We start from the raw sequence: 60,948 nt of genomic DNA, 5'->3' as shown, positions 1-60,948 counted from the left end.
TGAGTATTGGTCTTCCTTGCCTAGAAGAGCATGTAGGCCTGAGCACCATGCCAGGTATAGGTTGCTGACCCAGTCCCTTGGTTATGGGACAGGCCAGCCCCAAAGAAAGAAGGCCAATTATGAGTTTGGTCAGGGCACATTAATTTGCTGCTGCGTCCACAGCCACAGATGTTTGGGTGTCCATCTGACATCTAACAACCAACTACTATTTTCTAAAATCTTATTTTATCTATATCTTTTGTTTTTATATCATGTTCAATATATTGCTCCTTCCTCCCCTTCCCAGACAGTCATTCCCACAAAGTTCATCACATTGGAGCTCCTTGGCAACAGGGACTGTCTTTTACCTATCTTTATCCCTAGGGCTTAGCTCAGTACCTAACACATAGTAGGTACCTAATAACTGCTCATTGACTGACTGACCTTCCTTGTAGCAGTGTAAGAGAAAAAGGAAATAGCTTAGCCAAACCACACAATAAGTCATTTGCATCCGACAATAAACATAATGTTCCACACCTGTAGCTCCCCATCTCTGCACAGAGGGAAAAGAGATGCAGGTTCTCAATTCTTCTCCTGAGCCAACTTGACAACCAGTTAACGCGGATTAAGTACAGAGGCATCAGTCCAGGAGTAAGCCCTAAACTCGTATCCTTCTCTGGCCTGTAAGAGAAAGAGGAGAAATTCCGGGAGCCCCAAGTGAAACCAGCACAGCAAGGCATGGGAGAAATTCTTATGATTTGGGAGCAAAGAAGGGACCGCCTTTAGAGAAAGGGAAGTAACTAGCAAAACAGGAAAATCATTGCAAATGGTAAGTGAGCTGCTAAGTAGGAGTTATGCTTCTGTAGGCTGTGATTGTAGGCAACATAAGATCCCATGGGACCATCATCCTATACGATAATAGGATGCAGAAGAAGAGATCTTAGAGATTATGTAATTCAATCTCTTCAGTTTACAGAGGAGGAAACTGAGGCCCCGTTAGGAGAAGTGACTTGCCCCATGTCACATAAGCCATAAGTGGTAGAGGTGAGATTCAAACCCAGGTCATCCACTTCAAATCTAGTGTTATTTCTTCCACCCCACACAGCAACCTTTCTTACCAAAGTCTTTGATTTCTCTAATCACCTTCTCCATATCCCCATTAATTCTCAGAAGCAACAGGAACTACTGGTGAGAAGATTTGGATTCCTTCTACCAGCTATGTACCCTTGGGAGGAAGGAAGGAGGAAAGAAAGAAGGAAGCAAAGAAAGAAGGAAGTGGTTCCATATTCTCCTACTGTGTGCTCTCATTTGATCCTCAATGTTGGGAGGTGAGTGCTATTCTTACCTTTATTTTACAGTTGAGCAAACTGAGGCAGGAAGAGGTTAAATGACTTGCCCAGGGTCATACTCTAGGCCCGGTGCTCTATCCATTGTGGCACTTAGCTCTCTCTATAAATAGGATTGAGCCTATGAAAATAACGGGAGAACACATCAATATTAATGGAGTCATGTACAATCTCAAAGCCAGGGCTAGCAGGGGGGCCTTCTCCCTCAGAGCACATCTAATCCAACTACTTTGTTTTACAGGGGAGAAACTCACGTGGTACATGTTCCCCTCTTCTTGTCAATCAATCAATAAGCAGTTATTGTCTAGTAGGCCTATGAATGTAGCAACAACAACAAAATTAACCCCTGCCCTCAAGGAGCTTACATTCTATCAGGGAGACAAATGGCACCTAGGTAAGTATGTACAGGGTAAATACAAACTAAAAGGTAGTTACGGAGGGAGAGCCCTGCAGTTGGGGGAGGGGATCAGGAAAGCCTTGGTGTAGAAGGTGGTGTGTGAAGGAGGCTATGAAAGAAGGAAGGAAGCAAGATAAGATGGAAAGAAGGAAAAGATTTATTAAGTGCTTACCTTGTGTAAAGCCCTGTGTTTTTATATAAAAAAAAAAAAAGGTTGTGAGCAGGTTGTGAATGGCTTTCAAAGCCAAGCTGAGGAGTTATCTACTCTTCCTGCTTCTCAGGTCTTAGCTCACTGTACTCTCATATCTAGAATATACTCCAGACCTCCCACCTTACCCTCAAGGAGATAATCTACTTAATACTTTTGTTGTAGTTCAGTCATGTTGAGTTGTCTTGACAAAGATACTGGAGTGGTTTTCCATTTCCTTCTCCATCTCATTTTACAGATGAGAAAACTGAGGCAAACAGAGTGAATCCACTTGCCCAGGGTCACACAGCTAGCTAGTGAGTGTCTGAGACTGGATTTGAATTTGGGAAAAGGAGTCTTGTTGACCTCAGGCCCAGCACTCTATCCACTGCACCACCTAGCTGCCTCCCTGCTCAATACTAAAGGAAGTTAAATCAATAATACATTTGGTCCTGTAGCATGGCCATGTAGTAGATGGCCATGACCATCTACTGCCCTAAACTCCTTGAGAAAGCTGTCTACATTTGATGCTACATAAAATGCCTCCATTTCCTCTCACTCAATTCTAAACCCTCTGTAGTCTAGTTTCTAGCATCATCATTCAACTTCTCCAAATTACTGCTGATCTCTAAATTGTCAACTCTAATGCGCTCTCTCTCTCTCTCTCTCTCTCTCTCTCTCTCTCTCTCTCTCTCTCTCTCAGGGTCACACAGCTGGTAAGTGTCTGAGGTCAGATTTGAACTCAGGTCCTCCTGACTCCAGAGCTGTTGCACTATCCTCTGAACCACCTAGCTGCTCTGGTTTCTTTCTTCTCCTTCATCCTTTTAGAACTCTCTGCAGCATTCTGAACTTTGGTCATCCTCTTTTCCTAATAATTTCTCCTTTAGGGTTTTTGTGCCATTGCTATCTCATGGTTTTCCTTCTTGGTCTCCTTTGCTGTATCTGCATCCAGATGAATCCCACTAATCATGGGTGTTCCCCCAAGATTCCATCCTGGGTCCTCTTCTCTTCTCCGTCTGTGCTATCTTACTTGGGCATCACATCCACTTCCTAGAGTTATTATCTCTTTGCAAATGTTTCTTGGATCTATATATCCAGCCCTAACCTTTCTCTGACCCCTAGTCTTGCTTTGGACATCTTCAACTGGACGTCCCATATGCATCTCAAACTCAATATATTTTGTTGTCTTGTCCCACTTTTCCTGACTCCATGGACCACATAGCTTGCTTTTTATATTTGCATGTTATTTCTCCCTGCCCTCCCCCCACCCCGGCCCCATAGATTGGAAGCTCCTTGAGAGCAGGGACTGTCTTTTGCTACCTTTTTTTTTTTAATTTCCAGGGCCTGGCACATAGTGTTTAATAAATGTTTATTGAATTGAAATCGAACCTAGCACACTGCTTAATGCACTTTTCAACCATTCATTGTAGCTCTAAATCAAGTCAAGCATTTATTAAGCACTTACTTATTTGAGGCACTGTGCTCTAAACAGTGGGGTTGCAAAGAAAAGCAAAAAAAACCAAACCCAACCAAAACCTAACCAAACAACCCCCCCCCAAAAACCCAACACAGTCCCTGCATAATCCTATATATAATAACTTAGATTTAGAGTTTCAAGGTTTATAAACCCTTTTTTTCTTTATACAATAACTTAGTGAGGTAGAAAGTACAAGTATTACTCTGTGTTTTACAGAAGAAGAAACAGAGGCTCAGAAAGAAATAGTGACTTACTGTGGCCACATTGCTAAGAAGTGCTAGAGCTAAGATGGCAAACCCTCATGCCATAGCCAGCACTGCTGCCATCCTGCCTCTGCCCCAGAACCCAGCAAACACAATGCCTTGCCCACCCTAGATAATAGTAAACATTTGTTGAATTGGATGAAAAGAAAAAAGTACTCGGTGGGTGGGTCTCTCCCAGGATCTTGGTGGGGGTGCAGAAATGGAGGCCCAGCTGCTAGTGGGCTTCCATCTCAGCTGCATGAACCCCAGGAGCCTGGCACCCTTCCATTCATCTGTATAGCTGGAGAGCTCTCTGATGACCTGAGTCCAACTGTCCTTCCTACTCTCAAATGTGCTCATTAATTGCGGGAAGGAGGATTGTGGATCCATTCTATCTTACCCTCCCTTAATAATATATTTAATTCAACAAGTAAACATGTGTAGCCTCGGGCAATTTCATATGGCATTGGCACCAACCTTCTTACTCCCAATATAGAGATGAAGAAATAGAGGCTAGGAGAAATCATCCAATCAGCTTTAGAGCTGGAAGGGACCTTAGGGCTTATCTAGTCCAACTCCTTCATTTTATAATAACTGAAGTATAGAAAGTGATCTCATTTTGCAGGTAGGTTCACAGGGGTATTAAGTAGCAGGGTTAGGATTTGAACCCAATTCCTCTGACTCCAAATCCAGAGCTCTTTCTACTTACACCATGAAATGACTTGCCCAAGGGCACTCAGTGGCAGAACCTAGATTCAAACCCAGGTTCTACCCAGTTCCCAGGCCATTGCCTCTTCCATCATATCACACTGAGTATTCTAATCAGTATCATTAGACAAGACAGTATCAGTTATGGACACCTTTTTTTTTTTGTAAAACATTCTTTTATTAAAAGAACAAGTGCTGTTTACGAACTGCCCTTTGTACAAATAACATCAGTTATACAAAGATACAAGATCTGAGTTATACACACCACAGGGTGAGGAAGGGGGTGATGGGAAGCACTATCTCTTGGGCTGGGGAAAGAAAGGGGATTCAGAAATGGGCAAAAAAAAAAACCCTCCAAAAAACCACTGGATTTTGTAAACTGCTGTCTCTCCCCCCTCCCCCTGAATATCTGGGGAAAGGGGGTGAAAAAAAATCAGATTGGGATTGAGATGGAATTAGTCACCAGCCTGAGAAAGGGTGCCAGAGGAGGTCTCTTTTGGGGGTCCCTCCCAGATATCTTGGGGCAAAGTGAGGGGAGCAGAATGAGACAGAAGGCCAGTGATTAGCCATCCCACCCCACCCACTTCCCATTCAATAAACCAAGAAAGAGCAAAGGTGGAAGACATTTGTATCTAGGGAGGGGAGGTTCTCAAGAGCACCTTTCTCTGATTCCCTTTCAACTTCACCCTCATTTCCCAAAGAAGTGACCACTTTTAGGGGATCACTTCCCATTCTCTTCTAACCATAAAAGTCCTGGGAGAGGGGCATCGGGGAGGGCACCGTGTCTTTCCACCTTCCCTCATTTGCTCCACAGCCTCCCTCTTGCTCTGAAAAAAAAAAAAGCTGGACACGTAGGCTGGGTAGGGTAAGGTAGGGCAGTGTGGGGTGAAGGGCGACCAGTTGCTGGAGTTTTCAGTGTGTTTGTTTTCAGGACTGGGAAAAGGTGCTTAGGGTGAGGAAGACCTGCCCCAGCTCTCAAAGTCCCCTTCCTTCCCTTGTGCCCCTGTCTCCAGGCCAAGCCCTGGTGGGGTTCTTCCCAGAACTCTCATGGCCTCCTCTGAGGGGGAAGGGAGTCCTAGGCCTCTTTGGGGCTCTTTTATTACCTCAAAGTGAGGACATGGTATGTGTGTGTATGTGTGTGTGTATGGGGGAGGGCGGGTTGTATATTAGGAAGCCAGAGGGAAAATCTGACTTCCCATCCTAAAAGAAACGCATGGAATAAAGCGATACTGTGGCAGGGAGAGTGGAGAAAGGAACCTTTTAAAGTGTAATTCTTTATGTGACAGATTGGATCAAAAGCAAGAGTAAGTGCTACAATAACCCCACCTCCCCCCCCCAGCTCCCAGCCCAGAGACATGGGTACATATAAACTCTCACAGGCACATCCACCCATGGCCACCCCCACAGGACACACACAGAAAGAGACATACACTGCCACTCACTCTCACAGTACTTACATATATACACACACACACACACATATATGCTCACATTCCAAGACAGATACACCCAGGACCCCAGACCAGGTCTGTAGACACATGCCATGCCCTTCCCTGCCTGCCCTCCCTTTCTGGAAACAGTCTGACACCCAAAGTCCACCTTGCCCTCCCTCCCTCCCACCCCCTTCCCCCAACCTCAGCTCAGATGAAATGCTGGGAGGGATAACACATACCCCTTCCACTCTCACCAATCTCCGAACTCAGCTTCCTCCCCCACTAACCACATCCTTTCCCTCCCCTAGACACAGAGACATCTACCTTTAAACAAATCTGTCTCACCCCCCCCCAGCCTAACCCCCCCCCCCAGTCTAAGTCTGTGTTCAGTAAATCTACCTGATCTGAAAGCCTGGGAGGGGGAGAACAGAGAGCAGGCTGGGACCATGAGAGGCTGGTCCCATCCTTTCTCCGGTCTCCATGCCAGGCTGTGAATCAGATTCTGACCCCTCCCTGCCTCCTTCCCCACTCTAGGGGGTCAAGCCAAGCTTGCTAGGGAGTCTCTTCCTCAAATCTAACCTTGTTCTCCAGTGCTAGATTCTAGTGCCTCAGGAAAAGTCCCAGGGTCAGGCCTTCAGCTCATTCCCATTCCCCTGAGAGGGGCTCTCAGGAATCCTCAAGGGACCTCCAATGGGTGAATGGCCAAATAAGAGTAGACTTGCTCTGAGGGGCTGAGAAGGGAGGCCTCATCCCCAGTACACTAAATGAGTTTGACCCCTTCAACTCAACCTCCATTACTACCCTTTCTCAGAAATATTTTTATTTCCCTTATTGTCCTAATAACCTTAACTTCACCTAGAATGTACCTGATAGGGCCAGGGAACCCTTCCAAGGTGACATACAGTATAAATTCAGAGGACCTCTGGATGCTATTTTTGAGGGGTGGAATGGAACAGGTAAAAGTGTTTAAAAGTTTAGATAGTTTAAGGACAAGATGATAATTTCTTTTATCATTTCTCCCTATCTGCCTGTAAAGTATTAATAAAAAGTGATTATTTCTGAGATTTCCAACATTGCCCCCTGAGCTCTTGGCGAGCCTCAGAGACTGCCCGGGGGTATGTCCCCCCTCCCTCCTCAGGCTCCCTGTGTCTTATCAACAGGATTAATATTATTTTCAGTATCAGAAAAGAACCGATTGAGCAGCGTGGGCAAAAATATATCTGCACTACGTCTTCTGTCATTGCCAAAAATATATACATCTCCTCTTCTTTATTTAAAAAACAAAACAAAACAAAACAAAACCCCAAAACAGAAACACAGAAACCACACATGCAAAAAGAGACTGACAAAGCACACGTATTTGGATGGGTGTGAAAGGCTCTCTCTCTGACTCTCTCCCCTTCCCAATGCCACCTCTGTGATGCACACCCCCCACCCCAGTGCAACTAAAACATACATCTTTAACTTCCATGTCCCCCACAAAAACACCCCAAAAGTCATCCTGTCCTTGGTTTTCTGGGAGGAGTAGGAGGAAAGCCTCTTGGCCACCCACCCCAGAGGAATAGCTGGTAGGTAGAGGGGCAGCAGGTTAGTATTGGCTTCCTCCTAAGGGGAGGGCAGGCTTTTTAGTACAGGGAAGGAAAGGGGCAGTTTGCTTCCCTTCCCCAGCCCTGATTCCTGGGGGCTCCCCTAGGCCTAAGGAGAGGGCAAAGAGGCTAGGACAAGCTAGATAGAATGAGCGGATTGCAGCTGACCCTAGCCTCCTACCACCTCAGGTATGTGCGTGTATGTGCTAATATGTGTTTATGTGCTAGTATATGTGTGTGTTTGTGTGTATGATGGGGGGTGGGGGAAGAAGAGCAGGGGGAAGATGCTCTGAGTTGAGCACCTTGGGGGAAGGGGTTTTCAGAAAGAGAGGGAGTGCTGAGGTCCTGGGGTAGGTGATGAAGTGCTCACATACGAAAGAGAAAGACAGCAGTTACCCTGATTTGAAGACTCTAGCCTCTTGTCACTTTCCAAATTGGAGTGTTTTTTGATTATTAACATCTCACTTGCCCCCAAAAATGCCAAGGTTGGCTAGAGGGAGACATGGCCTAGGGGCCAAGGTCTCTTTAACTGCTGTCTTAACTGATCAGGAATAGAAAATTCTCTCCTCCTCACCATGCACTCTTTCTCTACTATCACCTGACTCTCCCCACCCTCCTCCAATGCCCATTCTTACCCCATGTACTCAGGGTCCAGTGGTGCACACACCCGAACACACACATACATACTGATACTCACTCACAGACCCAGCCCTCCAGCACTGTCATAGCACACCCCCCACTGATAGGTTCTAATAGTGCAAAGAAGTATGGGGTGGGTGGGATGGATAGATGGGGCCAAGCCACACACACAACCCCTTCCATCCATCCCCCCAGGAGGAACCCTCCAGTAGGTGTGGCTGGGTGGAAGGAAGTGAGCTGGGCTACGTTTGACGTTATTAAGATGGAAAACCCCAAGCTCACCTCCCTTCCCCCATGGTGCCTAGAAACAGTGGGGCTAGGGGCTGGGTATCCCCTGCCATTAACAGAGCTTCGGCCTTCAGGCAGAAGGCCAGAGAGGTGGGGGTGGGGGGGATAGGAGGGGAGGGGAGGCAGCATCTAACCCCATCATCACCACAACTACTAAAACCACTCAAGTGCCATCCTATTGTGTTTGCTAGAAGCAACACAGCCATTATCCCCACCTGCCCACCTTGATCCTCACGCCAGGCAACCACTCCATCACTCCATTCCCTGTGCCAGCCCAGGGGTAGATAGGGTGTGTCCCTCAGCAGGAGTCAGAGTTGACTATCCTCTCCTTCTAGATCCCTAGCCAAGAGGCAAGTGGGATGTGGAGGGATGGAGAGGGGTGATGGGGAGGAGAGAAGAAGAGGGGCTGGCCTCAAAATATTAAAATTGCAAAGGATACGGATAAGTTGGAGCTGAACCTCCTGACTGAGGGAGGAGCGACAGACTCATGTCTCTGCCCCATCTCTCTCTGGGCTCCCCCCCCCCGATAAAAACCCTGCTTAGTCCTTTGGCCAGGCTGGTGGCAGGATCTCAGCATGGGATGGGTGAGACCCATTTCCACCTCCTTTATGCCAGGGCTTTCCAGTGTCTGAGCACAGGCGCCTGCTCGCGGCTGGGCCCCCTCTGGGGCCGGGCTTCCCCTGAAGCCCCCCTGGGGCGGGGAGGGGGAGGGGTTGGTTTAGCCTTTTTCCTGGTTGCATGAGGATCCTTTGTCACCGCTCTGGAAGGAGAGGAGAGGAGACAAGACTGGGGCGTTAGCAGGAGGTGACTTCCACCTCCTCTTGCACCCTGGTCCACTTTCCTGCCACAATCCCTTTGATACCCTTTAACCACCCAGCCTCTAGTCAGAGAAAGCTGGGCTGATCTGTGACTCCACAGAGAAGCACCCAAGATCTCCTCTGGAGCAGGAGCAAGGGGGACTGTGACCCCAAATGTGAGCTGTGAAAAGAGGGAGGAGAAGCTCCAACCTCAGAGCCCACCTGGGCCAGGCCTAGACTGGTGACCACTGGGCTGGCACCTCTCTACCCTGCTGGCTTTTTCTTCCTGCTTCCTTCTGCTGTGGCTACAACTCGACCCTCCAGAGTGCCAGGGGGGAAAGGGTGAGAGGGGACCCCAGAGGGCACGGTACCCACCCCTCCTTTCTGCCCGCTGTTGTCCGCCCCGGGGAGGCTGAGGAAGGGGTTGGTCTGGGCGGTGAGGACAGGGGGCCCGCCTGCCGCCGCCGCCATGAGGGTGGTGCCAGTGCCCAGCGCGGGCAGCAGGGGTGGGGCAGCTGCCGAGGGCAGCAGAGGGGCTGTGCCGCCCGCCAGCAGGCTGGCCATGGGGAGCTGGGAGCCTCCAGACATCTGCAACCGTTGCAGCTCCCGCTTCTGCTGGATCTGCTGGATCATCTGGTACACGACAGTCTGGTGGTCCTGGAGGGGAGAGGGACAGGGCAGGCGGGGCTGGGCTGGCGTTTGAGTTTCCCTTCCCTTCCCCATTCTTACTCCCAGTAATTACAGGCTAAGGATCTAGAACTGGGGGTGAGGGAACCTGAAAGCATAGATTTAGAGCTGGAAGGGATCCGAGAGGTCACTAGGGGCATCCCTGTCTCATTTTACAGCAGAAGGAACTGAGGCTAGAGAAGGGAACTGATACACCCAAGGTCATACATGTAGAAAGGAAAAGAGCCAGGATTTGAACTTGGGTCCTCTTAGAGCAAAGAAGTCAGCACCCTTTCCACACTGGCCTCAGTGTAGAAGCTCTGCCTGCTGTGGGCACTGTCAGACAATGCCATAATTGGAAGAGGAAAGGGAATTCCTGAGGTGCTCGGTTGATTCTCTAGGAATCTTCCTGAGAGCTGGGGTGGACCCTGGGAGTTCTCAGAGAGTTAGGGATGACTGAGCTTGAGTTACCGGGGTCAGCTGGGGCGAGGTCAGAAGCTGCTGGAGCTGCTGGAGCTGCTGTTCCTGTTGCTGGAAGAAGTGTCTCTGCTGTTCTGTTAGGCTGATAGCCAAGGTGGGGGGGTGGGGAGAGGGAGACAGGGAGAGAGAGAGATCAGGGCACACTCCCTCTCTGCCCAAGGAAATGAGGGGCTCCCTCAGGTCCAGAAACTGGGGAGGCCATTAAGGGGGAGAGAAGGCAGGCCTCTGGCCTCTCGGGTCAGACTACAGGAAAGAGCTGACTATAGCAGGAGGGACCCACATAAGTTACATCAAGAGATGGGTCATGTTGTTCACTTCCCCCCACCCCATAATTCCGCCCAAGGCCAGGGAAGGAAACAGGAGACGGAATCTCAGTGCTGAGGAAACACTTAATGGACTGGGCTGGAGGAAGAGAAGAAGGATGGTAAAGTCTCTAATGGTAGAAGTGTTTGTGAGATAGGAGGAGAATCTCTTTGAGCTGTGTACAGAGTATCTCTCTAGGATGGGTGTGGAGGGGATCCTATACGGTTTGGACATGTCCTCTCTCTCTTTCTCTTTAGACTAGCTGCCTAAAGCTGGGTTTTCCTCCCTGCCCTCTCACCTGCTGAGGCCCCCTGGGAGTTGCATTGTAGGTGTTCCGCTGCCCTGGTTTAGGCCAGTAGGTGTTGGTGGGGCCACAGCCCCATTAAGCCCGCCCAAAAGTCCATTGAGGGGCAGTGTCCCTCCCCCTGCCAGACCTCCAAGAAGGCCATCAGCCATGGATACAGTTCCTAAACCAACTCCTCCAGCTCCTCGGCCCAGCCCATTTTGTGACTGTGGCTGCTGAGGGGCTGGGGGGCCAGGCAGGGCCAGGGGCAAGGCAGCTGGACTCTGCTGCAGGAGGGGCAGGGGTGGAGGTGTGCTGTGGAAGGATAGTGAGGAGCTGCTTCGGCTTGGGCACCCAGAGTGAGGGTCCTGGAGGAGGAGAGATTGAGGTCAGAACTGGAGCAAAGTGGATCAGCACTGAGCCAATGCTGCCATCCCCTACTACCACCTGCTTCCCTCCCAAGCAACAGCTCCAACCTTGAAGAATGCTCCACCACCATTGGCTCCATCAAGCCAGCTGCTTCCCCCCAGGATAGGGGGAGGGGAGGGGAGAACCTGTGCCAAACTGGCAGGCTGTCCACAGTGATGGAGGCCAAGTTGGATGTGGGCACCGCCCAGGGGCCCCTGAAAGGGTACTGGGCATCAGAAGCAAGAATGCTACCTGGCACCCCTCCCCATGCCAGGAGATCTGCCTAGAGTGAGTCCCCTTCTGCCTGAGGCCTTCCCTGCCCATACCTCAGAAGACATGGAGAGGGAATTCTCCAGGCCAAAGCTGTTCTTGCCGGGAGGGCTTTTGCTGGTGCTTAGGGAGTCACTGCTGCCAGCTAAGGAGATAAGTGAGAAGGAATGGTGGGCATCAGGAGAAGGCCACTGCCAACTCAGTCTTACCAGATCATCTCCCCCACAGGGTCTGGAAGAGCCCCAGGTTCTGCGCTCACCATTGGGTGGCAGGCAGTAGGGACCCTGAGGGGTGGGCCCATTGGCAGTGGGCACCCCAGCAGGTACCACAGGGAAGGGTACTGAGAGCTGCACGTTGAGGATCTGGAGTCGTTCCTTCTTTGCTGTTAGGCTCATGATCTGTTCCTGAAGTCTCTGGTTCTCCTTCTGCAGCGAGTGCAGGGCTTTCAGCATTTCCACAACTGGAGTGGGGGAGAGAGAAGGGGATCAGGGAGGGGCAGCAGCCCCAGAAGAGCTGGGGGTGGGGATGGGGAGGGCCTGGGGAGGCAGAGGCTGGAGCGGCATTCTGGGCATTCTGAGGAGCAAACTCCCTCTCCACTCCCGTCCCCCTGGGCAAGGCCTCCTCACTATTGACTCCGGCCTCGCCGTTGCCCTGCTTCTCCAGCAGCTGCTCCATGTTGGCGGTGCCCTGGGCTGCTGGATCCAGCTGGCTGCTGGCACATGGGGCGGAGGGTGCTGTCTGGTCGAAGAGCGTGGGGAGGCTGCTGATGGGTGACCTGCCGGGTCAGAGACAAGGACACTGGCCCCTGAACTCACCCATGGGTGCCCCCTGCCCCCAGCCCATTCCCAGTCCTCCCTCCCCCAACTCACATGGATGACAGGCTCTCTTGGGGAGAGGTGCCCCGACACCCGAAGCTGCAGTCCTCCAGGCTGGGCTCTGGAAAAGAAAAGAGGAAGCTCGGCACGGTGCTCGGGGGACGCCGCCTTCCCCTCCCCGGGGCACCCCTGGCCGGTCCCCGGGGAGCCCCCGCAGGTAGCGGGGCACGCACCCCTGATTTCTTTCCGACGGGCTCTTCCTGAGCTAGGTGGTTCGCCCTCAGATGCCCCGCCCTGACTTCTTTCTAACTAGTCACTGAAGAAGCTTCTGAGAGTAGTTTCCAGCAGGAAGTGGGCTCCGGGCCTTTGGATGGACCCAGGTGGGAAAGCCCCGCCTCTTGGGGGGGGGACAGGTGGTGTCTCCCCGCCAATCAGATCACGGCCGCTCCCGGGCCGGGGCTCCCTCTAGGGGGCCAGAGGCGGAGCTGCAGCCGGGAAAGCCGGAGACCATTTGTTCCCTGACTGAATGGGGCGGGGGGCGGGGGGCGCGGAGAGGGGCCGCAGCTCTTCACAGGTTTCTCGAGGGGCCATATGGGCACAGCTGGGTAACAGACCCTCGTAGGGCACGGCGGAGCGGCTGCTAGAGGCCAGAAAGCCGAGATTCAAATCCTGATTTACTCCTCCCTTCCTAAGCAAATCACTTCATCTCTCTAAGCCTCAGTTTCCTTGTCTATAAAACAAGCCCAATAATATCTGTACTACCACTTCACGGGGGTGGGGGGGGGTCTGTGAAGAAGGTGCTCTGCAAACCTCAAACCGCACCAGAAATTCAGCAAGGGTGATTATTCTTTCACCCACCCACCCATTTGAGCTGAGTTCTTGGAGGGGGGGGAGGGACCCTGTCTGCCCACCCACATACCTGTTCGGCTGTTCTCTGCCTGGGTGAGAAGCGGGTTAACGGAGCCCATGGGGGTACCAAAGATGTGGGAAGAAGGAAGGCTGAAGGTAGAGCCAGCCAAAGAAAATACCTGGAGGGGAGAAAGGCAGAGTTTTCCTGGATTCAACAAAAGAGATAAATTTGTGGCCCTGGAAGGAAAGGCAAGAGTGAGGGGCTGGTTCCCTAGGAGGCATGGACATCACAGGGTAGAGATTTTTTGTAATTCAGTGCCTTTAGAGGGCTCGACAGACCATACCACCTGTCTTACCTGCGTGGTGGAGATGGAGGCAGAGGAGGCAGGGAGGGTGCTGGCGAAGGGGGACCGGCTGAGCTGGGGCAGAGATGAGGTGCCTGCAGGGCCCAAGAGGCTGGAGGAGAGGGGTGTGCTGCACACAGCCCGAAGGACCCCACCACCGTGCGAGATGGGGTCCTTGTTACTGGTGTAGATCCCTATGGGGAAGGGATCAGACACAGGAGAAAGCTCATCTCATCTCCAAGCAACCCCACTTCACCCTAAGCTTACAGTGTTTCTCTCCCACTTGGACACATCTCCTGTAATGGGAATCTGGTCACCCTGCTTGGCCACACTCAGAAATCCTCTTATAGGAATTCTGTGGTTCAATCCCTGTATGACTGAGTGATGGAAACAAGGATGGGACAGACTTTGGACTGGCATATGACTTCCCCTATCTCTTGCCTTGCCCCCCCCCAAGTCCTTCTGACAGGCTAATTTCAGTATCTTTTTGTTACTAGCTTGTGTTACAGTTACAGACAGGCAGACACACCCCCCCCCCAAACCGCATGCTAGCACCTTCCCTCTCTCCCAGGGGAGAGAGCAGAAGATTCCTACCTGCCCCAAGTAGTGGAGACTCAAGGCTAAGGCTGGGCAGGGCTGCTTGGTGTCCAAAGGCCCGGGAAGCAGAGGCATTGTTCACACCGGAACTGACCAGTGAACCTCCTGAGAAGGGTGAGGCTGCTGTGGCCGTGAAGCCAGCCAGCTGGGCCCCAGGGAGGGATGGTGCCAAGGGCCCTCCCACCCCCTCCTTGTTCCTACTCCCCTTGGGCCTCCCAGGCCCATGTCGATTCTTCTTGCTCCCTTTATGTTTCTTCTCCTTCAGGCCCTCAACCACCTCCTCTGAGGCAGCGCTCAGTGAGGGCATCCTCTTGTGGCTGCCAGGCCCAGTGCCTCCCCCGGGGATGTGGGGAGCCTTGTACTCTCCTGGAGATGGCACCCGGGCCCGAGCTGTGCCCGAAGCAGATGTGGAGAAGCGCATGATGGAGCCAAAGCCAGAAAACACCACCTTCTGCTCAAAGACATCAGCCTTGGGGGGCTCAGAGGCAGGGGGTGAGACAGGGGGTGGTGGCCCAGGGGGCGTTGTCTTAGGGTACTTCTCCTCCTCAGGCTGCTCCAGTTTGGGAAAAGATGAGAAGTCTGGGGAGCTTTGGAGGGAGGAGACTGCAGACAAATAGAGGAGACTTAGATCAGGGCTAGAATACAAGACACCTATGTTGGAGCTACTGTAGTCCAGGGAGAGGTGGGTATGGAAGCTCTCTTAGGGGAAGACAGGGACAGGTACAGAGCAGGGAGGAAAAACCCACATGGAAGCACGTCCTAGTTGGGCCAGAGGAGAAAATAGGGGAGAGAAGAACTAGGGTGGTGGCCACTCATTTGGAAGAGGTAGGATTGATGAGGACAAAGGAGTTGGAGGACTGAGGGACAGAGAGTGGGAAGAGATTGTCTGTGTTTTTCTTCCTTGAATCTATCACCGTGAAAATGATGTATAAATCAACAGGGCTGGGATGGAGATGGAACCTGTGATTTCAATGGTTAAAGGAAACTCCCCAGTGGGAGAACCCCCTCCACTAGTGGAGGGCAGCACTTTTCTGCAGCTTAGTTGTCTAGAGAATGTCAGAGGCAGGACTCAGGTCTTCCCGGCTCTGAGACTGGCTCCTTGGTCACTAGAACACTTGGTCTCATATCTTTTTTTCTTTAAAAGATGGAGTTGGGCTGGCACCAGCCTGGGCTCCAGTGCCTTAGGCTCCCCCTTAGCTCCCACACTCACCTGTGGGCTGGAAGGGTCCTCCAGAAGAAGAGGAGGAGGAAGAAGAGGAGGCAGAGGTGAAGCTGGCCACACCTTTCCCACTGCTCAGCTTCTTGCCCTTATGGCTGAGGCTGTGGCTGGAAGACTTTTTCCCTTTGGCATCCCTGCTGCCCTCAGGGGGCTCCCGGGCGCTGCCCTCATGGTGAGAGGAGGAGGAAGAGGAGGAGGAGCCCTGAGGAGAAAAGAGACAGTTGGGGCTGAGAATCAGGCACATCCTCAGTGAGGTCTCCCATCCACAGCTGGGAAAAGCAGAGGGATAGCAGGGGATTTGCTCCATTGCCCCAATGTCTGGGAGGAGAGATCAGAGGGGAGATGTGCTGCCCTGCCCCAAACCTGCTGCTTTCAGGGTATTGGGCATGATTCTTTCCTTTTGTCCGCAGAGTCTTAGGATCACAGATTTAGAGCTGGAAAGGACCTTGAAACTGAGCCCAAGCCGTTTATTCTATAGATGAGAAAGCTGAGGCCTAGAGAAGTTACATGACTTGCCCAGGGTTACCTAGTTACTGAGTCAGAATTCAAACTCAGGTCTTCTTGACTCCAAGTCCAGCTTTCCACCCCATCCTCTACAGGCGTGCAGACCAAATTCTCTGGGGGAAAGGCTGTCCTTGGTTGGCACAATCCCACCCTCTCCCCTCAACTGAATTTGACCCAGACACAAGAATTCCCACATCTAGCTCTGCCTACACTCCCCTCCTCCAGCCTCTCCTCCAGTCAGACTCTGGTGAGATGCCTGGGGAATTAGTGAGAGAGGGCCCAGAGAAGGGAACTCATAAGGTCTCAGAGGACCTGAGAATCAGTGGAAACAAAATGGACTGAGATTGAGATGGAGCCTGATATGGCGGCAGCATGATGATGGGGGTAACACTTCAGAGTCTCAGAAGATCATGGGGCATTAGAATGGGACAGAACCTTAGAAGTTCCACATGTGGGCTTGGGCAGCAATGTTATGGGGTACTGGGGTTTTTTAGGCATGGGAAGCAAGAGAATGCAGAAGTTGGCAAGCTGCCAACCAGCCCCTCCCCAGTCACCCAAATATGATAATGGGGGAGAAGAATAGAGGCAGAAAGCCAAAGACACCCCCTACTCTCTCTCCAGACAGGGCCACAATCTTCACTCTTTATACTATCCAACAGCTGGAATTCTGAGGCAAGCCAGATGTGGCTCTAATCTGAGAGAAGGCAAGAAGAGTTGTCGGGGAGGGAGGGTTATAAGGGGACAGCTGGCCATTTGAAATATAGGCATCTATGGACATATGCTTCCAAAGAAGTACAAATGAACATACACATATGCAAGCAGACATGTCACATGTGTGTGGGCATAAACACATTTGCACTCATGCAAGCTCACACACAGACACCTATGTGCATGCTCATATCTGCCCAAACAGACACACATACACACCCTGCCAGCCAGTCAGGAACATTCCCAGTTCTGCCCAGCCCTGCCTCCTCTCCTCTCCTCTCCTCTTCTCTCCCTGAAGCTCCATGGGATCTAAGGCCTTTTCATGGGGCTGGAGGCAGGGATGCCAGACTCCCAATCTATGATCCCCCTGGGCTTCTCTAGGCCAAGTGGGCTCAGCCTTGGGAGTGAGGGAGAGGAATTCTCTGGCCAAGTTTCCCTCCCCATCCCCCCCCACCCCTAAGCAAAGAAGGGGGGAGAGGGAAAAGGCTACTATGCCTGGGCAACTTGGGCAGTCACTATGGCAACATCACTGGGGCAACCTGATACCCGATCCCTGTGCCAAACTGCCCTTGGCGCTGCCAGCCTCCTGTCAGGGAGGGGCAGAGATGAAGAAGGGGGCCTCTCAGACCCCTGGGCCCCTGGTTGGTTTCTTCCTGGAGATGGAATGGGGTGGGCTGGAGTAGGGGGTGGGGGTGGGCAGGGCTTCGAGTGCCCCTCTCTTTCGGATTAGAGACTCCCAGGAGAGAAGAGAGGAGTGAATTCTGTTTGACAGATGTTCTATCTCTTTATGTGGCAGGTCTGACCCACCAGGGCCCCAGCCACGCACAGCTGGAGAGGGCAGGCTTTGGGAAGAGGGGCTAACTAAGGTGTTGCATGAGAAGGGCTGGAAAGAGGGCTGGGGCCAGGGGCAAGAGGGAGGTTATTTAGGGGAGGGGAAGGTCAGAATGAGTGGTAAAAATCACCCATCTTGAGATCTTTCCCCTTGCCTGGAGGCGTGAACAGTCATTTAAGGGAATGGGATTTGGGGGCTGATTTCAAAAGTCTGGCTTTATCCTATCAGGAGAAAGGCCTGAGAAGGGGGCTTTTAATTACTCCAGGTACACTTCACAGGCTATTCCTCTTAGGAGAGAAACAAGGTAACCGTTTCTATGATCTCCTCCCATCCCTGACTCTGACATTTGGGTTAGGGCAGTGGCATGTCACCTCCTCTCTCTAGGCCTCAGTTTCCACATCTGTAAAATGAGTTAGATTAGCTGTTCTGTAAGATCACTTCTAGCTCTAATTCCATGATCCTATGACCCTGCAAATTGGGCAACGTGCCCCAACAACTGCAGCTGACAACTCTGTTGTTCACAAGGTAGGGCGAGAATAAGACATTTCCGGTGCCCTCTTCCACCGGACAAGGTAGGGACAGGGGCATGGAAATGTGATCAGTCAACGGCCTTGGTAAGTACTCACAAAATCTGAGCTATCAGAGATCATGTAATTCAACCCCTTCATTTTACAGGCAGAGAAACTGAGTCCCAGAGAGGTGAAGTAGAATGCCCCAAGGCCACCCAGCTAGTTAATGACCATCTGGGTCACCAGCCCAGGATTCCTGACTTCTAACAGAGGCTTTTTCCATGACTACCCCATGTAGTCTTGTACCTTTTTAGAAGCGTAGCTTGAGTGAGCCACTGGGGTTGGGGCAGGATGCCTGGGTCCCACAGTTCTCCCTATCACCCCCTCACCCTCCTCACATCCATTCTCTGTTCCCTTTCCCCTTCCCCAGGGTGTGGAGAAATATCAGCAGCTGGTACCTTGTCAGTGACGGGGGGCACAGGGGGAGTGAGGATTCTGGGGGGAGACTCAGGCCTCTTCTTGTGCTTCTGTTTAATCCGATCCTTGTCCTTACGACTCTGCAGAGGTAAAGGTGGGGCAAATTGAGGTATATGAAGACTTGGAAGGCCCAGGGTGGGGAGAGAGTGGGGCCAAGGAGCTGGGCCAGGTACTAGGCTAATGTGTTGACAAAAGGGAAACGTCCCCTTCTCTAGGGAGGCAGTCTGAAGGAGGAGCCCTGAAGGGCCAGGGTGAGGTCCTTCTGCCAATTCCTTTTCCTCTCCAATGTCTTCCATCCTGAAACCAGACTGGGGGCAGGGATGATGTTTCTCTGGGACGGGGAGGCACAGAAAGGTTCCTCAGTGATTCCCAGCCCCTCCCCCTTCTCTCTGCTGCCTACTATAAATAGCTTGCTCCATTATCATGCCAGCGACCCAGCTCGACACACAATCCGGCAAGGACATACACACTGGGACACATGGAGATACTCAGGGTAGCATGGTGCCACGTGCAGAGGGGTGCCAACTGAGGACAGGGAATACCCAGAAATGATGAAGGACCCCTTCAACCAGCAGCCACTCAGAAACCATGAACCGATGGAGTAGGGGTGGGGGTGGGGTGGAGAATGACCCAAGGACAAAGACAGACACAGGCACAAGGACAACCTTCTCAGTTTGGGAACGGTAACTGACGTACTTCCAGGATCCTTCCCCCACCCCCCAAGAGCACATCAACTTGGCTCACAGGAGTGGGGGCCCAGGACTCAGAGCTGTCAGATCACCTCATCGAAACTCTTCATTTTACAGATGAGGAGACTGAGGTCCGGAAAGGCTGTGCTTCTGTTTAAGTTGTTTGCCCAAGGTCAAAGCCAGGATTCCAACAGAGACAGTCTGTCTCCCAATCCAGAGCTCTCCTTACCATGGCATCCTAACCATTGCGGGTGTGTGTGTGGCAGAAGCCCATTGCTTCTCTCCCCATGGCAATATACAGCATCCTTCTTTTCATCTTTGGGGATGTGAACTCCCTCCTGGTGCACTATTTTAGAACTGGGGCCCAGGACATGCAAGTAACATACCTTCTTTGGGCCTCTCTCATGGTGGGAGCCATGCTTTTCCTGAGAGGACGGTGAGGCTGATTGGCTTCTCCGGCCAGCGATGAAGCCGCTGTTGCCACCCCCCGATCCCCCACTGGAGTGCCTCGATGGCTTCTGGTGGAGTGGTGGAGGGGAATTTGCTGGCTGTTTAAGGGGTCCTAGTCAAACCCTCCTCTCACCAGCCCATGGAAAGGATCATTCTGGTCAAGTCATCCATACCCTACCTCTGCTTGGAGCCCTCCCACCCTACAGGTCAAAAGATCTATATGATATCCAAAGATGTTTTCTCCCCTCAACCCCACCATTCTCTGTGACTAACCCCCTAACTTCTTCCCCACAGAAAAGGAGTTCCCTGGCCTCTCCCCCTTCCCAGTCAAGTCAAGAAATCTTCCTTCAGGTGGTCTAGCAGAATTTAGAGCTGGAAGGACCTTAGAGACCATCTAGTCTAACTTCTTCATTTTACAGGGAAGGAAACTGAGGTCCAGAGTGGTTAAGGAACTTGCCCAAAGTCATATAGGTGTAAGAAGAAGGGGTGAGATTTGTACCAGGGTCCTGTGACTTTAATCCAGTGCTCTTTCCACTAGACTGCATTTCAATCAATGGCTTGGCTATTGGAAAAGGTATACCACTAAGGCCCTTCTGGGGATGCTGGATTGGAGCTGAGTGGGATGGGCAGAGAAGGGAGAGAACCGTCCCAACTCACCATCTTGCTGAAGTGGTATTTGCAGTAGCCACAGTATTTGACGTTGTCCACTTCTAAGACCTCTTCCTCACATAGCAGACCAGCCATCTGAGCACTGAGCCCCCCAACCCCAGGGAAAGTTAGGATGGAGGGCTCCAGTTGCAGACCACCAACAACCTCCCTTCCCACCAGCCAGACCATCCTCCACTCCCCTAAAAGTTTGTAATTATTAGAAACAATAGCTAATAGAAAATTTTTCTGCCTTCTGCCCCATTCCTGAGATGTCAAAAGACAAGCCCCTTATTTGCATAGTGGTGCATATAATCCCGTATGTTTTTTTGGCAGGACATCATCTTAACCATCCCTGAAGGGGCAGAACCTGGAACAAACAGACCAGCTGTGCCTTTTGTGAAAAACCAACAATTTATTTGGGGATGACAAGACCACAGACTTAGGGCTGGAAGGGATCTCAGAAGTCCTTTATTGCAACCTCCTCACCTTACAGTCCCATTCCCTGAACTCCTGGGGCATCAAGTGGTTCTCAGAGAGCATCTGGGGGCAGGGGCACAACAGGGTATGGGATGGCTCACCAGGTGACATGGAAGGCTTGGCGACAGCCATGTCGGTTACAGGTCATGCAGGCTCCTGAGGCTGCCTTGCTCTCCCGGCCCTGCTCCTCACAGATGTAACAAGTCTAGAGAAGGCAACGGAATGATGGCGTCTCAGGGGATAGAGCCTTGGATTTGGAGTCAGGAAGGCCTGTTTTTGAATCCAGTCTCAGATGCTTACTATGTGACACTGGGTAAGTCACTTAACCTCTCTGAGACTCAGTTTCCTCATTTGTAAAATGAGGATGATAATAGCACTGACTTGCTGTATAGGATTATTGTGAGGACCAAATGAGGTAATACTTCAAAAAGCCCTTCAGGCCATTTTTAATTATTTTCCTTCCTGCCAATGCTCCCCTTCCTTCTGCAGCCCTCTATCCCACCCACCCCCTTCCTTGTTCTGGGATATTCAGCCTCCATTACCCTCCTGCCTCTACCCAGTTCATTGCCCTCTTCCTTTTTCCTCCCAAGGCTCTTCTCCCCCAATTCCTTGATATCTTTTTGTCCTACGATATTGAGGATGCCTCAGTCCTTCCTAATAATAACTCATTGACTTGAGGTTTGCAAAGCTTTATTTCTACAGTTACCCTGTGAAGTAGGCAGTGCAAGGATCATTATCTCTGTTACACGTCTGAGAAGACTAGAGGGCATCGAGGTTTTTAAATGACTGTCCCAAGGTCAAACAGCCAGGACATGGCAGAACCAGGATACTCACTCTGGGTCTTCTGATGTTGAGTCTTGTGCTATTTCTACTTTAAAAAAATATGCCCCTCAACTCCACCAGAACCATTTTCTCTAGCTTGGGTCTTGTCTTAGAGGCATATGTGTGTGTGGGGGGGCAGTCTGAGGGGGAGGCAAGAAGGGAGGATGCTGGGATCTTCCAGCAATGCCCTTCCCTGCCCTGAGGAAGCATAGCAAAAGAACATGCTGATTGGACTGAACTGAATGAGATGGAAAGACAGATGGAAGAGTGGACAAGGAGATGGACACAGAAATTGATGGATGAATGGTGGAAGGTGGAGAGACCTGACAGATGGATGGATGAAGGAGAAGACAGAGGGACAGATACCAGATAGAAGGGTGAGTGGAGAGGGAACTGAAAGGCTTAGGGAAAGAAGGACTGACCTTGTTGAATCGGTCGTGGGGGACATACTGTAGGACAATGGGTTCCATGGTGAGCACATTGGCAAATTGTACCTCGGGGATGTAGAGGGCACACACCACATGGGCCCAGCCTAGGAGCAAAGAGACAAGCTTCAGGGACCAGCCTTGACCTCCAGGTATTCACTCAATCTCAGCAGGATCCTTCTTCTCCATCCCAGCCTCTCCACTCCCAACAACAAACCCAGACCACCAGTCTTCATTTGCATTCATTTCATACAACTCCAGTGTCATTTAATTCATGGCATCATGAAAAAAAAAATTCCCAGTCCCTCCCCAACCCTTCCCAGGCTGGAAACCTCCAGGCCAGGCTGAACATGACTGTATCTGGCCTGGCCAGATGAGCACCCAGAGAGTTGACTTGCATGTATGGGTTAATTCTATGGTTGGAATAGAAGGGGCTCACCTCCATTGTCCGTCCTCTTCAATGCCCCATCTTTGTGTGGGCACAGTTCACACCTCTATAAAAAATACAGGGCAAAAAGGAGAGATCAGAGAGGGCATTTAAAATATGGCCAGGGGAGAAGGGAGGGCCTGGGAGGATGTCTGCTGAGCCCTCCCTGGCTCCATTGAAAGTAAGCTTAAAAGGCCCCCAACTCTGGGAATTGAGAGACTAAGTGCTGGGGATAAAAACAGTGTCAGAAATAGGAGCTCTGTGTTCAGTGTAAGGGATAGGAGACTCAGAGTGAGACGGAGGTTAACTGGAGTGATGTAGGGGCTCAGTTGTCTGCTATGAAGAGGCTCAGTCAATGTCAGGAATGGAAGGGCTCAGTGTGGGGTGTTGGGAGCTCAGTATCAGTGATGGGGGAGTCAGTGAAAGAGATGGAGACCGAGTGTCAGGGAGGTGGGTGCTCAGTGTCAGGAATGGAGGAGTCAGTGCTAGGGATGGGAGACTGAGTGTCTGGGAGGTAGGTGCTTAATGTCAGGAACTGAGGAGTCAGCATCACAGATGGGGGTCTGTGTAAAGGATGGGAGGGCTCAATGTCAAATTTCTAAGTCTCCAAGGGAGGAACCAAACGCTCAGGATTGGGGTATCTAAGTAACAGGGTTGGGGGATGGGCACTCAGGAACCCAGGCTTGACCTAAACTCAAGACTCTCCAGCCTCAGCCTCAGCCTTGTTGCCAGGGAAATTGGTGGAGGGTCCAGGGGAGCAGATGTGAGGGGAGCATACTCACCACCCTGGCGGCTCGCTCCTGTGACTCACATTTCCGGCAGAACCAGGGTCCGGTGGGCACCTGGACGATGCCATAGCAAGCTTGGGGGGTGGGGTAGGAAGGGTCAAGTCAGTGCCCAGAGTCCCCTTAAGGACAAGGGCCCCAGAATGGGGGGGAAGGGGAGGGGGCTCTTGAGAGCTGGCTTGAAGCAATTTTCTCAATGACTCCCATAGGAATTGTGGGTGGGATGGGGGTGCAGAGGGAGTAGAGAGGGTACAGCTTCATAGGGATAAGCCAAACTCCTTGGCTCCCATATCTTATTCTCCACCAATTCCTTGGGAAATTCTTCAAGGGGGTTACATACAACCACACAACTACATGACCACACAAAATCATAACATGACAATCACACAACCACACAACAAGCCAACCCCATTTCCTAAAATCAGTGGTAGGCCCTGGAAGGTAGGAAGTTTGGGTCCTTGCCTCAGACCTTTAGATGACCTCCCTCACACACAATTTCCTCCTAGCTTTCCCTCTTCCCCGTCATCAGAAACTACATAAAAAAGGGAATATTTATTTACACTCTACAAACAAGTCTCAATGATGTTTGCCATGTGTGCGTTATTTTGGGGGGGGGGGAAATGAGTAGTAAAAGCAGAAAAAAGGGATCCTCTATCTCCTTCACTTTAGCTAACAGGCCAGCACAGGTCAGAAGTCACCTACAAGGGCAGGTGCCAGAAAACTAACTCTGGGGAGGAGTTGCCATCACCCACAGCAACTGGGCTCCTGGGCAACAGGGGCTGTCCCCATGGTAAACGGGGGTAAGGGGGGCCTCCCAAAGGAAGACTGAAGGGGCTGCCACGATCCAGGTGTCTTCTGCTTCTCCCACCCCCCAATTACTCCAGGGTTGAACCACCTAGTCATGTGCTGTTTCGGAAACTCCCAAAACCAGTATCTACCGTCCCACACCTTTCCCTAGAAACATCTTCCGAGTCTCACCGTCTTCTCAACACCCCTTAAAGTCTTTACCTACCCTCAACCCCCAGGGCTCTAAGTCCCTTCTCTTACCTCCCTAATACCCCCCTCCTTCTCTAATCCGGAAGCTTGGCGGGGTTGGGGGGAGGGCGGGGAGGGTTGACTCTCTCTGACCTCCCTTCTCACCACGAAGCAAGAACCAAATGAACCAAATGGGGTTGAGGTGGGAGGGGTGGGGTGGGGAGGGGGTGGAAGAGTTTTATTCTAGTCACCCCAAACTCGGGATGGGGCAGACAGGGTGGTGGCGGGGGGTGAAGTACACCATTAATCACCCTTTTCCTAGGACTCCCCCTAAACTCATTCAACTTGGGGGGGTTGGGGGGAAGAATATGATCGGAACAATAGGCAAGAAAACAAAGCCTGGTCGCCCCCTCCTCCTCCTGAGATGGGGGTGAGGGTGGGGGGGTCTCCCCCTCCGCCCCCCTTCCCCTTCAGGTGTGTGTGCGTGGGGCTGGGGCAGGTCCCCACGGACTCGGGGCAGTCCCAGGAGTGGACGCCAGTCTCCGCCGGCCCGGCGATGGGGGGAGCAGACCCCCGCCCCCTCCCTCAGCCCCCTCCGCTGGGGGGGGTCTCGCCCTCCCCCTCCCCCTCTTACCTTGATGGACAGCGACGCTACACGCGTGTCCATCGCAGTAGACTAACGGATTCTCCGCCCAGCCCCGCTCGTCCGAACACACGCAACAACCTCCTACCATCTCCTTCATACTTCCATGAGCTCCCGGGGGGGGGTGGGGGGCGCTGGGGGGGTCCGCGGGGGGGGGTCAGGGAGGGAGGGAGGGAGGGAGGGGGGGCTCCTTCGCTCCTCTCCCCCTCCTCCTCCTCCTCCTCCCCCTCCTTCTTCTCCTCCTCTTCTTTTCTTTCTCTTCTTCTTCTTCTTCTTTTTCTTCCGCTCTCTCGCCCTCTGGCCGCCCCCGCCGCTGCGCTCTTGCCCTCATGCCCCGGCGGGCGCCCCCCCACCCCAAGAAGAACCTGGCTCTCCCCTGCCCCCCCTCCCGGGCCCCCCCGCCCCAAACTAAAGAAGGCCCCTTAGCAGCGGCAGCCCGGCCAGGCCGGGGTGGCTGAGAGTGGCATAGCTCCCTCCTTCCCTCCTCCTCCTCCTCCTCCTCCTCCTCCTCCGGCCCCCCCACTCCGGGCGCACACGGCCCCCCCCTCCCCCGCCCCCCCTGCTCCCCCTCCCCGCCCCGTCTCAGCAGTCATGGCCGCGGAGCTCGGTAAAGTCTTAGGTTCAGAGAACAAAGCCTCGCTTGGTCGGGAGGGTTTCTTTCTTCCTTTTTTTTTTTTTTAAATTCGCAGTCCGCGCCACGCACACGCATTCACTCACTCTCTCACACTTTCCGCTGTCACCTTCTGTTGGTCCAGGGCTCTGTACCCCGGCAGTGTTTTCTGTCCTTTTTTTTGGTCTCGGTTTCCACATCTCCAGTTGTGTGTCTGTAGGTTGCCGGTCTCTCTATTAAGGGACTGTTATTAAACAGCCCTGGGGGAGAACTTGGAGCAGGGACTGGAGGAGCCCAGGGAAAGGGGATGCTGTGAGTCTGGAATCCCATTCTGGGGGCAAAGACGGTGTGGACCCTTCCCTGCTCCGCCCCCCTAACTCCCCAAAACACATACACACACACCCCTACCTCTTCTGGAGAGGCAGAGACTCAGACACAGTCACACAGACATCTGGGTGGGATCACAGACATTAGACTCACTTCTATAACCACAGCCCAGTCAATAAACATTTAATAGCGTCTGCCATAATTATACATAGCTAAGATTTATACAGTACCTACTATGTGCTAGGTATTGTGCTAAGCACTGGGCATACAAATATGAAAGACAGTTCCTGCCCTCGAGGAGCTCACAGACAAATGTCTGATAACATGAAACAAAGTAAGTACAAACAAGGTTCTATCTAAACATTTTAAAATTAAATTTAAGTTAAAATTAAAAATTATCTAAACATTTTCATATATAGATCTTTATATAATATAAAGAGCTATATGAAAAATTTTAGAGATATCTCTCTAGAGAGAGAGAGAGAGAAAAAGATATCTGTCTGTCTAGCTATATATAAATTTTTAGCTAGTCAATAAGGGAAAAGCAGTAGACATCAGACTCAGGTCTACTCACAGACACAATTCCAGAATGGATGCATTCATGCGCAAAAACATACTTGCAATCATGGATATAAGCACAGACACAGACACAGTCACAAACAAGTGGGCACACTCATACACAGATCCATGCCTAGCTATAAATATGTTCAAGGCACAGATGTGGCTACAGACAAACAGGCTGCACGTGTATTCCCGAACACACACATGTACACACATACACACACACTCAGACACAATAGCACAATCACAGGTATACTCACAGATAAGACACACAGTCTCCTCCTGAGATATTTGAACACAGTACTAAAGGCTCAGGGAAGACACTCACACTCAGAGATTCTCAATATAGAACCAGATCAACTCCCAGATTTTATATAGACAAGTAACAGCCCTGGTGAACTGATGGCTGAGCCTGAAAGGGGAAACGAAGCCTACCCCCAAAGCTTTGAGATGTGTGTGGGAGGCTGTGTATAGTATATGGGGGTACTATGTGATTGTAATCAACACCCCCCTCCCTAAGGCACTCCCAAAGGGACGGTTAAATAACTGCAGGGTCAGAGGTCACCCAGTAGGAGGTAGGGTAGTGGGGGAGGGGAGCAACCTGGAGCTGGGGGCTGCCTGGCAATACTTCAAAGACTCTGTTCCCGGGCGCGCTTCCTGCAGGGGGAGGGGCTGGCGTGGGGAGCTGGGACGGGGGGAAGGAGGAGGGGAAGATAGGGGCGGAGGACAGACTGGGAGAGGGGCTTGAGGTAGGAGGAAGAGTAAAGCCTCTCCCTCCGCCTTTTCTTTCCCCCTACCCCTGGCGGACGTTTCCGCCACCCTCCCTCCCCCTTTTCTCCTGCACCTGTTCGACCGGAACATCAAGGGGCTAAGAAACCCCCACTCCCTAGCGTTCACCCATCCCGCTTCGGATCACTGCCTTTCGGGGGGGGGCAATCCCCTGTCCCAAGTGTCCAGGAGATTGAGTAAGGGGGCGTCGCCTCCTTTCCCTTCTCCTCGTCCCCCCTCCCTGTCTCCCATTGGTTCCGCTGCGGGGGGGGGGTGGGGGAGGTGGGGAAGAGAACTTGTCCTTGACCTGGAATCCGGAGTTGGGGGATTTACTTTCACTAATCCATCTGATCTGGGGGAGGAAGCGGGGAGGTGGAAGAAGAGAAGGAGGGGGATTACAGGAGTGGAGCCGAGTTGAGCCTCTTCTCCTAGTTGAGTGGCCGTTCCTATGGCATCCACCCTACTCCCAAATATTGGCACCCAAGTTCACGTGCACGTGGCTCCTGTCTCCCTCCCAATAAGAGTCCTTTTCCTGGAAAGCGCGGGGTAGGAGGGCGGCAGCATGGCCGTGACATTGGGATGGGGAAGTGGTTCCAGAGGTAATGCAACTAAACTTCTTTCCCCCAATTTATGACCCTAGGGAGAGTCTAAAATGTACAGTAGAATACTACTACTATTTGTTCCTCACAACAATCCTGGGAGGTAGGTGTTATTATGATCCCTGTTTTACAGATGAGGACACTGAGGTAGGTGAAATAACTTGGCCAGGGGTCATACAGCTAATGAATGTGAGGCTGATTCCAAGTTGACTGAGCCAAGAATACAAATTCCTTGGGGGCAGGTATCTGGGGGCAAGGATTTCTAATTATTTATTTTGGTCACTGCCAAGCACAGTACCTTATTACATAGTAGGTGCATAAAAAAAGATGCTTGTTGGAATTAAGCTTTGTTTCTTCTTGCACCTGTGCTGTTTGTTAGTTTGGGAGAGGGGTTTATTTTCTCTATAAAATTAGGGATCCCAACCGGAAAAGCTGAGATTCATTCAACAGCTAAACAAATATTAAGGACCTATTACATGCAAGGTGCTGTTAGACACTGAGGGGATAGGAACAAGACCTGATCCCGGATCTCAGTAGAGCAGAGAAGACAGTACCTGTCTAAAGTGTGAAAAAGATAAGATAAGGAAGCATAGTTCTTCACTCAATCAAGAGACCCCGGTTCAAATTCCACTACTATCTCCAGACAGATGATGGACTCCGGGTGAGGATATACGCGGGAATTTGTTTTGCTTGGTTATGCAGATTTTGCAAGCGTTCCCCCCCACCCCCCGATAAGAAATGAGGCGAGGAGAGATGATGTTTTTTTTCTTTAAAAAAAAGTCATTCCTAATGCTAGCTGTGTGGCCATAGACAAATACATTAAAATGTCTGAGCCTGAGTTTTCTCGCCTATAAATGCGGGTGTTACTTATCTCACGATTCTGGAAAAAGAACTTTGTCATTCTTAACAAACGTATATATACATATTTATATAAATATAATTATGAAAAGTTCAGAAGAGTTACTGCTAGTTGTGAATCAAAGAAAACTTCCCAGAGGAGATGGTGTTTGTATTGAGTTTAAAAAGATCGGTAGTGGATAGAGCACCAGCCCTGGATTCAGGAGGACCTGAGTTCAAATTCGACCTCAGACACATAACACTTACTACCTATGTGACCCTGGGCAAGTCAATTAACCCCATTGCCCAACCAAAAAAAAAAATCGGTAAACCCTTGAAATGAAGGGGGAGTGCGGAAGGGATAAAGCCAATCTCTTCCTGAAAGGGTGTTAGTCCAGTTTGGCAAAAGCTGGGTGGAAAGAAGAGAAAAAGTTGGAAAAGTGGGTCGAATTCCTAACTGTAAAGGGATTTGAACGCCAGGACAGAGTCCGGACTTTTTGCAGTTGGTGACTGGGGCGAGGGAGGGGGTGTCAAGGCGTTTGAAGACAAGACGGGGGGCGAGTATTAAGATTAATCTGCTGTCATGTTGAATTTGGTGTTGGGGAAGACAAGATTTCGGGATGGTCGTCAGTTTCCAGTTTAATCTGCCGCAGGAAATCGTGGAAGCTCCCACCGACAACGCTCATCGTCCATCGTGTTCAAACTCCTAGTTTCCAGGGAAGGGCTCGGACCTTACGTTTCCCACGATTAAATTCTTATCCTTTCTCTAACTTTCCCCTTTTTCTTTCACTTCCTTATCTATCCCATTTCTGTCCTTGTCTAAATTTGCTGCCCCTAGTCTCAGTCTCACGGCCCAGCTCCAAAGAGGCTGGGGCAGATCAGACAAACAAAAAATTATTTCCTTGGCTCAGCCCGCCCTTCCCTCTCCCCCCCCCCTCCTCTATTCCAGTCCCCGGAGCCAGAAGGGGATTGTGGGGCAGGAGCCGCCGCCGCCGCCGCCGCGAAGCTGAGGCGGAAACTCCACATTTTCTCTCTGCTGCTCGGGCCCGCCCGTGCCGCCTTCGACACCCCGCCCGCTCGCAATCCCATGGTCCCGGGTTGCAGGGGTCCTGGCTTTCAACCCCCAGCTAGGCACTGGGGCCGGGGGTGGGGACGGCCCCGGGGAATCAGGCGGCTCCTGCGGAGAGTTTCCGCGAAGCTTCAGGCGCCGGTTCCAGGAAGGGAGCGGGGGAGGTGGTTGTTTCGGTTTTGTCTACGCTCCTGCTTCGGCAACTCGTCCCTGCGCGTCCCGGGGAAGCCATCGGCCCGCCCTCAACAGCACCGCCCTCCCCCCTTCCCCCCACCGCGAGTTGCTTCCAGCCCCTAGAAAGTCCCGAAGCCTTGCCGGCTAGTAGCCCGGCTCTCCGGGAAAGGACGTAGTCCACGCTGATTTGCGTTGATTTGCGTCTCATTTACATGCCTGTTTCGCGTCGGAAAGCGAAGTCTCCGCCCCCTGGGGTGCGCGCGTCCGGGTCGCGCTCCCTGGCTCTCGGCCTCCCCCTTTGCAAATTCCCCCTCTAGCTCCAGTACCCCGACGCCCTCAACCCTTTCCTCCCCGCCGTCTTATTTTAGGATGAGCTTGGGAAAAAAAAGTAGAGGTTGGACTGCCCGGATCTGGAGAACTAAGGATTCTCCCTCAGTCCCCTCAGTTATTCAGGATACCACTGAAAACCAGCAAGGGACTAACATGTGAAATTTACAATAAATATTCAAGTTCGTAATTGGTTAATAAATAATTATTCACTTTACAAAAGAGATCAATAGTTTTCCTCTAAATAGGGGTCCTCCCTTAGTCTTTGTTTAATACTCAATTTACAATAGTTCCTTTTTCCCCCCCCAAAAAAACCCTTTAGGACAGAATGCACCTCACCGTAAAGAGCAAAGTTGAATGGGACAGGGTGTCAGGGACCTGTGTGGGAGACAGGAGCTAGAATTTTGAGTAGTAAAAGACCCATAGGGCAGTTAGTCCAGAGCTTAATGAGATAAGTGACTTGGACCTGAATCAGAGACAACATAAGTACTGGGTTGGAAAGGCCTTCATTGGACATTTATTCTAGATTTTAATGAGAAAAGGTATCTGAGGGGCAGCTAGGTGGCGCAGTGGATGGAGCACCGGCCCTGAAGTCAGGAGGACCTGAGTTCAAATTCGACCTCAGATGAAACACTTGACGCTAGCTGTGTGACCCTGGGCAAGTTACTTAACCCCAATTGCCCCCCCCAAAAAAAAAGAAGAGAAAAGGTATCTGAACTCTGTATCAGAAACTGTCATAGAGGTGTGAGTTTGAAAGGACCTCATAACTCATTTAATCCCAACCACCTTCCTAATGCCAGAATCCCATCTACCTCATCCTCCATAGTATTCTAGGGTGATCTGTCCTTCTGGTAAGTGTTAGGACTATATGTATTTATGGAGGGAACTGGGGTGGGGTCTAGGGGTGGGGAACCTGCGCTCTAGAAGCCACATGTGAAAGGGCTGAACTTGAGGACCTAGAGGGCCTCTAGGCTGTAGGTTCCCCATCCCTGGGTCTATAATAGATTCTTTCTAATGAATTCTAAAGATTTCTCAGTCTCCAATGAGTAAAACTAAGGGTAAGGATGGAGGGTAGAATTAAGGAAAAATTGAGAGAATGAGGGGTTTTAGAAAAAGACATGCAGAAAACTTCATGACATGGGGGAATTATAACAGCTACCAAATATTTTTTGGTACAGTGTACTTCTTTTCAAGCTGAACATACTTTATTTTTTCTTTATTTAGGAAAAAAAATCTTACTTTTATTAATGCAAAAGGCATCTGGTAAAAATCAGTGTGGAGCAGCAAAAACAGAGCAGGCCTTTGTCCCCAAGAAGGTGGGGTCTTGCCTCTGGTGCCATCTTTATTAAGAGGCCTCATTAGAGTCATTTAATCTTTCATTTCCCCAGACAACCCTCTGATTCTGAGTTGCGGAGAAGGTGCTACTTTGTGCTAGTAAAGGGAGTTTCCTCTTCTAGAAATTGCTTATATCAATGAAATTATAGGTCTGATTCCTATTCCTTCCCTTCTCCCCTACCTAGAGAGCTTACCCATTATAATACTTTTTAAAAAGGAAAAAAAAAGGGCTTTATATTTTAAAAATTGTATTCATTTCTATTACCTGAGTTCAACAGGGGTCTCTGACACCAAATCTCTGTCAAGTGACTTGGAGGCTTTGTGGATAGAGCATGTTGGACTGAGAGTCCAGAAAACTGGGGTTCCTCAGACCTTTATTGTCTCCGTTACCCACGACAAGTCACTTAACTCTTCTAGGCTTCCATCTCAAAGGCCTCCTCTTCTAAAGTCAGTCAATGAGCATTTATAAAGTGCCTACTATATGCCCAGCACTGTACTAAGGTCCCTTCAAATTTGAAATTTGTGATCTTATGAACCTCATTTTGCTCATCTGTAAAATACCAGCCAGGCTCAAAACTCAGCCAAACCAGATTAAAATATAATTTGGAAATATTTAACAAAATAAATAAAAATGTAATAGAACACAGATAATGTTAATGTATGGTTTTCCAAATCAATATGTGCTTGCAGGGATCCTTGTTGTCTTTGAGTTTGACACCTGTGGGCTAGATGACCTCAGAGGTCCCTTTCAGCTCTAAGATCTTTGATCCTTGACCTTTCAAGGTACAGTGAAAAAAAATCCATTGATTTGGAATCTGAGAACTTGGAATCAAATCCCAGCTCTGTCACTTAGTGACCTGGGGGTGAATCATGTAACTTTTAGTAGGTATCTCATAAAGAGTTCCCTATACTTATGTCATTAATCATCTACAAAATGTGGGTATTTGATTAGGAGACCTCTAAGGTTCCTTACTTCAAGCTCTATATTTATGTTCCTATGACCTTAAAAAAAAAAAAGGTCTGTTACATGAAGTAGGGGAAGGTTGGTAGTGGTGGAGTGTGTGCTTAGACCTCTTGGACTGTTCTTTCTTCTTCTGGAGAGCTTTGGGGCCAGAGAAGGCGGGAGATCTACAAACTTACTCCAGACTTGTAAATTGTAAATCGACACAACTGCTTTCTTTCCTTATGTTTTATTTATTTATTATATTCTTTATATTTCACTGTTCTGCCTGGCATGCAAGGCCTTCAGGCTGCTGCAGCCTATGTGTTCTTGGCTTTATCTCTCTCACTGCTCCCCGAAGCATGTTCCACTTAGGCTGAATTGATCTATTCCTTCCCTTCTCCCCTTCAAATGCCTCTTTGCTCCTTCGATTTATCCTTCCTGGAGTCCCTTCTACTCTCATTTTTCCTTAACTAAATCCAACCAATCTTTCAAGAGGTTATTTAAGTCTGTTTACCTGTAGAAGGTCTCATCAAGCTATCTGAGCCCACAGTGACCCCAGCTTCCTTTGAATTTCTGTATGTTCTGCCTACATCCAATTCAAATGTTCAATAGCTAGGAACATTAAACACCAAATTGTACAAGGCAGGTAGGTGGATGCCTGGGACTTATAAATTATCTTGTTAGAATGTCTTTGCCTCTTTTTGTAGCCCCAGTGTTTAGCACGGTGTTTACACATAGTAGGTGCTTATTAAATGTTTACTGATTGATTATAAATGTGAGTGTATATGTATATATATGCATATTTTTTTTTGGCTAGGCAACGGGGTTAAGTAACTTGCCTAGGGTCACACAGTTAGTAAGTGTTATGTGTCTGAGGCTGGATTTGAACTCAGGTCCTCCTGAATTCAGGGCCATTGTTCTATCCACTGTGCCACCTAGCTGCCCCTATATGTGCATATTTGTATATATGAAGAGAGAGAGCTGGACAGTGATTCCTTTTGAAAAAATTATAAGTATATTTTATATTTATATCACATTCATTTCCAAATACACCCCTCATTCCTCCACTGCACAGATCATTATTCCTCATTTAAAAAAATTTTTAAAGAAAGAGGGGAAAAAAGTCCTGTTCAATAGCAACTTAGTCTGACTGTATATGCAATGTTTCATACCCATAGTCCTCTACTGCTTCAAAGAAGGGAGAAAAATGCTTTTTTTTTGTCTCTTCCAGAATAAGTTTGCTTGTGATAATTACATAACAATTACATAACATTCAGTTTCCATTTTTTGGAGCTAGGTAGAGCAGTGGATAAAACTCTTGGCCTGGAGTTAGGAAGATCTGAGTTCAAATTTGGCCTCAGATATTTACTGGCTATGTAATCCTGGGCAAGTCACTTAACCTCTGTTTGCCTCAGTTTCCTCATCTATAAAATGGGAAGACTATAACAGCACCTGCCTTCCAGGGTTGTTGTGAAACTCAGATGAGAGAATACTTAACATTTCCTGTTGTTTTTCAGACATCGCAAGCTACGTGTCTAGTAGACATCTCAAACTTAACATACTCAAAACTGAACTCGTTATCTTTTCTCCTAAACCCTCCTATACCTCCTAACTTCCCTTTTACTAGCAATATCATCCTCCTGGTCCCTCAAGCTCATAACCTAGGCGTCATCTCTGACTCTTCACCATCTCTCACCTCCCCCCATATCCAATCTTTTGGCTAGTCCTGTCACCTTCGAAGCATCTCTAATGACACCCCCTTCTTTCCTCCGACTTGGCCACCACCTCAGCACAGACTCATCATCTCATGTCTGGACTATTGTAATAGCCTGGTGGTTGGTCTGCCTGCCCCAGGTTTCTCCCCACTCCATTGGATGCTCTATTCAGCCCCCAAAGTGATTTTCCAAAAGCACCGTTCTGACTATGTCATCTGTATCTCCCACTCAATAAACTCCAGTGATTTTCTATCACCCCTAAGATCAAATACAAAATCCTCTGTCATTCAAAAGACTTCAAAACCTAGGGGTCACCCCCAACCTTTCCAGTCTTCTTACACCTTACTACCCTACACATACTCTTTGATCCACAGTGACTCCAGCCTCCTGGCTGTTCCTCCAACAAGACACCCCATCTCTGCTTTGGGCACTTTCTCTGGCTGTCCCCTATGCCTGCAACTCTCTCCCTTTTCTGCCTCCCAGCTTCCCTGGCTTCCTTCAAGTCCCAACTAAAGTCCCATTTCTGCAGGAAACCTTTCCCAGCCTTTTAATTCTAGTGCCTTCCCTCTTTTAATTATTTCCTATTTTTTCCTGTATATAACTTATTTGTACATATTTGTTTGCTGTCTCCTCCCCTGGATTGTAAGCTCTTTGAGGGAAGGGAGTGTCTTTTTGCCTCTTTTTGTCACATAGTATGCACTTAATTAATGTTTATTGACTGTTTGATATTTGTAAAGTGCTTTGCAAACCTTAAAGCACTGTATGGATAAATGATAGCTATTTACATTGTAGCCATTGTATATGTTGTATACCTTCTTGTTTAATCGTTTGTTTTTTTTTTTCAGTCCTGTCTGACTCTTCATGACCCTATTTGGGGTTTTCCAGGCAAGGATACTGGAGTGGTTTGCCATTTCTTTCTCCAGCTCATTTTACAGCTGAGGAAACTGAGGCAAACAGGATTTAGTGACTTGCCCACGGTCACACAGCTAGGAAGTATCTGAGGCCCGATTTGAATTCAGGAAGATGCTGGCTATCTATCCACTGCGACACCTAGTTGCCCCTTTTGTAAGGCTAGCTTTTCTTAATTCACTTTGCATTAGTTCACCTAGTCTTCCCAGGCTTCTCTGTATTTTTCCAGTTGTTTCTTTCTTTCTCTTTTTTTTTTTGGCTAGGCAGTGGGGTTAAGTGACTGGCTCAGGGTCACACAGCTAGTAAGTGTTATGTGTCTGAGGCTGGATTTGAACTCAGGTCCTCCTGAATCCAGGGCCGGTGCTCTATCCTCTGTGCCACCTAGCTGCCCCCCAATTGTTTCTTAAGGCAAAGTTAATGGTCCTCTTCCAGAATGAAGGACAAATAACAAGGCAAAGTAGTTTTCTCTCAGATTTGTGTCCTGCAGTTTGATTAGTCATTTCCTGGTCTAAGGGCTCCTATTACAAAAGGTGCTGCTCTAAGGCACCTTTCTTTCTATCTCCGACCTCCCTGAAGTTAGGCTTAGCTGCGGGGTCACAGGTTATGTATATTTTGGTCACTTGTGAGGGAACTCCCAGAGAGGAAACTTTCTCCAACCAGTGCAGGTCAGCAGCTGTTTTGCAATTTATAGCCTGGGACAGTTGCCTGGGGCACAGATAAGGTGAAAACTCCAGCCTAGGGCCACACATCCAGGATCTGTGAGGGAAAGCCAGGACTTCTTGATTTAGAAGTCAAGGTAACTGTGGATCCACTGTTGCTGTTCAGTCCTGTCCCACTCTTTGTGAGCCCGTTTTGGGGTTTGCTTGACAAAGATACTGGAGCGGTTTGCCATTTCCTTCTCCAGCTCATTTGATAGAGGAGGAAGCTGAGGCTGGCAGGGTGAAGTGTCTTGCCCAGGGTCACACAGCTAGGAGGCATCCAAGGCTGGATTTGAATTTAGGAAGTCTTCCTAACTCCAAGCCTGCAGCTTTATTTGCTACAACACCTAGCTGCCGTCATAATCCCACGCAAAAACAACAAAATACCTGCCCTCAGGGAGCTTATATTTGATTGGTGGATAGAGACGCTTACTCAGGTACCCGCAATGGAATTTGAGGAGAGGGGGGCACTGACAACCCAAAGGATCAGGGAAGACTTGATGGAATAAATGGTGCTTGAGCTAGGATTCTGACAGGCTGAGCTGAGGAAGAAGTATGATCCAAATATGGCAGGCGTTGTGGCCATCCAAAGCATCCTGCACCTACTGTCCTTTTTGTTACCTTAAAAAAAAAAAGTAGGCATCTTTTCTCTCCAAATAAATTGGGAGCTCCCTAAGAACAAGGTCCGTATCTCATTATTTATTTATTTATTTATTTTTGCAAGGCAATTGGGGTTAAGTGACTTGCCCAGGGTCACACAGCTAGTAGTGTCAAGTGTCTAGTCTGAGACTGGATTTGAACTCAGGTCCTCCATGACTCCAGGGCCGCTGCTGTATCCACTGTGCCACCCAGCTGCCCCCATATCTTATTCTTTATGTCCCTTCAAGGTGCTATCTAGCATGGTGACTTGAGGTTCTTGATCACTGAACAGATGATCACAAACCTTTAGTAGCTCCCTGTTGCCAAAGAATATTATGACTTCTCTTTAGTGGAGGATTCAAGGCCCTTCAAGACCTCACTGTGTACGACCTGCCTTTCCAGACTTATTCTTCCTTTTCATGTATATCTGGGCTTCTAAGCAAACCGACCTTTTTTATTTCTGTGCAAAAGGGTAGCTAGGTGGTGTAGTGGACAGAGTGCTGGGCTTGGAGTCTGGAAGACTTAAGTTCAAATGTGGCATCAGACACTTCCTACCTGTGTGACCTTGGGCAGGTCACTTAACCCTCTTTGTCTCAGTCTCCTCATCTGCAAAATGTGCTAGAGAAGGAAATAGCAAACCACGCCCATTGTTTGCCAAGAAAACCCCAAATGAGGCCACGAAGAATAGGATATGATTGAAAGGACAGAAGAGCAACAAATTTCTTTGCAACAGGGATGAGCCAGGACAATGGATTTCCCTTTCTTTGAGGCAGGTGGGTGTGGAAGTGGATAGAATGCTGGACTTAGAATTCAGAAAGATCTGAATTCAAATCATGTCTCAGACGCTATTCAGTGGCGTGACTGTGGGTAACTTGTTTAACCTCTCAGCCTTTGTTTCCTCCTCTGTAAAATGAGGACAGTGGCACCTATCTCACAGAGTTGTAACGATCAAATGAGGTAACCTATATAAAGTGCTATATAGCAATAATAGCATTTATATAGCTCCCACTATGTGCCAGGCACTGTGCTTTACAAGTATTATCAAATATTTGATCCTCACAATAACTGTGGAGAAAGGTGCTTTGATCCCCATTTTACAGTCGAGGAAAAAGAGGTAAAATGACTTGCCCAAGGTCACACAGTTAGTGAAATACCCAAGGTCAGATGAATTCTGGTCTTCCTGACTCTAGGTCTAGCCCTCTATCCATTTCAACACCTAGCCATCTATAGAAATGTTTATTATTATTCTTTTCACTACACCTGATAGGTGAGGGCAGAATATGATCCTTTATATCTTAATGATTGTTTTTGCCTTCTAATTAGCAGAACTTCCTGAGACTATAGGTTAATGGAAAGAGTAATAAATTAGAAGTCACATGGGTGGGTCACTTCTCCATCAATAAGATGGGATGATGGGAAGAACACGTTCCCTGGAGTCAGATAACTCCAGGCTTCAAATTTGGGCAGGTCACTTGATCTCTCTGGGCCTCAATTTCTTCATACGTAAAATGAAGAACTAGAAAAAAGGACTAGGTAGCCTTTAGAACCCTTCTCAGCTCCAAATTTTCAGATTCAGATCTTCTTTGAGCCTTAGTTTCTTTCTCCATTAGATGACTGGGTTGAATTAGATGATATCTAAGGAACCTTGTAGATCTAAAGTTCCATGGCATTATTCATGGTCAAAATCACAGAATAGGAGAGTTAGAAGGGGCCTTCAAGGCCACCCAGTCCAGGTGATGCAGGAAAGGATCTTGCACTATAACATGCCCCATAAGTAGGCAGCTAGCTTCCGCTTAAAGTGCTCCAAGGAAGGAGAACCCACGATTCCATCTGAATTTTTGAGTTTTTTTTTCTTCTTGACAGCAAGCTGGAATTTGTCTCCAGTTTTAGAGAAAACTTCTGAAAAGGCACAGAAGGTTATAGAACTGATGTAATCCCAGTCCCAAAATCTTTTGCTATGGAACTTCCTCCTTATTGGTGAAGATGAATGCCCTGCCCTGTTTGAGAGTATGGGTGGAGTTGGTGAGAGTAGGACAGAGGGGAACTCTTTGAGTTTTCTTCAGGTTGCCGAGTCTCTTCAGATTTAGGGTTCTTCTGGCTTCCTGTTTGAAGAAAGAAGATGGAAGATAACCCCATTTCCGGCTGCTGAAGGGAAAAACTCTGGGATGAAGCCAACACAAGGAGAGCTGACAGTCTCTATCATATCCCTATCCCCAGCTTGCTTTTGTTTGTTTGTTTGTTTTTCAGGCAATTGGGGTTAAGTGACTTGGCCAGGGTCACACAGCTAGTAAGTGTTAAGTGTTTGCTCTGAGGCCGGATTTGGACTCGGGTCCTCCTGACTTCATGGCTGGTGCTCTATTCACTGTGCCACCTAGCTGCCACCACCCTCCCCCCCAGCTTGTTACACTAGAGACTTTGGAGAATTTCTCCTCGGATGAGATCTAGGACTCTCTCTTTTTCTCTTTCTCAGTTAAGCTGAATTACATCAATCTCAATGAGAAGGAAAGTGACCTTACTCTGTATTATCTGGTCTATATTCTATGTATATTTTCTCTGAATTGTTTTGCTATTGAATTGGGTAAATGGGTTTCTTTAATAATTGCTATATGTATTCATTGTGAGATTGGTATTTGGTAGGAAAGGGGTCAAGCCTTGGATAGAAAGCTTGGGGTCCTACTTTTCCTATGAATGAAATAGCAATCAGAAGTTGGATTGAACTTGAAAACCTCATCCCCTAGACAAATACTATTTAAGGGAGCAGATAGATATAATTCTAATTTGGTATCCCCTTTCTTTGAGGAGAGCAGAGTGGCCAAACCATCTGTCCCCAACCTCTTGCTTCCTCTCCTGGCAGGAATTAAAATCTCCCTTGGAGAAGGGGTGGGGGTGGGGAGAAGAGGCTACAGATGTCTATCCTGGCTCCCTTTGAGCTACGCAACTACACCCTGCCTCCCCTCTCCTCCTGGTGCTACATGTGGGGGACAGGCCTCACAACACTGATAATAATAATAGCTAGCATTTCTATAGTGCTTTTGATCCTGGGGAGGTGGGTGCTATTATTATCCCTATTTTTTTACAAAACAGGAAATTGAGTCAGACAAAAGTTAAGAGACTTGCCCAGGTCATATAGCTAGGAAGTGTCTGAGTTCAGATTTGAATTCAGGTGTTCCTGATCCCAGGCTCATTGCTTTATCCACTGTATTGTTTAGCTTCCTTTAGTTATTAACAAACATGAGCTCAACTCATATTCCACCCTATTCATCACTACATACACATACATGCCGCTCTCATACACTTCCACCCCTTGGGTTACTATCCATCTTTCAAGGCTCAGGTCCAATGCCCCTGTCTTCTGAAAGCCTTTCCTGATTTCCTCCACCAGAAAATGATCTCCTCTCTTTTGAATGATCAGAGCACCAACTACAGTGGCCGCTAGGTGGCGCAGTGGATAGAATACTGGGCCTGCAGTCAGAAAGACTCTTTGGGAGTTCAAATCTGGCCTCAGACACTAGCTGTGTGACCCCAGGCAAGTCACTTAATCCTGTTTGTCTCAGTTTCCTCATCTATAAAATGAACTGGAGAAGGAAATAGCAAGTCACCCAGTATCTATGCCAAGAAAATCCAGAATGGGGTCATGGACAGCAGCCCCAACTCTTTATTTCTTTTGGTACTTAGTATGTCAGCTTCATAATATTTCATCTCATCCCCTGAATACTTGGTAATATACTTGTGTGTGTGTGCGTGTGTGTGTGTGTGTGTATGCATACACACACACACAAATATATATATATATATATATATATAGAGAGAGAGAGAGAGAGAGAGAGAGAGAAACTGAGAGAGAGGTGGGGGGAGAGAGAGAAACCCTTTACCATATCATATGTGCTATAGTGAATAATAAGAGGCATTGGTCCATAGTACTGGATGGGGTATTGGACTTCAACATCAGGAGGGTCTTACCTAGGCAAGTCATTTAATCACTTTGTGATTCAGGCAACTCTAAAAGGCATATCATATCTAGTCACAGACAGGTGGAGATCAATGAAAATAATTCATATAACATTTTAGAGATATTAGCTCATCCTAGACTCCAAGCATCTTGTGAGTAGAAACTGTGTTTTAAATATCTTTCTTTGTATGTTCCTCAATATCCAGCACAATGTTCTCTGTAATAATAATAGCCAGTTGGGCAGCTAGGTGGCACAGTGGATAGAGCACTGGCCCTGGAGTCAGAAGGAACTGAGTTCAAATCCTGTCTCAGACCAGACATTTGACACTTACTAGCTGTGTGACCCTGGGCAAGTCACTTAAGCCCAATTGCCTAAAAGCAAAAAAAAAAAAAAGTGGAGTTGGGCTGGCACCAGCCTGGGCTCCAGTGCCTTAGGCTCCCCCTTAGCTCCCACACTTACCTGTGGGCTGGAAGGGTCCTCCAGAAGAAGAGGAGGAGGAAGAGGAGGAGGCAGAGGTGAAGCTGGCCATGCCTTTCCCACTGCTCAGCTTCTTGCCCTTATGGCTGTGGCTGGAAGACTTTTTCCCTTTGGCATCCCTGCTGCCCTCAGGGGGCTCCCGGGCACTGCCCTCATGGTGAGAGGAGGAGGAAGAGGAGGAGGAGCCCTGAGGAGGGAAGAGAGAGATGGTGCTGAGAATCAGGCACATCCCCAGTGAAGTCTCCCCCACAGCTGGGAACAGCAGAGGGATAGCAGGGGATTTGCTCCATTGCCCCAATGTCTGGGAGGAGAGATCAGAGGGGAAATGTGCTCCCTTGCCTGCCCTCCCCCTCCCCCCCAGCCTGCCACCTTCAGAGTCCTGGGCATGATTCACTCCTTTTGTCCACAGAATCACAGGTTCGTAGTTTCAGAACTGGAGAGGATCTTAGAGTTTAATGAGTCCAAACCCCTTTTACAGATGAAAAAAATTGAGGCCTAGATAGATTAAGTGACTTGCCTAAGGATCAAAAAAGGCATTTTGGTGTTACAGTAGATATAGTTCGAGGCCTGGAGTCAGGAACACTCATCTTCCTGAATTCAAATCTGGCCTCAGACTCTTACTGGTGTGACCATGGCCAAGTCACTGTTTGCCTCAGTTTCCTCATCTGTAAAATGAGCTGGAGAAGGAAATGGCAAACCACTCCAGTATTTCTGCCAAGAAAACCCCAAAATGAGGTCACAGAGAGTCAGAGACAACTCAGCAACAGCAGCAACAGAGAGGGTCAAATAGCCAGTCAATGTTTAAGGCAGGATTCAAACTCAGGTCTTCCTGAGTCCAAGTCCAGTCTTCTTCTCCAACCCCCAGAGGGGTGCAGATCAAATTCTTTGTGGGGAAGGCTGTCCAGTTCTTTGGTTGGCACTGTTCTCCCCTCCCTCACCACTTTTTTTTTGCCCCAAATGAATTTGTCCCCAAAACAAGAATTCCTAGTGTCAGTTCTGGTCAGAACCCCCCCCCAATACTGCCCTATCCAGTCCCCTCCACCCGTTAACCTTTTCTCCTGTCAGGCTCTGGTGAGTTTTGAGGGGAGTTACTGAGAGAAGGGAACTTGTAGGGTCCCACGGATGATCTGAGAATAAAGAAAAAGAAAGTGAAATGAGGCTGAGGTGGGGTCTGGCATGAAGGCAAAGAGATGATGAGGACCTTAGAATATAGGGTCATAGAGGTAGAGCCGAATGGTACCTTTGGGGCAAAGGGATCTAGCCCCCACATTCTACAGATGAAGAAACTGAGGCCTGGAGAGGTTCCTTGCCTAAGATCCCACATCTAGTAAGTGTCTGAGGCAGGATTCAAACTCAGGTCCCAACTCCATCCATTGCACCATGCTGTCTCTTACCACCCAGGAGCTACTCAACAAATTTATGTCGATTATTCATTCAAGGTGGCTAGGTGGTGCCGTGGATAAAACACTGGGATTGAAGAGGCAGACCTCGGTTTCTTCAACTGCAAAATGGGGGTGATAATAGTAGCACTTACTTCGAAGGTTTGTGAGGATCAAATGAAATAACATTGGTAAAATGCTTAGCAGAGTGCCTGGCACGTAGTAGGTTCTTTATAAATGCTTATTCCCTTCCTTCATTTAATTATTTAAGCATTAATATGTGCCTATGTGCATGTGGGGGAGTAACGGCGTAACAAGCAAAATAATATCCTCTCCAGAGTCTTTCTTGCCGTGTAATTTGATTTTCCAGATTCTAACACCCATCCACAAGAAATATCTGCTTCCTCTCCTCTCCGATTCTCACCTCATAGCCCTCTCTCAGGTTTTTCCCTCTTCCCCAGCCCTTCAATCCCCAGACAATGCTATCTCCACCTAATCTGAGGGGCCTTGAGGGTAAAGCTCTGGGAGGGGTGGGATGGGGAGAGGCAGAGGAAGGAACTCTCATGATCCCCTCCCTCAAAGGGCCCCCAGTGGGCTAATGGGGCAGACAGTGTACACCCAGGACCCAAGGACAAATGCAGATGGAGAGACAGGGTCTTCAGCTGGACAGCGCTTCTCAACCTTTTCAGTTTGTGACCCACTTCAGTCATTCAGTCAGGACAAAGGCCTCGCAGACCACATTTGCCCCTTAAAAAAGAGAGAGAGAGAAAGAAAGAACCTAACCCTTATCAGAATGAATGGGAAGATTAGCCCTGCTTTGGCTGAGATGCTAATGAGGGCTGTCTCAATTAAGTTATTAAGTCATGCCAGAAACCTAAGAATAGATATTGTCATGTTATAAACGTTATTATTCTGAGACCAGCCTGCAGACCATCTGGAAGGACCTCAGCCTCACGGACCAATCAGAGGAATAGACCAGAATGGAGGGAGTTGAGCAGGGTGGGGTAAATCACGGTGGACTCTATGGAGGAGGGGGAGGGCAAAAGGAATGCAGGGCTGGGAAAAAGGGGTGGAGGGGGGCTGGGCATAGGGCTAGGGAAAGAACTGAGGTAAGGGCTATCACCTGGGTAAAGGTGTGGTTCTTCCTTTGGATTCTCTCTACCACCCTCTTCTCTACCCTTTACATTCTCTTTCTCAGGCAGCTCACCGTGGCTTCACTTAGCACCTCTATGCAAATGACTCCCAAACCTACATCAAAAGCCTTCAGACTCAACATGACCCAAACTGAACTCGTTGGCTTCCCTCCCAGCCACTTCCCACTCCCCCCTCTCCAAAAAAAAACCCCACAAAAAACCCAAGCCCGTAGTAACCTCTTTCTGACTTATTTGTTTCTGTTAGCGACATCACCATTCTGCCACTTACTCAGGCTCCAAATTTGGACTAGACACCATTTTTTAATCTTCTCTCATTCCCTCCCCTCCTCTCTCGTTCCCTCCCCTCCTCTCTCCTCTTCTCTCTCTCTCTCTGTCCCTGTCTCCGTCTCTCTTTCCCCACAGCTATCCAACAATCAGGAACCTGGTCAGTTCTACTTCTGGCACTGATGGGAATGGAATATTGAGGAGGGATCACGGGCATCATAGATTTAGAACTGGAATGCACCTCAGAGCAATGAGTCCAACACTTTTCTTCTGTAAAGGAAGAAACAGACTAAGAATACTGAAGTGACTCTGTCAAAGTCACAACACAAGTAGTAGAGAGAATATTTGTACTCAAGACTTTTGGCTCAAAATTCATTGTTCTTTTTGTTACAACAGGATCCCTCTCTCCTCTGGTGTTGGGCCCCTCCTTTCCTTTCCCATGGCAACCAGACTACTTCAGGCCCTCATTAACTCTCTCCTGGACTAATGCAATACCCTTAAAACTGGTCTGCCCGCCTCCAGGCTCTTCCCTCAGCAATGCATCCTTCTTACTCCCTCACAATAATCTTTCTAAAACACAGTCATTGCTCCAGAACCTTCTAATGCTCCCCATCATCTAGCAAATAATGTCTAAGATTCTATGCTTGTTAATCAGACTTCTACAATCCAGCCTCAAGTTACCTTTCCAGCTTTGTCTCCCACTGTTCTCTTTCAAGTCCCCAAACCAGGTGATTTACTAATTCTTAAGCATGTGCTAAAAGGTCTTCACTTCTCTGACTCAGTATATTCTTTCTGCCTGAAATATCCTCCACCACTACTCCTGATCCCACTGTTTGTTTAATTTCTACCCATTCTTCAAGGTCAATGTAATTTCCCTGATCAATCTTCAGCAGAAATAAATCCTTCCTCTTCAACTCACAGAGTGTTTTTTTTAAATAACTTGCTTATTTTACTTATGTCTACAAGCTTTATCTCCCTCACCAGATTGTAAGCTCCATGAGGGCAGCCATTTCTTCCACTGCTCCTCTAAGGAACTCTCTATTCCCACTAAATTTTTTCTCCTGAAATGACCCTTACAGATTTCTGACTTGGAAAACCACTGCTCCTTTGGTTCATCCTTCCTGAGAAGGGTCTTCTACTCTTCTCTCTCTTCATCCAAATTCAACCCATCCTTCAAAACTCTAGTTAAGCCCACCCTCCTCTGGGAAGATTTCTTTGGTTATTCTAGCCCACATTGAGGTCTCTGTCATCTGAATTCTGATGTATTTCATCTATAGAATAACACTGTGTTGAATTCATCTTTGTATCTCCTACCCTGCAGTGCCTAGATGTTGATTTGTTTAGTGAAGGAACAAATGAATCAATGCAAAGGTTCAGAGGTGGGGGAAGGTAAGGTGAAGGAGGGAATCAGATGGACTTAAACAGAGAACAGAGTCTGAACCAGAGAGTTATGGGATTATAGGATTAAAAACTAAAAGGGGCCCTATAGATCATCCACTCCAGCCCTTTTATTTTACGATTGGGAAAACTGAGGCTAGGCCACTAAATAGATTGTCCAAGGTTAAGCCACTGCTGCTCCTTTCTTCTTACGTTCCCTCAAGGGAAAAACAGGAAGAGGTTTCCCCCTAGTCTCCTCCTGGATCCAGGACCCAGGTCCCACTGTCTCTGAAGAATACAAACTAAGGGGGAAAACCTTCAAAGGCCCTTCTTGAGTTTAGATGCATAAAGGGAGCAGAGACCAACACTACTACATTACAAGTCTAATTTAAGCTACTTCCAGTGTTCATCCCATATCCAGACCCAGGCTCTATGGAGTTTCTCCAGATGTAACCAGGGGATAAGCCCATCCTCCATCTTCCTCTCCATTTCTCCCTCTTGGGGCCATTTCCCAAATCAAAATAAATCTTCCCCTTGACAGTGCCTCCCAAGCCCTGTTAGCCCACCTGCTGCTCCCTCTCCCAGTGGGGTTCATCTATAATAACAACTCAGATTTATATAGCCCTTAACAACCTACTTTGCTCACCCTGGCTCTGTGGAGGTAGGTAATGAAAGTGTTAATTAATAATGCTAGTGTTTTATGGATGAGGGAGTGAGGCTGGGAGAACTTAAATGCTTTAGTTAAGGTTGCATTGTTGAAGTCAGAGACCAGATTTGAGCCCAGGGCTCTTGACCTCAAGGCCAGGGCTCTTTAATTCAACCCTTTGCCTTTCTATGAAACAAGAGCCTCATAACCATCTAGGTGGCTCAGCAGCAAGAGTACTGGGCCTGAAGACAAGAACACCTGAGTTAAAATCCTGGCTCAGACACTAGCTGTGTGACCCTAGGCAAATCTCTATTTATGTCTTTCTTGACTTCCTCAAATATGAAATAGGAATAATACCAGCACTCACCTCCCGGGGTGGTTGTAAGAATCAAATGAGATAAAGAGCCTGATACACTTGCTGTTTAGTCATGTCCGACTCTTTGTGACCCCCCTGGACATACCACATCAATGCTGTCCGTGGGGTTTTCTTGGCAAAGATATTGGAGTAGTTGGCCATTTCCTTCTTGAGTGGATTAAGGCAAACAGAGGTTAAGTGACTTGCCCAAGATTATACAGGTAGTAAGTATCTGAATCCAGATTTGAACTCAGGTCTTTCCTGACTCCAGGCCCAGTGCTCTATCCACTGAGCCACCTAGCTGCCCTTTAGACAAACAGAGGTTAATTGACTGCCCAGGGTCAACATAGTAGATATTTAATAAATGCTTGTTCCCTCCTTCACTAGCCCCTAGAATGTTAGAGCTGGAAGTGATTTTAGAAATCATGTTGACTAACCCTCTGATTTCACAGAAGAAAAAACCCACAAAGAAGTGACTTCCCTAAGGACTCACACATCTAGTTAATGGCAGATCTAGGACAAAATCCAGGTCAACCTCCCAGTTTCAGGGTCTTTCTGCTACAGTTTCCCACTTGTTTTTAACATAGTCCTTCCCAAACATCATCTTTCCATTGATATCTGAGATTCTCAACTTATCCAGGGCTGGAGTTGTCAGGAGGAAGCATCAGAACTAGGAATAGGACCTTGGCATCCTCAGCTCCTAGTCTATCCCTTGGAAGGGACGACAGTTCCTTTATAAGATGACAGACTCAGAGATTCAAGGAGTCCAGGAGGCCATTGTACTGGGACCTCAATAAGAATGTCCCTTCAACACTCATCACTTAAAGAGGACTCCTCTAACCTTTGCTTGAAGTGTCTAATGATGGGGTAACCCACCTTCTTCAGGGGCAACTCATCCTACTTCTGGATATATCTAGAACCTTTGAGATAGAGGAAACTTTAGGAGTTGTGCATACCAACTAGTTTTTCAACAAGAATTCCCACTACATCTCCAATAAAGGATCATTTAGCCTTGGTTTAAACATCTTCTATGAAGGAGAACCTGTTAGCTGCTGAGGTACTCTATTCCATTTTTAGATCATTCTCATTATTGAGAGATTTCCCCATCTAGAATCAAACTTTTTTTTGAGGAGATCAGCAATTGGGGTTAAGCGACTTGCCTATCATCACACAGCTAATAAGTGTCTGAGGTTGAATTTGAACTCAGGTCCTTTCGACTCCTGGGCTGGTTCTCTATCCTTGAATCAAACTTATTTTGCCTCTCTCCAACTCTTGCCTCCTACCTCTACCTTCTGGGGCCAAGCAGCATAGACTCAGTTCCTCTTGGATGTGACAACCCTTCAAATACTTAAAGAGTGCTATCATGCTCCTCCTCAGTCTTCTCCAAGTTAACCATACCAAACCCTTTCACCCCATCCTCCATTCTCATATGACGTGGTCTCCAGCTCCCTTTCTATCTTTTCTGTCTCTTCTGGTTACGCTCCAACTTGCCAATGTTTTCCTTAAAAAATGTCAGTTGTAGTCAGCACACATTTATTAAGTACCTACTATGTGCCAGGTATTGTACTAGGTGTTGGGAATACAAAGAAGGGTCAAAATAAAACAAAAAACTTGGTCTCTGCTCTCCAGGATCTCATACATAATGGACACTCTAATATGACATTCAGAGCTGAACATTGCAGTTGTTCAGATGTAGGTGGCCTAAGGAAGAATATTCTGTCACTTCTTATGGTGGACTCTTTCATGCAGCCTGGGACAGCGTTAGCTTTTTTGGCAGTCATATCACATAGTTGACTCATTTTAAGTTTACAGCCCACTTAAATCCACAGACTTTTTTTTTTGTAGAAACTATTATTTATCCATACTTCTCCCACTCTGTGGAGGGAACTCTCCACTCAGGGAAGTTGACTTTTGGAATTCAAGGGTAGAACTTGGCATTTCCAGGAACACAGGAAGGATTTGATTTTTCTCAGTTTAGGGAATTCCTTGCACCAATCTGGATCAGATGGCAGATCAAACCTTGAGGCACGTAGAAGGTACATGACTTGCCCAGGCTCACTAAAAATAGTAAATGGCACAGGCAGCATAGGCCAAGCTGCCTGTTTTATTTTATCCCTATTAAATGTCATGTCACATTATTTAGTTCATGCTCCTGCCGTGCAATGTGTTATCTATTCTTCCAGATTCTAGTTATCGTCAATTTTTTTTTGAGACTTGTTTAGGGTCATACAGCTCATAGGTGTCTGAGTCCAGATTTGAACTCAGGTCCTCCTGATTCCAGGGCTATTGTTCTTTCCACTGCTCCACCCAGCTGCCCCCAACAGCAAATTTGATAAATATACCATCTATGCCTTTAACCAAGTCTTTAATAAAAATGTTGAGCTGGAGGTGGGGGGAGGAAGGAAAAACCCTTCCTCTCTCAATCTCTTCAGTTATCTATTCTACCTCTTCAGTAGGCAAAAGGGTGGGGTGTCTTCTACAGGAAGAATCAAGATTGAACCAGACTGAGTTCTCAAAAATCCTCTTTCAGTTCTATGCCTGGAAGGGGCCTGTGGGAAAGGTAGAGAAAGATGAGGGTGGGGAGAGATGGGGAGGCTTTTATCTAGGTCTTGGCTGAGATCAGGGAAGGATGCTTCAGAAGAAGCCCATCAGTACAGGATTAGGACTCAGATTTGAGTCAGTCCCACAAAGGCTGTCGATGCTACCTTCCCCTATAAATGCGTGAGAGAGAAGGGAGTCTTGAATCCTGGAAGAAGAGGCAGGGATGACTGTTACACAGTACTTATGAATGGAGAAGAATTGCTTCTTTTCTCCCCTCCCCAGATGTCTGCAGCTGGAATGGGGGTAGGGTGGGAATTAGACTAAGGCTCTAGTCCATCCTCCTGAGACACAGAAGTTTCTGTTGGAGTCATTGAACCTTAGAGAATGTCAGATCTGGAAGGGAACTTGGAGGGTCATTAGTTCAAGGGTTCTTAACCTGGGCTCTGTGAACTTTAAAAAAAAGTATATTTTGATGACTGTATTTAAGTATAATTGATTTCCTTGCAATCCTGTGTATTTTGTCACATGCGTTTAGAAAACATTATTCTGAGAAGGGGTCCAGAGGCTTCACCACACTGCCAATAGGGTTTTACACACACTTACACCCAAACTCACACCCACACCCATACCTCCCACACATACACCCCTAACCCCTATCTAGTGCAATCTCTTCATTTTACAGAAAGATAAACTGAAGCCCAGAGAAGTTAAATGACTTAACTAGAACCTATGTCTCCTCATTTAAAAAAAATACACTCTTTTACACTTTTCCGGCCCATAATTCCATGTAAAATTCCCTCAATCACTTTGAGTCTTCTGGGGGGAAGCCAGGGCAAGGGGCCTTTGACTTTCCTCCCCAAGAGAAGCCAATACTCATTTTAAGCTCCATCCAGAACAGAACTGATAGAGAGTAAGTTATGTCTTCATGGGAGGCAGAATTAGAATCGAGCCCTTCAGAGACTCCTGTTTGGGGGATAGTAGGGCAACAATATATGAGCACAGGCTTCTGGGAATGTCACAGAGAGTGGGTGAGTCTGGATGTGCAAGGGTATGGGCATATAATTCTATATATGCAAGAATATGGGTGTGTGATTGGGTGCCTGATCAATGTGTAATAGTGTCACCGTTTGACTGTGGAAGAATTTATACAATTAGAACAACTTGTATTTATATTCAGCACTACACTTTAAAGCTACTTTGAGGTTAAGTATTAACAATCCTTTTTTTCTTTTTTTTACACTAGAGGAAATTGAGCCTCAAAAGAGCTTAAAGGACTGGCCGCAAGCTAGTAAGTGGCATATCCTAGTCTCAAGCTCATATTTTCTGATTCCATGTCTAGCAATACTTCTATTAGGCCAGGATGCAGTCAAAGAGATACAAAGAGTCATGAGATGTAAGAGCTGGAAGGGACCCTGGAGATCATCTAATCCAACCTTTTTGGATTAGAAGGGCAGTCAGTCACTTACTTGCCCAAGGTAAGTAATATAACCAGGACTAAAATCTAGTTGCTTCAGAGTAAAAACCAGCACTCTCCACTACAACCTGCTTCCTTTCTGTGAATGAATGCATATGTTTTGTGCATTTGAGTGTGTGTTTCCTCATGACAGACACCCCATTCTATACATCCTTCACTGAATCCCCAGGCTGATGGAGAGAATGTAGAGAGTTGATATAGGAGATCCCAGAACTGATCTCTGATGATGCTTCCTCCAGTCTCCCTTTTTACAGAATGGACACTAGGGATGAGGTGGGTGCACCCCCACCCAACCAATAGTCTCATCTCCTGGCATTGCAAAGGGAAGAGGGGAATGATCCTCCTTGCTCCCATCCAGCTGCTGTTGGGGAGCACCTGAGGAAAACAACGCTCTGACTGTCTCCTCCATTCAAGGTGGCAATCCAGGCACTTTCTCTTTCTGCATACCGACCCCCCCACCCCCATTTACTTCCTTAATAGAAGATAAACTTTTATGTCTCTCCTCTCATTCTCATTTCTGTCCTGATACTCACCTCCCTTTGATTACCCCAGGACAAGCTTCATTCTAACAACTGGATTTCCATTCTAGGGGAAGTGGCCCAGAAAGGTTTCAGTACAATTCTATTTTACTGAGTTTACTAGAAGTCTATTTCCTTTCGATTGCCTCTCCTTGAGGAAGGGAGCTAAGACCACTTCCAGCGTGTTTCTTCCTCCACACCTCACGACCCATTTTTCCAGTTGTGGAGAAAAAAAAGCTTCTGCCAAGATCCCCTCCTTTCCACAGTGCTCAGGGATGTAAGAATACCAATTCCCCGTTCCCCATTCTTCATGTTTGAATACAGATGCCCATCTCCAAAGACTCCCACTATGTTTCTGGAGAAGGTGGGGGTGGGTAAATGGACAGGCTAAAGACTCCCCCTCTCTTTTGTACAGAGACTCCACCCCCTAACCCCTTATATGGTGAGGACATTGAGAATAAATCCTACCAGAACTCCTTCTGTCCCAAGGAGTAATTCAGGACCGTGGAAGAAGGAAACCTGGGAACCTTAAGAAGATTCTCTCTCCGAGCCTCAGTTTCTTTTTTGACAAAAAGAGATGGTTGGACTAGACGACTTTTAAGGTCCCTTCTAGCTCTAAGTGGTGGTGGTGGAGTGGCCCAGAATTTGAAATGGAACCGCTTAGCTACTGGGTTTTGTATACAAAATGTAGATAAAGTAACGAAGGCGTAAAAGCAGAGAGGAAAGGGAACTGTTTGTCGGTCTACCCCATCAGACTATAGGCCCGATCTTATTCATATATTTAAAAGTATCCAGATTCGGACACACACATTCCTTACTTCAAGGGCTCACACACAAACACACTGTTGGGTACATTTCCACACTTTCACACCCAGTCACCCACACCCAAAGTGTGTGGGACACACATTTACACGAAACACATACGAAGAGATTAACATTCACACATTTACCCCCCTTCCCCTCCTCCGCTGTGAGGTTTCCACGTGTGTGTAGGTCTATCAGTGAAATGGGGAAGGGGTGGGTGGTGAAAGGGGCGGGGGTAGAGGGACTGAGCTGACGTCACGCCTCCAGACCACCCAATCAGCTCCCGGCTCGGAGCCCCAGCTCTGGTATTGGGGGAACCAGGGGGCAGTTCTCTATAACGCGGTCCTCTGGAGCTGGCCGGGAAGAAAGGAGCCCAGCAGAAGGTGCCGCCAGCGGGAGCCGAGGACTGGGGGTGCGGGGGAGCCTGGGAACTTCCCCGCCTTACTCTCCAGCCGCTTTGTTTTCCCAGCCTTTGCGCTCCTGTCTTCTCTAGGGGGGCTCCAGTCTGGGCTGGGGTGAAGGCGGCTAGAGGAAGGTTTCCTTCTTCCCCCTTCCGGGGCGTTGCATCATGCCCCGATCCCCTGACCGGGTGGCTGTCTACACCAAGACTCGCGGAGGACCCAGGAGTCCGGTGGCCGGGTTGAACGCGTGAGCAGAAGAAAGAAAGGGCAAGAAGACAAGTCTAGGGGATTACCGGGAAGCCGGCGGGGGACGCCCCAAAGAAGAGACCTCCCGTCGAGGGAGGGGCAATGTTCTCTTTTTCTGCGGGGCCTTGGGGAAGCGTGGGTACCAGACCAGTGACCCTGTGGGTGACCCTCCGGGCCTCTCCATGGAGACCCTACGCCCCGCGTCCCGGCCAGCCGTCCAGGCCGTCCCCCGGGCGTCTCCGTGCTCTCCTACACCGCGGAAACTACGCCGGGGCCCCCAAGAATTCTCTCCTCTTTGCCTGCGCGCCCTTGCCTTCTGCGCCCTCGCCAAGCTGCGGGCCCCTCAACTGGGCCTCGTCCGCGGGCTGGAGGAAGTGGCCAGGGACAGTTATTTGGGGGAGCTGGGGCCGCGGGCGTCAGTTCTCGTGGGCTCTCTTTGCGGGGGCAGCCGGGCCCGGGAAAGCCTAACGTGGCTGCCGGCTAAGCCCGGTACGTCGGCTGGCTATTCTAGCGATTCGGATTCGACCAGAGCCGGCGACTTCTCAGACGGCGAGGACTTGGGCACCCGGGTGCCTAGTTGCAGCAGCGAGGAGGAGGAAGATCGTGGACAGCCGAGTATTTGCTTTCGCAGGACCGCACTAGCCTGCCCAGCTGTTCCTCCGCTTCGGGATTCCCCGTCTTCTCCTGCCCAATCCACCCCTAGCTTGGTCCCGCAGCTCAGTACCTCGTCCATCACCACCGCCATTCTGCCCCGGGCGTCCAGTCCCCAATTACTGCCTCCTCCCCTGCTGCCTTCTGACCCCCAGATTGGCCAGCGGGAGCTGGGAGCCCCGAGAGTGGAGTCCCAGCAGTTGCCTCTTAGCCAGAAGGACGAGGTCAAAGCTGTCTCCCCTGAGGACATTTCACCCTCTGTGCCCTGTGAGACCTCAGACCCTAGCCCCGAGACTGCTGCGGCCAGTGGAGCTCCGGCCCCCTCGGAAGATCCTCGGAGGGAGCATTTCGATCGCTTAATTCGCCAGTCGAAACTCTGGTGTTATGCGAAAGGCTTCGTGCTGGACGGGCCGAGTTTACGAAGAGTGTCTGACCGTCCAGCCTCATCCCCAACGAAAGCCCAGGCCGGGGGACCGGTAAAAAAACGCCGGCGGCCCGTAACTCCCCAGCGCAGCGCCCAAGCTCGCCGTCCCCCGGCGTCGCTCCCGACCAAAAGCTCCTTCAGCCTCCTAGGCAGCTTTCCCTGTCCTCCAGCTCTGGTGGTGGGAGAAGACGGGGACCTGAGGCCCGCATCCTCGCTAAGGCTTTGTGGCTCCTCCCGACCGCCCCCGGCCCACCCGCTGTGGAGATGGCAGCTAGGAGGACCCGCCATCCCCGAGCCTCCCGGCCTCAAGTTCTGGGGACGCACACTGGACAGGCTCTGAATGGGGAGGGTTTCCCCACATTTTTTCCTGAAAGCGGGGAAGTTGCAGGGGTCTGTCCGTCTGGAGAGGGTGGGCAAAGAGCCCGGAGAGCTTCTCCAAACTCCTGCTCTTCGCTGGGGATCTCCAAGTGTGGCAGGGAGCCTGACGGAGTCAAGGTGAAGTACCCAGCTGTCTCTCCTACCCCACCCCAGCGACACCTCATCTTTGGGGGAGAGGAAAAGAAGCTGGAACAGGCACGGAGAGCGTAGCTCTTGTTTCTGGCTTGTAAGGGGGTGGGGTGCGGGGGACCGCCTCGGGAAACCAGCTCGGAGTTATTTAAAGGAAAGACCCCGGGGATGAAGAAAAACACTTCTGTTCCAGTGAGAGAACAGAATGGGGCGGGGGCTGGAGAGGCAATCTGTAGCTTAGAGGTGACGGAAGGGGGATCGATCCCCCCACTACCCGCCTCCAATTCGGGGACTCCTGGCACTTTAACTGCCTACATCCTTTCCCCTCCTTCTCCTTCCCAGGTTTTTTCTCTTCCTGCAACACCCATTGGACAAAAGTAGCAAAACTCTGTAACAGCCAGTTTGGGGAATTGGGAGGCCTACACCTCTTCATCTCCTTCCCTAACCCTCAGCTCAGCCATACTGGTGACCCTAACCAGAGAGACCCCTTTTCTTTCTAGCAACCATTCCCTGCCCCCTCCTACATCTGTTTTTTGTTTTTCCCCATCATCACTGTTTTCCTCTTCCTTTGGGGGATTTCTCAAGTAGGGGAGAGGGGGAGGTTGCTTGGGAAGCTAGGTCTCCCTCTACTTCCCTCCCCCCCTCAATCCTGGAGTATGTGTGGGGAGGGGGGTTGTCAAAGGGAATTGGAAAGGATTGGAAAAACAAACTGTGCAGGGGCTAGGCTCTGCTTCTGAAGGGGAAGGGGGAAGCCCCCCCCCTTCCCAATCTGCAGACTTTGAGGAGGGGGTGAGAGGCTGTCTCAGGGAAAGCAATGGATGGATGAAGAAATCAATAAAATCTAGACCAAACGAGTTGCCTTTCGAGCTTCCTATGCACAGGTTTCTTCTCTACTTGGAGCTGGGTGGGAGGTGGGGAGGAGTTTAGACGCAAAAACTGTCCTGGGCCTGTTGGAAGTGATGGAGATCCTTGAGGGCGGGTCAGGTCCAGCCTGGAGTTGGGGTTCGGGGGTGGTGGTGGTGGTGGTGGTTGAGATACAAAACCAAGCAGCTCTTGAGGGAGAAAACGGGAGAGACCTTTGCTGGGCAAATTGGGAATAAGTGGTTGATTGTTTCCAAATGCTTGGAATAGTGAAGGTTGGAGGGTGAACGGAGAGCTCATTAAAGCAAACAGAAGAGACCCCTCTGCCTGCTCCCTCAGCCGAGCAGTCAGAGAAGGGCACTTGGGGGTATTTAGCTGGTTGTCAGAGATCTCTTGATGGATCAGAGGAGGGAGGAGCCCAGGGATTAGGTTTGGGGTCAGAGGCGCTATTTACACAGAAAAGGGAAAGTGGAGAGATAAGCCAGACCTGTTCTGTTACCACCCCCCCCACCTACTTGGGGGTCACTGATCCCCCTGAATTTTATCAGCTAGAGAATGGAGAGAAGAAAATAGGGTCTTAGAGGCAAAGAAGAACCTATTAAGCCAGTGAGAGGGAATTGTCTCCTTGGCTCAGGTTGGGATTTTTAGTATGGCAGAGGGTAAGATCTACTCCATAGTTCCAAAATTCTGGGTCCTGAGACTTGGACTGAGTTCTCTGAGTCACCATGCTCCAGCTGTAAACAGCAAATTAGGGGCACCAGTCTTTTTTCTTTTTTCAAAGAAGAAATTGCAAGTTGGGTTCTTTGGAGGTGGTGGGGAAGGTTGTAGTTGAAAGTGCCTTCACCCATTTTTCCAGCAGAAGAAACTTGGGGGAAGGCTTCCCCCCCTCCACTTACTTATGGGTGGGGCAGAGGACAGACTTTTGGAAAATTACCTTGGGCCACAAAGGGTTTTTTTGCTTTTAAAAATATCTGTGACTCTCTTTTCCTCTGTTTCTTTTTTGTTGTTGGGGGTGGGCAATGGCTAGGCATAGTTCTCCCTTCAACATCTGGCCCTATGAACCCTAGTGACCTCCTCCTAACCAGCTGAATTTTGGAGGAGAGATATGGGGTTGGGGGGGGGAGAAAGGGAAAACAACCAACTGCTGATTTTCTTTTGGAATGGCCATCTATTGGGGGGGCGGGGGATGGCTGGTGACAAAGAAGGAAGAGGAATGAGGGAGAAATAGGAATAGAAGTGATTGAAGAGAATGGGAGTAGGGGAGAAAAAGAGGTAAGCTGGGAGAGACAAAAGCAGGGGGAAATGGGAACTAAAGGTGAAGGAATGCTGTTAAGAAAAGGGGAGAAGGAGAAAGAAAGGTGAAGAGGGGTGGGTGGTGGAGGGGGATGGGGGGCTAACTTTCTTTCACTTGGTAATGTGGCCTGTGTCACAAAGCTCTTTCGGCCCACCAGAAGTAACAGGAGATGGGGGATGGGGGTGGGGGAAGGGTGGATTAAGGAAAGAAATACTCATTTCAAACCCTTTTCCCTCAGAGGAGCTGAGAGTCAGTCCCATTAATTGGACTCCTAGGCTCCCTGGAGGAAAAGGGTGGGTGAAGTAAAAGAGATAATGGTGGGGAGGGGAGAGAACTCTACATGAGTTTAAATACAGCACTACAAATACCTTTCAGAATGCTTAGGGAGAATCACTGGATGCTTTATGAGGCTTGGGGAAGCAGGAAAGGGGTGTGTGTGTGTGTGTGTATGTGTGTGGATGTGTGTGGATGTGCATGTGTGTTTTGGGAATGTGGGGGGCAGATGAAACATTTCAAACATTAGAGGTCACCAATCTGCTGGAATTCTAATGGCCAAGTGATGGAGTGGAGAAAATCAGCTGCTCCCCTTTTAGGACATAGGCTTAAGGCCTTGGATGAGACCATTCCTTTTTTCCCCTAAAAGTTGAGCTCCAACTGTAGGGCCACTCCAAACAGTCACAAACATAATAGCCTAGGAAAAAAAGCCTCATAACTACGTGAAACAATCCCACACCACATGAGGGACCCAGAAGCTGTCTGGCAAGTTCTTTATATGTGTGTTTATCTGGATCTTAGTGTCACAGTACCTCTGTTTGCATGTGTAATGAATGAAGCAGTGCTATTATGAATGTATCCCCGTACCTACCTTTGGGTGTTGGTTTGACTCTCTGTCTTTCTTCATCTCTCTGTCTCTTGGTTTCTGTAAATTATTAGTTAATACATTGTGACTCTTCATGTCTTTCTCTTAGCCAGGCAGCTAAGTGGTGAAATGAATAGAATGGGCCTGTATCAGGGAGGCCTGAGTTCAGATCTCATTAGCTGTGTGGCCCTGGGGAAGTTACTTAATCTCAGTTTTTTTATCTGTAAAATGGGGATAATAATAACACCTACCTCCCCAGGTTGTTGTGAAGATCACATGAAATAATATTGGTAAAGCTCCTAGCACATAGTAAGTGTTATATAAATGTTAATTACTATCAGCAAAATAAGTTCAAATGTGACCTCAGGTTCTTATTAGCTTTGTGACCTTGGCCAAGTCAACTTAACTTTTGTTTGTCTCAGTTTCCTCAACTATAAAATGAGGAGCATAATAGCATCTACCTTCTAGGGTTCTTGTGAGGTTCATATGAGATAAGATTTGTAAAATGCTTACTTAGCACAGTGCCTGGTCCATAATAGGCACTGAGTAAATGCATATTCCCTTCCCTTTGGCTCTCTATGTCTACCCTTCTCTATCTCTCTGTTTCTTGATTTCTGTGCCTGCTATATAAAGTGCTTATTAAATGCTTTCTCTGTGCATTTCTGTCTCTGTCTTCACTCTCTCACATTGCCATTGATTTAGACATGTGACTTTCCATGGCTCTTCTTAGGTTATGTCATTTGTTCAGCAAACATTTATTTCTTCATGTTTTCTTTTGTACTCAGGGACTTTCCCACGGTGAGAAGGGAACTACTTTCTCAGTCCAGGTCTCCTGCTGCACCTTGGGGGTAATGAACTGTTCTCTCTCTCCTTCCTTGTTTAAAAAAAAAAAAAGACCCAGGAGTCCCTACTCTTCTTCTCTCCTCTCTCATCCCCACCCTGACATACCCTGCTGAATATCCAGGGATCTCTCCAGTCAGAGCTGGTCCAACACCTGGCTTCATTTCCCTTCCCCCTCCTCCTGTCCCCTCTCCTCTAATCCCTCATCCCCTGGGACCGCTCCCTCTGTCTCCTTCCTCCACTTCACTGCCTGGGTCTCCCTTGTCTCTTTTTACTTATTTCACAGTTAAATCCCAGACCAGAGCTCTGGCAGAAATGTACAAAGTCTTATTATCATGATGGATAACATTGGGTTGTACCTTATCTTTATTTAAAACACAACGCGCAATTTAGTTTGCTATGAGACGGAGAATTTGGCTTATAACTCTGATGTAGTCCTACAGCTGTCCACTAGATGGCAGATTTTCTCCAGAGCCAGAGAGATTGCCTGAGAGATTCTGTCCTGGACAGCGTTAATCAACCAATAATTACAATATTGAGTGGTCACTATTCACGAAGCAACTTGCTCCTCACCTTCTCGGAGCTTACAATCTAATTGAGGAGCTGAGACATACAGTATGTACTTAGAGTCTTACCTCCTCCATTCACATGTCAAATGACTGATCAAGACACAACCCTCGGGACAGCTAAATGGCACAGTGGATAGAGCACCGCCCCTGGATTCAGGAGGACCTGAGTTCAAATCCGGCCTCAGACACATAACACTTAACTAGCTGTGTGACCCTGGGCAAGTCACTTAATCCCATTGCCCAACCAAAACAAACAAACAAACAAAAAAGACACTACCCTCTATGAGCTCCTGCATTCCCATTTGTAAAAGGGAGGTGGATGCATACTGTGGTTGTCAATGGATCCCCCTCGCACCCTCCTCCATCCTCACTCCAGGCAGCATGTTTGAGATGCACACTAACGTGCCACATAAATACATCAATGGTTTAAAGTGGTAGACATTTGTGAATCTGGGCTCCCTGCTAGAAATAGGACAAAGTTTGGCCAGCTGTGGCCAGATTACAGGCAGGAGGTTGAATTTGATGACTTCTTGAGGTTCCTTCCACCTGTCAGGTCAATTTCGTAAGTTAGGATCCAGATGAAGGTTGTGTTCATTAGTTCCAGTGTGTTTGTTTGATCAGAGACTGAAATAGAAATCATCTGCTTAGGAGTGTATGTATGGTTGGCACATATGCCACCCGGTTTTCCCCAATGTGCTAATCTATCCCTCATTCTCCCTCCTTTACCTGTCTGCTCCTCTTCTTGTTTATCATTCTCTCCTCTTTCTGCAATACAGCCTCCCCTTCTCACAGTCCTTCACTCTCTTCCTCTCCCTGGCCTCCAGTTTCTCTTCTCTTGGTTCCAGTCTCTTCTTTCTATTTTAATCTCCCTTTTATCTATTCCTGAGTTTCTCCACTCAATCCCTTTTTCTTCTGTTACTCAGTTTCTCTCTCTCTTTCCCTCTTTCCTCCCTCTCTGTCTCCCTCCCCCTCTCTCTTTTTTCTCCCTCCCTTCCCCCCTCTCAGTTTCTTCTTTTCTGTCTCATTTTTTCCTCTGTCTCTCCTTTCTCTGACCTTCTTTCTTTTCTCTATCCAAGTCTTTTTCTTCTCTCTTTCCAGCACTTACCCTTTGTATCTGAACCTTGATCTTCCTTCTCTCCGGTCCCCAATCTCCTTTCCCCTTTGTTCTTCAGTCTTCCTTCCTTTTTTGTTCTCTTCCTTTCTTTTTTTCCTCAGCCTCCTCTCTTTCTATCACAATTTTCTCTCCTCTTTATTCCTTGTTCTCCTCTCTGGCCCTCAGTCTTTCTTCTCTCTCTGGCTTAGTCTCTTTACTTCCCCTCTTAGTCTGTCTGTGTATTTGTCCCTTAGAATCCTCTCTTTTTGGCCCCTAATCTCCTCTTCCCTCTGTCCTTTAATCCACCTTCCCTCTCTGTTCCATTCCTTTCTCTGCCCTTCAGTCTTTCTTTTTTCTGTCATCCAGTTTCCCCTCTCCTCTGTTCCTTACTCTCCTCTTTTCTTTGACCCTTAATTTCTCCCCTATGTGTTCTAGACTTTTTCCTCAGTCTCCCCTTTTATCTGTTCTTCAGTCTCCTCTCTCAATCTCCTTTTCCTTCTGTCCTTCAGTTTCCCTTTCTCTTTCTGTCCTGGTCTTTTTCTTTCCCTCTCTTCTCTCTAGACCTGTTTCTTCCATTTCATCCTTGTTTCCCTTCTTTGTCTCCCACTCTATTTTTTGCCTCTCAGTTTTCCTCTACACTTCAATGCTCTTTTCTTCTGTCCCTCAGTTTCTTTTTCTTTCTCTGTCCCAGTCTCTCTCCTCTCATATTCTCAACCCCAATCTTCTCTCTGGTCTTCAGCCTTTTTCCTTTTTTTTTTTTTGTCACACAATTTATCCTTTCTTTGGTCTCTCAATCTCTTTCTCCCTCCCTGGACTGCAATCTCTTTTCTTTCCTTCTGGCCCTCAGTTTTTTATATTTTTGTGTCTCATTCTCTATCCTTTCTCTATCCCAGTCTCTTTCCTTCGTCTCTCCCTCAGTCCCACCTTTAATCTGTCCCTTAGTCTCCCCTCTCTCTGTCCTTTATGTTCCCTTTCCCTCGGTCCCTTGGTTTTCTATCACTTCTGCTTGCCTCTAAGTCTATCTCCTTTATCCATTCCTCAATTTCTTTGTCTTTCTATTATCTCTTCTCTCTATCCCTCACTTTTTTCTCCTAGCTTATTTGTCTCTGTCCCAAGCTCTTTCCTCTGAATCTCCTTCTTCTTTCCCTCAGTCTCACTTTCTCTGTTTCCCCTTCTCCCTTGGTCTTATCTTCTCCCTGCCTTTTTATACGCTGCTCTGTCTTTCTTCCTTTCCTCTTAGTCTGTGTCTTAATTTCTTTCCCTGTGCTAAAATGCTTCCTGGGGGTAGAGATGAAATGGGATACTGGAATAGGGATGGATGATTTACAGTGGGAGGAGCTCAGAGGCTTGATGTGTTTCTCTTCCTTGTCAGTAGTCAGCAACAGGCATAATAAAGCACCACCGAAATGAGTTGTCATGGAAACCGGAGGGAAAACCTCCCCTTCCCCCCCCCCCCCAGTCTCCCACTCTGTAAGATACAGTGGAAATCTTTGGGGAGATAGCCCCCTTGTAATTCCATAAGGGGATATAAGGAGTAGGAAGATGGATGAGACTCAGATTGTGCTGGGATTTGGAAATATTCCTTGTGTTTCCCATTATCTAGGGCTGTGCATCCTCAGAGGTTTGAGAAGTGCTGGGCCCCAGCCTTGAGGGAGAATGACAGGCATTTTCTGATGTTCAAATGTGTTTCAGTGTTTTGGGGGATGGGGGGAGGGCCAGTAGGGGGCTCAAGAGAGTGAGGTGCCTCCAGAGAGGAATTGAATATCTGTGTAAATGTCTCAGTTGTGTAAGCTGTTGTGTGTGCTTGTGAGGGTGTGTGCCCTATACCCATGTGTATTTGCAGATGGAGGTGTCTTAGGGAGCAGCTGAATAGGTGTGTGTCTATTTGTGTGTGTGTGTGTGTGTGTGTGTGTGTGTGTGTGTTTATGTTTGCATGTGTCCCTTCTACATTAAGGTGGAATCTAGGTCAGCACCCAGAGAGGTTTGGGGCAGTTAAGCATCCCATCAGTTCTTCAGCACTGACAGGAAAGGGAGAGATTTGAGGAAGAGTGCCTGCACTCTTCCAGAAG

General features: G+C 48.6%; 2 protein-coding genes and 1 long non-coding RNA gene across 10 annotated transcripts; 2 read left to right on the top strand and 1 right to left on the bottom strand.

Annotated features, from left to right (window-relative positions):
• The first annotated feature begins 543 nt into the window (after positions 1–543).
• Positions 544–4,511, top strand: LOC144457747 (uncharacterized). Of its 2 annotated transcripts, XR_013487209.1 has the most exons (4): positions 544–808; positions 1,150–1,307; positions 1,567–1,719; positions 2,169–4,508. It is a non-coding gene; the product is annotated as an uncharacterized LOC144457747 (long non-coding RNA). The 2 variants fall into 2 exon arrangements; XR_013487208.1 differs by having other exon boundaries at positions 1,567–4,511.
• Positions 4,512–7,001: 2,490 nt separating this feature from the next.
• Positions 7,002–24,817, bottom strand: MLLT6 (MLLT6, PHD finger containing). 7 transcript variants are annotated; one of them, XM_020997381.2, is made up of 21 exons: positions 24,676–24,817; positions 23,064–23,143; positions 22,294–22,348; positions 21,852–21,961; positions 20,709–20,812; positions 20,140–20,233; positions 19,419–19,580; positions 18,325–18,423; positions 15,305–15,515; positions 14,092–14,697; positions 13,510–13,691; positions 13,224–13,332; positions 12,359–12,425; positions 12,116–12,264; positions 11,749–11,949; positions 11,546–11,634; positions 11,288–11,434; positions 10,827–11,179; positions 10,217–10,307; positions 9,455–9,736; positions 7,002–9,042 (listed from the first exon to the last, which is right to left on the bottom strand). In XM_020997381.2, exons 1-21 carry the CDS (start codon positions 24,782–24,784, stop codon positions 9,001–9,003), a joined length of 3,342 nt encoding a protein of 1,113 aa, XP_020853040.1. In that variant the 5' UTR covers positions 24,785–24,817; the 3' UTR covers positions 7,002–9,000. The 7 variants fall into 7 exon arrangements, with proteins under 7 accessions (XP_020853040.1, XP_020853038.1, XP_020853044.1 ...); XM_020997379.2 differs by having other exon boundaries at positions 7,002–9,736; XM_020997385.2 differs by lacking the exon at positions 11,288–11,434.
• Positions 24,818–51,432: 26,615 nt separating this feature from the next.
• EPOP (elongin BC and polycomb repressive complex 2 associated protein) lies at positions 51,433–54,217 on the top strand. The gene has a single exon (XM_020997796.2). It carries the CDS (start codon positions 51,964–51,966, stop codon positions 53,194–53,196), a length of 1,233 nt encoding a protein of 410 aa, XP_020853455.1. The 5' UTR covers positions 51,433–51,963; the 3' UTR covers positions 53,197–54,217.
• The last annotated feature ends 6,731 nt before the right edge of the window (positions 54,218–60,948 follow it).

Source organism: Phascolarctos cinereus, unplaced genomic scaffold (genome assembly GCF_003287225.1).
Source record: "Phascolarctos cinereus isolate Bilbo 61053 unplaced genomic scaffold, phaCin_HiC Scaffold_5;HRSCAF=322, whole genome shotgun sequence".
Lineage (NCBI taxonomy): Eukaryota > Metazoa > Chordata > Mammalia > Diprotodontia > Phascolarctidae > Phascolarctos > Phascolarctos cinereus.
This window is presented reverse-complemented; position numbering and strand designations above follow the sequence as displayed.

Coding starts and splice junctions, on each gene's coding strand:
- MLLT6 (XM_020997379.2), bottom strand. CDS start 24,784: ATGAAGGAGATGGTAGGAGGTTGTTGCGTGTGTTCGGACGAGCGGGGC. Junction 20,813..21,851: donor CCCACGACCGATTCAACAAG/GTCAGTCCTTCT, acceptor TGCCTTCTCTAG/ACTTGTTACATCTGTGAGGA. Junction 9,737..10,216: donor CCTCGCCCCAGCTGACCCCG/GTAACTCAAGCT, acceptor TCTCCCCTCCAG/GACCACCAGACTGTCGTGTA.
- EPOP (XM_020997796.2), top strand. CDS start 51,964: ATGGAGACCCTACGCCCCGCGTCCCGGCCAGCCGTCCAGGCCGTCCCC.